This window comes from Miscanthus floridulus, chromosome 2 (genome assembly GCF_019320115.1).
Source record: "Miscanthus floridulus cultivar M001 chromosome 2, ASM1932011v1, whole genome shotgun sequence".
NCBI lineage: Eukaryota > Viridiplantae > Streptophyta > Magnoliopsida > Poales > Poaceae > Miscanthus > Miscanthus floridulus.
The window spans coordinates 161,016,217-161,088,305 of record NC_089581.1 but is presented as its reverse complement, the minus strand read 5'-3'; the positions used below and the strand labels follow the sequence as shown (position 1 = coordinate 161,088,305).

General features: G+C 45.0%; 2 protein-coding genes and 1 long non-coding RNA gene across 4 annotated transcripts; 2 read left to right on the top strand and 1 right to left on the bottom strand.

Moving 5' to 3' along the window:
- Positions 1-47,752: 47,752 nt before the first annotated feature.
- On the top strand, positions 47,753-52,166 carry LOC136535201 (heptahelical transmembrane protein ADIPOR3-like). The gene is made up of 3 exons (XM_066527508.1): positions 47,753-48,274; positions 50,343-50,667; positions 51,329-52,166. The coding sequence occupies exons 1-3, from the start codon at positions 48,039-48,041 to the stop codon at positions 51,980-51,982; spliced, it is 1,215 nt and encodes a 404-aa protein (XP_066383605.1). The 5' UTR covers positions 47,753-48,038; the 3' UTR covers positions 51,983-52,166.
- A 792-nt stretch (positions 52,167-52,958) lies between these two features.
- LOC136540358 (uncharacterized) lies at positions 52,959-55,445 on the bottom strand. Of its 2 annotated transcripts, none has more exons than XR_010779931.1 (4): positions 54,910-55,445; positions 54,533-54,833; positions 54,150-54,375; positions 52,959-53,447 (listed from the first exon to the last, which is right to left on the bottom strand). It is a non-coding gene; the product is annotated as an uncharacterized lncRNA (long non-coding RNA). The 2 variants fall into 2 exon arrangements; XR_010779932.1 differs by having other exon boundaries at positions 54,919-55,445.
- Positions 55,446-62,246: 6,801 nt separating this feature from the next.
- On the top strand, positions 62,247-64,003 carry LOC136540357 (lecithin-cholesterol acyltransferase-like 1). Its single transcript, XM_066532355.1, has 2 exons — positions 62,247-62,690; positions 62,855-64,003. Exons 1-2 carry the CDS (start codon positions 62,302-62,304, stop codon positions 63,834-63,836), a joined length of 1,371 nt encoding a protein of 456 aa, XP_066388452.1. The 5' UTR covers positions 62,247-62,301; the 3' UTR covers positions 63,837-64,003.
- The last annotated feature ends 8,086 nt before the right edge of the window (positions 64,004-72,089 follow it).

Below are 72,089 nucleotides of genomic sequence, written 5' to 3'. Positions count from 1 at the left end.
GTGGGCTCCTTCCCTCAGGTCACTGTAGGTGTGTCTACTAGCGTCGAGGGTGCTGTGGGCATCGTGGTTGTGGCCGAGATGTTGATGTACTAGATTGCAGCGCGCTGCCTGTCGCCTTATGGTGCTTGGTGGACCGATGCATCCTTGGCGGGGGTGCACCGAGGGTGTATGCTAGCTGGTGTCGGGCTTGTGTCACCGAGACAACAAGCTCTCCACCTGCTGTGCTGCCGCATGCTCAAGTAGCGTGTGGATTTCTCGGTTGGCCCGGCGATCCTCGGGCGTTGCGGCCTCTAGAAGGCCATGGAGCAAGGCCATTGTGGCGGTGATGTTCTAGCTCGCCCAAGCAAAGTGAGGAAGGGTTTCATCGTCGGCGATGATCCTTCAGTTTATGTCGCGGGCTACGGCGCTGCATGCCCACCATCTCTACGACGTTCGATCTCTCGATCGACCAATGCGTATTCACGAACAAGCTATTGTCTGGCTTTGTTAATCTCCTGCTTTTAGGCTTTTAGCTACTCCACCCCTATGTGGGATAGGGCCACTATTCTTCCTTCGGTTCCGTCGCCGAGGTTGCCTACCGGGGTGACCTCTTTCTCGGAGGCGCTTTCGACGTGTCCCTCGGAGGTTCCCGCCATGAAACATTCCTAGGAGGGATGATGGCTCCTCGTGTCAGAGTCAGAACTAGAGTCCAACCCTGGACCTTCCACGAGGAGGCCATGGAGGAATTATGTGATGCTTTCGATCATCCCCATGAACTCGTTGTTCATGGGGGACAGGATCGTGCGTCGTGCCACAAGGTGGCTTACAGTCGCCGTGGGGACTGAATAGAAATACCGTCGAGGCGCTCCATGTGGAGTGTTTCAAAGAGATGGTGAGGCGGTGTGGGTCCTCCCTGGATGTCTGTGGTCCAAGGATGACACCGAGCTAGCACTCAAGCCTCCTATAGTTGAAGTTGACGGAGGGGAGAGACTAGATGGCGGCGTGGGCCAGCGCCAACTCTCCTCCCAGTCTGATGATGAAGTCTAGGTCACCAAAACGCACATGTGCGCCTGAGACCTAGCTGATTGCATGGTTAGCCATCTGAGGCCTAATTTGGAACATGCAAAGGCCCCTACCTAGTGCACCAACTGTCAGTGTTTCGAACAAACACCGACTAGTAAATTTATAATTGTTGCGTGTTCGGCTCGGATGGTGCGCTAAATTACACAAGGTTTATACTGGTTCGGGCTAAATGTCCCTATGTCTAGTCTGCTGCTGCTCGTGTTATTAGTACTGAAAATGGTTCATAGTAGGGGGTACAAATGGTTGAGAGAGGGAAAGGTCCCAAGTCTCTGATGAAATGGTCAGAAGGACGCCAAGAGCTTGGTCACTGCTTTGTTGTATGCGTGACGTGTTGTGTGTGTGTTGAACTGATCCATCAAGAGTTGGCCCCTTTAGCAGGGGGCCCTACCCTCCCTTTTATAGATCAAGGGGAGAGCAGGGGTTACAGATGGGAGAAAGAGGAAAATGCCAAAGGTATATAAGGTCATTTGAGGGAGCCGGGTCTTCCTTTTTCCCTGTGCCTACCCTGCTTAACACGGCAGGCCGTGTTAGAGGTGGCATGTTCACTGATCCCCATAGGCCATGCCCTGGCCTCATTTAGCAAGTGGGTGCATCCCATCCTACACTGATAGATGGTGCAGCGTGCCAAAGAGCCAAGCTGTGACCCCTCAGGGAATAATAGGGGAAGTGACCATACATCCATCACTATAGATGATATGATTTCTGTCTTAGACCATAGTGGCTGTCGTATGCCTATGTTAGTATCCGCGCCCAAAGACTGAAGGTGGCACCTACTACACTGTGGGATAAAAGTCAGCGCCTATAACACTATTTGGACACTGTTACGTTGGAAAGGGCTTAAAGCGCCTGTCCCATCATATCCTGACGGTACCTTCTTGCGGGCATGTAGGGCATGGTCCTCGGTACTATGTTTGACTTGAATGTCGTGTTGTACCCTATGCTTGTCATCATGAAGAAGCTAGGTACAATCATCGGGTGAGGTAGAGCCCGCCCTCGAACGTCGGGTGAGGCGGAGGCAAGCCCTCGGGGGTCGAGCAAGGCGGAGCCCACCCTTAGATGTCGAGAGAGGCAGAGCCAGCCCTCAGATGTCAGGCGAGGCAGAGCTAGCCCTCAGCCATTGAGCGAGGCGGAGGCCAACCCTCGGGGGTCAGGCGAGGTAGAGCCCACCCTTGGACGTCGGGCGAGGCAGAGCTAGCCTTAGCCATCGGGCGAGGCAAAACCAATCTTCTGTCTTTCAGGCAAGAAGCATAGTAGTGTTCTTGTCTAACTGGAAGCATCAACATTCGATGTTTATTAGTCCCACCTCATCGGGTACCCCGGTATTAGGTCCCCAACAAATACGATATGACTTGTCTACGATCTAGCACCGTAGTAAGAACTGGAAGATGAAAGATGGTGAAATGGATCTGATTGCTCAACTCTTGCTTGAAAGTAGAACAAGTGCTTATACAGAATGGTTAAATAATGAACTAATTATGACTACTAATAAGAAACATACATAAGGATTCACTACTAGTATTGCTTTTAGCAAAAAGGAAACTCAGCAAACCATAAAGCTTATCATATCCTTTGGAGTTGGGAAATTATTCCCACTAGTCGGGTAAGTCTTGCGAGTATATTGTGTACTTAAGATTTATTTACCCCTGTTGTAGGTGTAGCTTGAGGAGTAGCTATTGTGTGGAGGATTCTTCTGGTGGGCAGAGCCGGATCCTTGTATCTTATCATTAGATGTTTATTGTAATTCCACTGTTTAAATTCCGCACTCTGAACTTGGTATTGTAATAATGTATTTTCTAAGAACTCATGTTGTATAAAATGGACTAAGTATTATAAACTCATTCTCATTATTGGATCCTAGAAGAAAAATGTGGATTGTTCGAGTTCTCCCTTGGGGTGTGCTCGACAGAACCATCTGATGTAGCCAACTTTTAGGGTGCTTAGTGTCTGGTGGAAGACAAACACCTCTAGAAGCGTGCTATTTTGGGCGGTTTTGCCACATTGGCCGAGCGAAGGAGGGTAACATCACATGCTTCATCAAGCTGGTCCATGGCATCCTCAAGGGATGCCTCAGCTCCCTGTTTGTCATATGCCCTAACCCTCGATGCTCCATAATCAAGGTTGGTCAAGAGGATAGCCTCAGAGCTGTAGAACATGAAGAATGGTGTGTAGCTAGTGGCCCAACTGGGGGCCATCCTCAGGCTCCAGAGCACCTTAGGAAGCTCCATGACCCATCATCTACCAAACTTGTTCAACCAGTTGAAGATCCTAGGCTTGAGGCCTTGTAGGACCATACCATTTGTGAGCTCGACCTGCCCATTCATGCGGGGGTGCACCATAGTGGCCCAATCAACATAGATGTGGTATTAATCATAGAATTAGAGGAACTTCTTTCTAGTGAATTGTGTGTCATTGTCCGTGATGATGGAGTTCAGGACCCCAAAGCGATGGTCGATGTCAAGGAAGAATAGCACGGCTTACTTAGACTTGATCGTGGAGATCGGTCGAGCCTATATCCACTTTGTAAATTTGTCTATGGCAACAAGTACATGCGTATAGCCCTTGGGCATCATCTTGAGAGGTCTGACCAGATCGAGCCCCCAAACCATGAACAGCCATGTGATGGGGATTGTTTAGAGCGCTTGGGCCGGCAGGTGGGTCTGCTGAGCGTAGTATTGACACCCTTCACAGGTGCACATAATCTGTTTAGCATCGGCTACTATGGTCGGGCAGTAGAAGCCTTGTTAGAATGCATTTCTGACCAAGGTCCTAGGTGTGGCATGGTGTTCATAGACCCTACCGTGGATATCACTCAGCAACTGCTTCCCTTGTTCGATGGGGATGTAACGCTATAGGATCCCAATGTGGCTTCGCCTATAGAGCCCACCCTCAATAAGGACAAAGGACTTGGCATGATGCGCGAGCCATCGAGCCTCTGTTTTGTCCATTGGTAGTGCCTCATAGAGGTGGTAGTCGAGGTGGGCATCCTCCAGTCGGCCAGAGGGTCAGGCCCTATCGCTGGATCCTCATCAAGCTCCATTACTTTGGGATCAGATGGAGCCACTAGTTGGTTAGCCCCCGAGCCTAGGACAGGTGGCCCATCAATGGTTTGTTCTAGCTCCTCATAGCGGACCGAGGGATTGTACTGATCATTGTCGAAGACGCTCATCGGCACTGGCTCTCAGCTGGATGCCATTTTTGCTAGCACGTCGGCCGCCTAGTTGAGACGCCTCAGGATGTGGCTGAGCTTGAGACCATTGAACTTGTGTTTTAGCTGGTGGACTTCTTAGTAATATGCAGCTATATTGGCGTTGTGGTAGCTTGACTCCTTCATAACTTGGTCGATGACCAGCTAGGAGTCACCTCAGCCGTTGAGCCATTGGATACCCAACTCAATGGCGATGCATAGGCCGTTGATGAGGGCCTCATACTCAGCCACATTATTGGAGGAGGGGAAATGAATGCGAACCATGTAGCTCATGTGTACCCTAAGGAGCAAAATGAAGACTAGCCCCATACCGGTGCCTTTCTTCATCAGTGATCCATCGAAGTACATCGTCTAGTACTCTTGATCGATGACTACTGGCAGCATTTGGACCTCGGCCCACTCTACAATGAAATTGGCCAGCACATGGGACTTCATGGCCGTCTGAGGGGCATATGAAATGCCTTGACCCATCAGCTCGAGTGCCCACTTCATGATTCTTCCTATGACATCCTGGTTTTGGACGACCTCGTTGAGAGGGTAGGACGTCACGACCATCACCGGATGCGACTCAAAGTAGTGACACAACTTCCTCTTGGTGACAAGGATAGTGTACATGAGCTTCTATATTTGAGGGTAGCGAGTCTTAGAATCGGACAAGACCTCACTGATGAAGTACACGGGACACTGCACTTTGAGGGTGTGTCCCTCTTCTTCTCGCTCTACCACCAGGGCGGCGCTAACCACTTACATGGTGGCCACAATGTAGAGCAGAAGCGGTTCCCTCTCGGTTAGAGGGACCAGGATTGGGGCCTTCATCACAAGCTACTTGACCATGTATAAGTGCCTCCTAGGCCTCGGGCATCCATTCGAAACGGTCAGCCTTCTTTAGAAGCCGATAGAGGGGGAGACCTCATTCACTGAGGCACGAGATAAAGCGGCTGAGCATGGCAAGGTACCCTATAACTCGTTGTACCCCCTTTATGTTCTAAATCAAGCCCATCCTCGTGATGGCTGAGATCTTTTTGGGGTTGGCCCTGATGCCATGCTTAGAGATGATAAAACCTAGCAGTATACCCCTTGGGACTCCGAAAATGCACTTCTTAGGGTTCAGCTTAATGTCATTTGCTCAGAGTTTCACAAAGGCCTACTCTAGGTCGGCTACGACCTGGTCAGCCTGATTGGATTTGACCATGATGTCATCCACGTAGGCCTCAACAGTCCACCTGATGAGATCCCCGAAACACTTGAGCATGTAGCGTTGGTATGTAGCTCCTGCATTCTTCAGGCCAAATGGCATTGTCAGGTAGCAGAATGATCCGAACAGGGTGATGAAAGACGTCGCGAGCTGGTCGGACTCTTTCATCATGATTTGATGGTACCCGGAGTATGCATCAAGGAAGTAAAGGGTTTCACACCCTGAGGTCGAGTCGACTACTTGGTCTATGTGTGGCAAAGAAAACAGATCCTTTGGACACGCTTTGTTGAGACCCATGTAGTCAACTCATATTCTCTATTTCCTACTCTTTTTTGTACAAGAATGCGATTGGCTAACCACTTGGGATGATATACTTCCTTGATGAACCCGGCCGCCAAAAGTTCACAATCTCTTTGTCGATGGCCCTGCGTTTCTCTTTGTTGAAGCGATGCAGGCGCTGCTTTATCAGCTTGGAGCCTAGTCTGATCTTCAAGGTGTGCTCGATGACTTCTCTCAGAATGCCTGGCATGTCCAAGGGTCTCCATGCAAAGATGTCTCTGTTGGCGTGGAGGAAGTTGATGAGCGTGCTTTCCTATTTGGAGGAAAGCATGGTGCTAATGTGCACCACTTTGCCCTCGGAGCCACTAGGGTCTATGAGGACCTTTTTATTGCCTTCTACAGGCTCAAAAGACTCGATCAACCGCTTAGGGTTGGGTGTTTCTTTGATGATCTCCTCCCTGATGGTCGTAAGCTCTTTGGAGGCGACAATTGCCACAACATGTTCGTAGCACTTGACCTCACACTCATAGGCGCGCTGGAAGGAGGTGCCGATGGTGATGACCCTGTGTGGACCTGACATTTTCAGCTTTAGATAGGTGTAGTTGGGGACGGCCATGAACTTCACATAGCATGGATGTCCCAGGATGGCGTGGTTGGTTCCATGGAACCCGACCACCTCGAAGGTAAGGGTCTCTGTCCTATAATTGGTTGGATCCCCAAAGGTGATGGACAGATTGATCTACCCAAGTGGTACGACCTGCTTTCCTAGCACAATGCCATGAAAAGGTGCCCAGTCATCTGGATGCGCACTCGGTCGATGCCCATGGCGTCGAGTGTTTCAGCGCATATAATATTGAGGCTGCTGCCTCCATCCATCAGCACTTTGGTGAGCCACTTCATGCCAATGATTTGGTCGACCACGAGTGGATATCTTCTTGGCTGTGAGACGCTTTCTGGGTGGTTGGTCTAATCAAAGGTTATGGTGGACTACGACCATTAGAGAAAGGTAGTGTCAACATAGAATTTCGTCCCATGCCGAGGACACATGCAGCAAGCCAGAAGGGTCTGCTCGATGGGGCAGATCCGCCTAGCTTTAGCGTAGGGGTGGTAGATCCTGCGCAACCCTCCCGAGGCATGCCAGTCAATTTGACCCTACAATTGACAAGGAAAGAAAGTTCATCAGTAATTAAGGGCAGAACTTGCCAGTGTTTGCTAGACAGTCCCGAATGTATGGCTATGAGAGCCGATGTGAAAGGAAATCGGCTAAATAGCTGATTCCAGTATATTCATGAGAATAAGTCAGTTAGAGCTCATGGGGTCGTGTGAAGAGAATCGGTTATCATTCAGGATAAACATCATTTAAATGAATATTAATCAATGGCAATAAGATATCAATGATGATCGGTCCATACTGAGCCAATGATTACGAGTAACCGAACTCCTTTTTATATAAAGAAACAATTCAACATCACTTAATCATTTGATAAAGATAAATCTAATGAACATGTTAGATCTCATCTATCGCCATGACCAGTGGGGCATGAGGCAGAATCATGCAGGCCGTAGAAACAACAATAGACTCAATGACCCTAACTCATTACTAATATCAGTGGGTCATGAGGTAGAATCATGCAGGCCGTAATATAATAACAAGATCATGGGGCTAACACATCTTTCAACTTATCTCTACTTCAACGATCTCATGATGTGAACTATTCCTGAAAGCATTCGATATCGGCTAAACAGCCGATTCAGGCATAGCGCACAGTTAAGGTCATGTCTTCTCAGGAACGGGTCTATCAACCAATGATCCCCACTCCACAGTGCCAATAGTGGGGTGAGAGGCAGAATCCCATAGGCCATGATGACAAGCCATGAAATGGTTCTTGCTAACCTATAGATCTACTCAAGATCGAACATGCCTTAACCGCACGCTATGCACGATTAAGATTGATGCAAAACAGCCGATAAAAACATAACTCATCACTTAAGATGTAGATTAGATCAGTTCTAGATTAGCAAATGATGAGTTAAATAAGATATAAGGCCGATCTAGATCAATCTCAATTGGACAGAGTGATATTGCTGTAATTAGATAAACAATGAAAGCAATAAACAATATCGGTAACTTAATGAATCTATCAAAGACTGCCACTCTAAGATAGAGCCGATAACTTAACCTTGATCCAATTCAAGTAGTGGGGTGTGAGGTAGAATCACATAGGCCATACTTGAATTAGGTAAGAGTCGATAACTAGCTTATACCAGAGCCATATTGGGGGTCGGCCGGATCGATGCTGCCATACGAGCAGAGGTATAAACCATGACGGTACTTACAACAAGCAGTGGAGGTCGACCGGATCGATGTAACTGTACTTGCCAAAGAACTCGCCGAGATCTACTCTACTCCTACTCCTAAGGGGTGGCCGAAGCCGAAAAAAGTAATTGACTTGTATTTGATTGATTGGTTGATGTCTCTACGATAGCTGGGGTTTGGTATTTATACTTAGAGCCTAAAACAAACCCTACTCAAGTACAACTTAATACAATCTTTGGCATAATGAAAACATTCCTAATTTAAGATAACTTGGACTCCAATCTTTCCCTTTTTGTAGAGTCTAACACGTTTTTGTCCTAGCATCGAGCGTAGCCTCCATCGTTATCTACTGGCACTGTCCGAAGAAAGCCGATTGCTAGATTTTGCATCTGAATTAGCTGTTTTCGATTTGCCCGCAACTGATCCCTTGATGCTATGATCCTAGGAGCTTCTGGGTCCCTATGACTCTCCTTCCAAATTTTGGTGTAAACACGTGCCCCCTAATTTTGGGACAAAAGAAATTTTGTTCTAAAATTACCATGTCTGTGCTCCCGATAGGCCCGTAATCACGAGTAAGGGATCTTGATCTGGGGTCTACTATTTATCGCCATCCATATCAACTCTTGAGCCCATGCTTCAAAACTTTTTCAGAGCATTATTGCTTCACGGATGTTTTGGATTCATCCTTCCAAGCCGGCTATAAAAATGGCTATCCGACCTTGGTGAGAGCAAACTCAATGATTCAGCCATGTTCTACTTCTATCTGCCTCCTCGGGTGTTTCCGATCCCGCTAGATCCTCCATGGTTTATCCTTTTGCTATGTAGATCTTGAGTGGTTAGGAGAATTCTTGCGCATAGGGTGATTGTGTCGCTTATTCTAGCATCCAGTCGAGCAAGAGGATAAGCTATTGCAGTTAGGAGAATTCTTGTGATATCACCTGAGTCTTCTCTCCATGCTCACAAAGCTATCCTGGTGTTTGCAAGGGCTAAAATGTGTGGACACCTTCCCCTTGTTTACTCCACTGAATGCCCACTAGGAAAGCCACAGGCTTCTTCCCCATAGTTTTTTGATTTATTGAAAAATCGGTTGAATTTATGTTTAGGCGGGCGATTTCCTCTCTCCTTAGGCATAATGTTAGCAATGGGCCAACGTCAACTCACCTCATGATGGACTTTGGCCTTGTTGGGGCCTGGACTCCCTTCAATCCAAAATAAACTGGATAGGCTGATCTCTGGTAAAATCTCCAAATCTTTTTCAGATCTTTTGTAATTTGAGAAAGCAATAAGTCTGAATCTGTCATTTCTTCGTTATCCGTCTCCTAAACTTCTAGAGTGCCGTTCCGCTTCCGTTTCTGATTCCAACCTCACACCCCTAGCGAAATCTATCTCCTCGCCTTCCTGGGCTATATAAATAGGCCTCGACAGTTGATCTAAGGATAACTCACTTTGCCTCAAACCTTATGCACCCTTAGCATAGTTCCTGCTTTTCCGTAGGTCAAAGATTATGGAGAACAGCAAGAGGTTTCCTAAGAAGGTCTTCATTGGGTCTGCATCATCGCATCAGCGCCTTCATCATCAGGAGGGTATATCCTGTGATGCCTCTGCTGTCTTGGGGAACAGGGCTGACTTCGTTCAGCCTTTAGGGCCTTCCTCGTTGATGGCTTGCCGCCAGCCCCCTTGCCATCAGATGAGGCAGATTGATAACGATGATCTGCTTGCCTCCATTGATCGACATGGCCAGAGTCTTACTGAGTGTTTATCCCTCGCAGAATTGGCCCTAGCCATGGTTCGATGCCGACCACCTCCTACGGTCGATTCGGTGGAGGATAGGTTGGCCAAGGCTGATGCCAGAATTGTAGGTGAGATACTTGTCATAACCTCTACTTTCTTTTCAATTTTGTCTCCAAGACTCTGATCACCTCCCCTTTGAATCTTTTAGATCTATTTAGTCAACTAGAGAGCCTTCGATCAGCTGTGGATCATGCAATGGGATTTGTCAATGCCAGATACACCATTTTAGTGGTTCGTTTGCATGACATCCCAAATTGTGTTAGGGAGGTTGCTCTCCATGGCATTCGTTATGGCGCTGCCATGGCGTTGGCTGCCGCCCAAGCCCATTTGGGCCAAAATCTTCAGCTTCTTCCCCATGGTTTTCCAGATGCAGCATACCTTGGGGAGCAGGAGTGCTTGGTTGAGGATTTCATGTGTGCCACCAATTCTATAGCTTTTAATACCTTGGCCGATGACATAGTAGGCAAGGTTTTCCTTAGCCCATAGTTTGTAATAGGCGATATTTAGCAGATAATTTTCCTATCTTGGCACCATGCGCATTACTTTTGTTTATGCTTGCTTTTCCCCCATGGATGACATGCACTGTACCGGCTTTTATTCTTCTGAATCTATTTTCGCACCAGCAGCGATACCTTTCTGGTATCGACCATTAGAGCTGTCAGTCGAGCGAATTGGTAGTTGAGTATTAATCCAAATGTCAGGGTAATATTCCTTCATACATTCCCTATTGATCTGCTGAATCCTTCTCCTTGTCCCAGCGCCTCCAAAATGTACCAGGCGCGCGATGCTTGAGCCAATAAGGTTTCCCCTAATTAGGCAACCATGCTGGCTGTCTCGCTTTTTGGTCATCATAAGTGTGTCTTTGAGAGCATTTCTAGATCAGCTAGAGAAGTCAATAGCCTGCGAGAGCTGATGTCATTTGACTAGAAATACCAAGAGCGACCCATGGTGCCCCAGACTCGAAATCTACATGTCATCGCGGATCTTGTGTAGAAACGATCATATTCTCCATTGTTTACTCATGCTTCCTCCTTCGGCTAAAGAGCCAATTTGATATAGCTGATCCTGGCCCTTGGTTTAACCAAGTCTGAAAACATGACTTTTATTAAGAGAACCCTTTGACTTCCTGCCTTTCAGTTGCTCAGTGTTGTATTTCCATTGGCATTAGTGAAGTGGCGCTTCACCTTCCATTAATTATTGTTGCCTTTTACACATCTTGAGGCGCCCATCCCTTCGCTTTAGGTCTTCAAATACCGGTTGGTGGTTTTGGCCTTGAATACATCCTTATTCACAACTGTTTCTCTGCTCTTCTCCGCCTATCGAAACCCTGTAGCGGTTCTCTTTCTCCCTTTCATAGATCCAATTGTTCTTCCATGGTCGACAAAGATAACCGAGGTAAGCGTGCGGCAGTTGAAATCCTAGAGGAGAGTATGTTAATGAACCAGCGTCTCCGATGCATGAGGTGAGATCAACATTTCTTGTTCATGATGATGAATAGTTCTAACTCACCTGTGCGTTTGTTGTGAATGACAGCCTTCATCCTCTCTCAAGGGATGGTGGGCCTTCTGACGCCGCATCTTTCGTCCCGGCTTCATCGTCGGATTCCTCCGACTCCTATAATGGAGACGACGCTTGGCGCTACCTTCATGAGTGGAGGATGGCCCAGAATCGTTATTCTGAGGCAACTTGGGAGAATGGCCAATTGGAGATTTACCTCGGGGTTTCTCAGGTCGCCCTTCATGCGATCAAGGAGGAGGCTAGCGCTGTCCGAGCACGGCTAGCTGAATTCGACGCCATGGTGGCGGGTAAGATGAATCCCATGAAGGCTTTTTACTCTAACTTCCATTATCTTCATCTTGACCATCTTCTTGTTCTCATGATTATCAGCCCTGATAGCATAGTTGGAATCTCTCCAATAAGCAGCGAACATGGCCATAGATGCTGTCAATGCCTAGGGCTCCGCCATCGATGCTCGTCTCTAAGACGTCCTGGTCCGCATTCAGGAGATCGCCCTCCATGGCGTTCGTCATGGTGCAGCGGTGGCGCTGACTGCGGCACAAGTCCAAACTGGGTACGAGCTTCACACCATGGAAATTGGTTTCCCAATGGGTGATGGCCCTAAGGAGCACAAGGACCTGCTTGAAGAATTCACCATGACAGCGGAGGCCGTAGTAGACATCACATCGGCTCTGGATGTGGTGAACAAGGTCTTTGATTAGTTTGTGCTTAGGATAATCTGATGAACGACGACTCCTGTTCTTTCATGAATATGTTTCAATGTGATGCCTTCATGAATGACTGTGAATGTCTCTTGCTCTTTTGTTTTTTGCTCTTGAGGTGATACGCATCGTATTAGCTTTTACGCCTTCGAAGATCATTATTTTTTGAACTAGAGGCGATACCCTTTTGGTACCGGCTATTAGAGTTGAGAACGAATCGAATATCAGATGTTGATCAGACATCAGGATAACATACCATAGAAACTTTCACATCAAAAGTCGAACAAGCAATCAACCTAGGTCAAACATCCTATTAAGTGAAACATAACTTCTTTAAATCCATTAACTCCGACTTCGCCACCTTATCTAGCATTCATACATTGGCCTAAACCTTATAACTAATACTTGTTTTCCTTTATTCCAATGGTCGATATGAAGCCATAACCTTTTTTACTAAAATAAACTCTGAGAACCAATCGCTTGCATCGGCTGTTGGCTTTCATTGCTAATCTTAATAAAGCCTCTTCCCATGACGTGCCAGAAAAACACTCAAAATCTCCTAGTTCCCAAAAGACTGGATCGACTGTTGCGATGCTTATGGACTCATCAGCACAAACCAGTTTGACATCATCTCCATGCCATTGAATCAAATACTGATGCAAGGTCGATGGTATGCAGCAATTCACATGAATCCAATCACGACCGAGGAGTAAACTGTATGATCCTTTCTCATCAATGACAAAGAACGTGGTGAGCAAAGTTTTACTCCTGATTGTCAGTTTGACATTTATTGTCCCCTGGGTCTTGGATGTATTTCCTCTGAAGTCTCTAAGCACCATGTCGGTCTCAAGCAAATCTCCTGATCCCTTGCCAAGCTTACGGAAAGTGGTGTATGGCATAAGATTGATAGAAGCACCTCCGTCCACCAACATCTTGTTCATCGGTTTCCCATCAACAAAACCTTTCATATATAAAGCCTTGAAGTGTCAATGCTTGACTAGCTTATCAAATATTGCTTGCTGCACAACTGTTAACTTTGCAACCATCTCTTCATACTCTGACTCGTTGAAGTCTAAATAAACTTCCTGGTCTGCCGGAGCTCTGAATTATGATGATAACAGAAAAGCCATTTGGATATTAGCCGATGGTTGCCTCTTATCAGCTATCTGCTTAGTATGCCATACTTGAGTTTTACCGAGTGCCTAAGCCTATTCCATCTCTCTATTCCTTAGGCACTGCACCCTCCTCTTTTGGCTTCTCATCAAATCTCTTGGGCACCACTGGCCTTCCTGTCACGTGTATCTTCTTTCAGTGCCTTCCTCTTTATGATCAGCCAGTCCTATCTAATGACTCTTTTTCCCAACCGATCATGAACACTTTCATTTTTTAAGTGTCGATCCATGTTGTTATGATGATATGCATCTTGAACATGGATAGACCGGCGATTGGTTCAAGATTGCCTATACTCCCGATATTGATTGCTACATTCTGGACAGTTGTGTCTGGTAGGCAACTTCAAACCTTTATTCCAGTAATGCCTAAAGATGAGACAATTCTAATGTAATTTAGCTTGTTTCCTTTCATACCTCTCTTCTTCTAATTGATGCTGGTATGCTTGATCTCTTAACCAACGTTGATAATCCTTTTCCTTCTGTCGCTGCCATTTATTCAACAGAATCCGAGATGTGACCCACGGCTTTGATGTCTCTGCTTTCAACGTCTTCCTTTGCACGTATCGGCTTTTTTTGTTTAGCACGATGTCTTCTAATCTCTCTGTACTCATCAGTTGATATTTGTATTTCAGGATCAACTGTCCTAGCTTCTCTTGATTTGGTCGATGTTAGAACCTTGGTTTTTCCTTTGAACAGCCCAGCATCAACCATGTTCTGATCTCCTGGGAAAGGATTATCAACGACTTTCATCTTCCAAGGTGTATCAAATTTGAGCCTCTCTTGCTGAATAGCTCTCTGTATATGCTGTCTGAAGATTTTGCATTCATTAGTGGAATGAGAAGTAGCATTATGGAATTTGCAGAACTTCTTGTTCTTCAACTGATCAGGGGGCAATATGAGATGACCATCGGGCAACTTGATCTACCCCTTCTCAAGCAAGAAATCGAAGAGCTTGTCCGATTTGGTAACATTAAAGTCATAACTCTCCTCAACTCCTCTTCTCTAAGGATTTGGCACCATCACTGTCTTCTTGCCCCAATTCCATTCAGCTACAGCAACCTCTTCTTCTTCATCTTCATAGCCATCATTGACTAAATATGGATTGTAAGCTTTGGCCACTGAGGTACTCTTCTAGAATCGGGTATCTCTGTGTATGCTCTAGAATTGGCTATTAAGTGCGGCCACTCGTTGAGCTAATTGACCCAAGTTATCAAATTCCTGTCCTAGTAGTTTCTCTTTCCACATCGGCAGCATTCCTTGGATGGCTAAAGCAGCTAGTTGATCATCAGTCAAGCTCAATGAGAAACACAGATTCTTAGTCTCTCGGAATCTCTGAAGAAATTCAGTGCCTAATTCATTAGTCCTCTGTCTTATGGTTGTCAAATTGGTTACTTTCTTCTCTCCAGTCCCAGTGTAAAAATATGTATGAAACTTCTTCTCTAGGTCAGCCCAATTGGCAATGGAGTTGACTGGTAGTGATGAGAACCAAGTGAAGGCTGGCCCTGACAGGGACAGGGAGAAGAAATGAACTCGATGGGCATCCTCAACTGACCCTTTATCCAATTGTGTAAGATACCGACTGACATATTCTATTGTGCTTGTACCATCTTAACTAGTGAACTTGGTGAATTCAGAGAGCCTATAATTTGTAGGAAGGGCGACCAAATCATACCATTCTGGATATGGATGTTTGTATGAAAAGGTCAGCCCCTTTGGCTTTAGACGAACTGATTCTTCATCATCTCGGTCACCTTCAGCAGCAACTCATCAGCCTGTGGATTTGGATTTCTCGGTACTTGCTGACCCATCTGTGGATTGAAATCCCACGTGCCTTGATATCCTAGATTTGGTATCATGTGGAAGGTGTTATAATCCATGCCATAATGATAGCCTTGTGGAATCTCAATCTGTTAGGTCCTTTGCTGGCTTGCTGCTTGAAGTCTTTAATTATAGACATAAGGATCTATATCTCTATGGATCCTCTGAACAGATGGTGCTATCTTCTGAGCCAATGACGGTATGTGGCCTGATGTGCCAAAATTGATCATCTGGTTTTGACTTTGCCCCGTCGGCTGCTGCACATGTTGTACTGATGGTCCATGATTGTACTATATCTGATTTGTAGTAGTACCCGGAGTTTGTTGTAACACCTCTAGTGTTTTGACCTAGCACTAAAACTTGACATGTCATCATATGCATTACAAAGCATTCATAAAGTAGAAAATTTAGAATGCATTCACTAAATAAGCTTTATTTCATAAGTTGTTATGTTATGTGATGTAATGTGATCCAAAACTCTAAATAAAGATTAGGACCACAAGGGTCAAATTTTATGTGATCATGTGAGACCATATATCAATTGACTCAAATAACCCTAATGGGCCATGTTACTGGTCAAAAATCAAAGTTAAAGTAAAAAGGTAAACAAATCAAATTTGAATTCAAATTCAAATCATAAAAGTCCTTTTTGCCCCTTTTGTCTAATTCAAAATACATTTGAAATTTGGGGTTGTGACAAAAAGCAAAGTTGAAGCTTATTTTATAAGGATCAACTTTGGTATTCAAAGTTTTTCAAGTTTACATATAAAATTTGGAGTAATTTTGAAATGATTCAAATGCTCAAATGCACCCCAAATTCAAATTTCAAAATGGAGGCAGAATTTGAAAATATTCCTTGAAGCAAAGTTGTAGGGTTTGAAAAGTTGAACAACTTTCATTTTTGGAGATTTTCAACTTCTTTAGAAAATTTGTGAGTAATTTACAAAATTAACGCAGTGGCAATTCTGTAAATACTTCAAAAATCAAAACCAGCCGAGCGGCACCTCCCTGCTTGCCGCCGGCGCCTCGCAGCTGCCGCCGCCAATCATTTTTGCACCGCTTTCTCACGTGGTGACACGCAGCAAGCTCCGTGGCGAGCTTGTGCGTGAGCTGTCGACGCCGGGCGTGTTCTTCCCGGCTATAAATAGGAACACCACCGCCGTCGCTCTCCGTTTTCCCCTCTGCTCTGCTCCGCCACTGAACAGCTCCGCCGCTCGCTGTAGCCACCGTCAAACCGTGTCTGTCGTGCCCAGCTACACCAACGCGATCGCCTCAACCTTGCGCTCCTCTTCGGCTTGCTCGCGTCGCTTGTGTTGGCCGGAATCGCCCGGCGCAGCGCGTTCTTCCCTGAGACCGGCCGGAGCTCCGCCACCATCGACCTCGCCGTGGCTAGGATGTTCCAGCCCATCTCCATCTTCACCAAACCCACCGGCATGATCGTGGTGAGCTCCTGAGCATGATGCTCGCTTCGCTTTAGCCTCTTATACATCGTTGCCGAGGTTACTCCATGCGCCGTCGTGCCCGTGCCGCCATGGCCGGCGTGGAGCTCCCTCCGGTATGCCTGTTGCTGTTCTGAGGACTAGGATGGGTTTGTGGGGTGGTGTAGATCATGTAGGTGCGGTCTGCCTCGCCGGAGCGTCGTCGTCGGTGCATTTTGGCCGACCAGTGATGGCAGCGCCGCCGTGTTCTGTGTCTATGTCACTGACGAGCGGGGCCCGGCTGTCAGTGAAAGAGAGATAGAATAGTGGAATTTTGTTATTTCTGGATTTTGAATAGTGTAGTAACTTTGAAAATTTATAGGAAATTAATTACAGCTCCAAAAATTCTAAAAATTAGTGTGTAGCTTCTGTACATATTCTAGTGTGGTTTAAAAATATGAAACTTGAAATTTGAATAACTTTTTAATGTTAAAAAATTTAGTCCATTAATTGATAAATGCAATTTCCATGCTTTCCATGGTTTAAAAATATGAAACTTGAAATTTGAATAACAAGTTAATTTTTGGGCTTATTTCCAAATTAATTCAAAAATAAATGAAAGCAAACCCTAAGTGTTAGATTAGTATTTGATCTTGTTTTGGTCATGTTTTGTGACCAGTAGAGTTTCAAGATCAATTTGGTCAAGTCACTTGTGAGGTTCTTCATGGTAGAATTGCAAGTTGATTTTGTTGGCTTGCAACTGTACCATGAAGGAAAGTTGTATTTGAGGTGTTGTTATATTTCATGTACCATGAAAGCATCATGCTTACATTATCATTATGTTGAAGCATATGTTATCATTTCGTGTAAAATCCGAGAGTGAACCGATCCTAGTTGAGCAAGTTGTTGAAGGATCCCCGGTTGCCTCAGGATTTGATATTTGTGGTACTGATCCGGAACCTGAGATCGTCAACGAAGGCAAGCCCTGGTTTATTCATTAAACCCTTACCTTGTTTACTTTGAAAAGTTTATCAACTATGTTATCTATTGCATTAAGTTGATTTATTCAAATGTTACCTACTTGATGCATTGCCTACCTTGTTAATTGTTTACCATCCTTGAAGATGTTTTCATTTATAAAGGCGTAGAATGCTTAGTATGCTTTATGGTAGGCTTTCAAAGTAAAAGTTTTGATACAATCAAAGATGGCATACTGGCCAAAGAAAGAAAGAAGATAGAATGAACTTGAGACTAGTCGGGTGACTTATCTTGAATGTTGGGTAATGTTGCCGACTATGTCGCTTAAAGGCCACTCATTATGGATCTTCTGAACGAGACACTTTGTAGTACTGGTCACATACTCCGGTAAGCCTACTTTGGCTAATCCGATACTAAGACGAATGCCCACGCACTAGGAGTGGAGAGATGGCGGGAGTAGCATGTACCCTTGTGGCTGGAATGTGGCCGGATTTGAGTTGTGCTGTGCTATCGGGTGGCGTGGAGACAACTTAGTATAGGAGGATCCGGTAGCGAGGTTGATGTATGCAAGATTAAGATCTACATATGTCATGTGATAAGGAATCCCCAGCTGGGACTTGAATCAATTTGAATTCTCAGTGCTCCACGGATATGGAGACTCGTTTCATTACAGAAGCAATGCAGGACTAGTGAATTACTAAAATATGAGAAAAAGGAATGGAATGAGAAGGATTGGAATATGGGATATGAACACTTAGTTTGAGATAATGAACTAAAGTACTTAGGGGTAAAACTTGAAAATAGAATCAAGAATAGTAAGCTTTTGGCAAAGAACTTTTGAATCTTGCTACATCCTTACCTTGTCCCAACACCTGCATCTTTAAAGTCTTTCACCCCATGTTACATTGGGTCAGTCTTATTGAGTACTTTTGTACTCAGGGTTTGTTAACCCTTGTTGCAGGTGAGTCCCATGCGTAGGCTTGTTTTGGTCCCTACTGCATGTTAGTGTTTGAAGTCAATGACGATGAGGAATGATGAATGGCCTTTGGACAAGGCACTAGTTTGTATGATAAATAATGTTACTGTAATATTATCTTGCTACTATGGTTGTATGACACTTATGGTATTGTAAGTTTAAAAACAACTGGTTTGTAAACTATGTTATCTTAAGACTTCCACTATCTTTTACTCTGATGTATATATTTGATTAAACTGTTGTAATCTGTAATGTCTGTGATTGGGATCTTGTTCGAAAAAGAATCATGGATGATTCGGGTTTCCCAAGGACACCCGATAGACTTGTTAAGTTGTTGGGAACTTGTGTACGCTATCAAAGGTCTGTTGAGACAATGATAGATGCATGTGGGCCCGATTTCTCATGAGGTTCTACCATAGCTGGTATCAGAGGAGTTCATATCTAAGATCATTGTAGGTTACTTTGGAAAACCTTCAAATTGATTTGGATCAAAGAAAGTAAACTTGATATTTTAGAGTTCAAATTTCTTTCTTCTTACCTTTGATCTAGTCTCAATCCTATCTTATTTGAAAGTTCATGGCGGATAATATGATTAGGTTTGTCCTATGTATTAAAAATCTTGTACTTATGATTATATAAATCCTTTGTACTTAGATTCGTAAGATCGATTCATGCATCATGCTTGAACACCTTGCATAATAATTCCCTTAAAAGTGGTTGGGTAGGTAATGTCAATCCCATTCTTGCTAACCTCGATTATCCTCTAGCTATTCTTATAGCCCTACCCTAAATTCTACAGGCTATGGCAAAGACCAAGGTAACCGCACGCAAGTCCACCGGACCTCATGGAGTCCCTCATCACCAGTTGGCACCGCGTAATCATGAGCTTGGTGAAGGAAGTTCTAAGACCCTAGGAGATGAAGGATCTTCAAGCAATCCCGCCAATATCGAGAACCTTACCAAGGAGCTCAACACTCTTCGTCGAGCTCATGCCAAAGATCAAGAGGAGCTGGCGGAAATGCAAAGGGGCATCACCATGACCATGGAGCTATGGAATGAAGCCTGGACATGAGAGGATGTGGCCAATGAACGCGTCCATGAGTTGGAGTTCTACATAGAAGATCTAGAGATGGACAATGCTATTCTTCATGAGAATGTCCACATGCTGTACGCTCAACTTCATCCTCCTCATGGGGATGGTGAAGTTACAGATGAAGAAATGATTGTAGCTCTAGGAGAAGTCGAGAATGAAGAAGAGGAAGAGGATCCTGAGGAGTTAGTGTACTTCTCAGATGATGATGAGGTTTCGTCTAGTATGGGCACGGACACCGATAACTGAGGAGCTCAGAGTAGTAATAGTTCCTTTACTACTTTCCTAGTAAACCAAGGTTGCCTTGTAGGATACAAGACATGTAATTTAAATAAGTAACCCTTTGTAGCATGAGACCTTTTAATTGCTTTCAATAAATAATAATGTAAGTAAACGTGTTTCTCTAACAGATGCCTCGTCCTATCACCCGAGCTGGTGCTAGTGGCTCACATGACGATGATGAGTACCCAAATCCTCCACCAATGCCTTCGACTATGGCAGATGCCATAGCCACACTCATCAATGCAACGGTAGAGAATGCTAGGTTGTTAAGGGAATTGGCGCAGAACCAATAGGCACCATACCCTAATCGTGGTCGTCGTTATAATGGAAATGATGAGTCAACCTATGTTGATTTTACTGATACACGTCCGCTTGTGTTCTCTAAGGTAGAAGAGCCTTTAGAAGCTGATGATTGGCTTAGGACAATAGAGCAAAAGTTTGAGCTAATTCACTGTACCGAGATTCAGAAACCAAGGTTTGCGGCACAGCAACTCTGAGGAGCTGCTAGTGCCTGGTGGGCAAATTTGGTAGCGGTACAGCCCGTTGGTCACCAAATCACCTGGAGGGAGTTTAAGGATGCCTTTGAGGCGCACTATATTCCAGATAGTGTGATGACCATGAAGTTAGAAGAGTTTTTGGCCCTTAAGCAAGGGGAGCACCCGGTGATGCACTATGTTGGGCACTTCAATCACCTATCACAGTATGCGATAGAGTATGTGAATACTGATAGGAAGAAGAAGAATCATTTCCTTAGAGGCCTAAACACTAAACTTCAGACCATGATGGCAACTTGTGGCAACGCAACTTATCATGAGATAGTCAATATTGCTATCGCTTCAGTGGAGAATTACCGCCGACACAAGGAGGTGAAGAAAAAGAAAATATCTGCTTTTGGATCATCAGGTGGAAAGCATCAAAAGATAGTCTACCATCCTCAGAATCATGGCCATGTGTCGTTCTGCCCACAACAAAGCCAAAGCAGACAACAAATTTTTATTCGCCCTGCAACTAATACGCCTTATCCTCATCAAGCACCGCAGCAGCAAAATAATACAAATAATGCAAACCACACTGCTACTCCCCAGAATCACAATTTTCCATGTTATAATTGTGGTAAACCCGGACACTTTTCCCAAGAATGTTCATATCCCAGGAAGAATAATCCTGATGCACCTAAAGCCCCTGTTCCTCAAGCTCAGAATCAGTACAAGGGCAATGCTCAGAATAGTCAGAAGGGTCAGGCTGAAAAGAAAACTAGAAGGGTCTTCTATACTCTAGTGGAATCTATTCCAGAAGGAGAACCAGTAATGATGGGTATGTTTCCCATTGCTAAGCATCCTGCAATTACCTTATTTGATTCTGGTGCATCCCATACATTCATCAATCATACATTTGTTGTGAGGCATGGGATAGCTATTAGGGAAACAAAAGAACCATATCATATATAGTCACCCGGGGGATGAATCTATACAAGGGAGGTAGTTTAGCATATACCTATTGATTTGGGAGGATATGAGTTCCCTACTAATATGCTGATATTAAAGGATCAAGATATAGATGTGATCCTTGGTGTGAACTAGTTAACCCAACACGGGGCTATCATAGATGTCCTGCATAGAACCATAAGGGTTAATGCACCTGCCAGCAAAACCCAACTTTTCATCCAACTTCCCTTTCCTAAGAGTACAGTTGAAACAGTCTATGCAACTACTGTTGAAGAAGCTAAGAAAATTATAGTGGTATGTGAATTTACGGATGTCTTTCCTGATGATCTGCCTGGTCTGCCACCGGACCGAGATGTAGAGTTTAGAATTGATCTGAAACTAGGAACAACACTAGTGTCTAGAAGAGCATATAGGATGCCACCCAAAGAACTAGCAGAATTAAAAATGCAACTACAAGAGTTGTTAGACAAGGGTTTCATTCAACCCAGTTCATCACCTTGGGGATGCCCTACTATCTTCGTGAAGAAGAAGGACCAAACCTTAAGGTTATGTGTTGACTATCGGTCATTAAATGAAGTCACCATAAAGAACAAATACCCCTTACCCCAAATGGATTTGCTTTTTGATCAACTTGCAGGAGCTAAGGTGTTCTCGAAGATAGACTTGAGATTAGGCTATCACCAGATTAAGATTAGATGAGAAGATGTGCCGAAGACAGCGTTTACTACCCGATATGGTCTATATGAGTATCTAGTCATGTCTTTTGGGCTGACCAATGCCCCGGCTCATTTCATGTACTTGATGAACTCAGTTTTCATGCCTGAGTTGAATAAGTTTGTAGTGGTGTTCATTGATGACATTCTTATCTATTCTAAGAGCAAAGAGGAACATGCGGAACATCTCCACATTATTCTACAATGATTAAGAGACCACCAATTATATGCCAAATTCAGTAAATGTGCATTTTGGTTGGAGGAAGTATAATTTCTGGGTCATGTGTTATCTGCTGAAGGTATAGCTGTTGATCCGAGCAAGGTAGAAGAAGTCCTTAACTGGAAAGCACCTACAACTGTTCATCAAGTTCGTAGTTTTCTGGGGTTGGCAGGGTATTATCGTCGGTTCATCTCTAACTTCTCTAGAATTGTGAAGCCAATTATTGGACTGCTGAAAAATCAAACTAAGTTTGTATGGTCAACAGAATGTGAGAAGGCCTTTCAGACATTGAAGAAGTTGCTGACAACTGCACCAATATTAGCACAACCTAATATCGAGAGGCCATTTGATATCTCTTGTGATGCATCTAGAATTGGTATTGGTTGTGTTCTTATGCAAGAAGGCAGAGTCATAGCGTATGCTTCCAGACAACTCAAGAAGCATGAAGAACATTATCTCACCCATGACCTTGAATTAGCTACTGTTGTTCATGCACTCAAGGTTTGGCGACATTATTTATTGGGCAATATCTATCATATCTATACGGATCACAAAAGTTTGAAATACATCTTCACTCAGTCAGAGTTGAATATGAGGCAAAGAAGATGGTTAGAACTTATCAAAGATTATGACTTAGAAGTGCATTATCATCCGGGCAAGGCTAATGTGGTTGCCGATGCCCTGAGTCGCAAGAGTCATTGCCATTGTCTAACTGTGGAACCTATGCAATGAACATTGTGTCAAGAGATGGAGCATCTAAATTTACAAATCATAGAACAAGGTTCCCTTTCCAATATTGTAGTTGAGTCCACTATCAAAGATCAGATCATTGCTGCTCAATGGAAAAGTAAGGGCATAGCCATATCAAGGATAAAGTCAGATCTGGAAAACCAACATGTTTCAAGATTGATGAATCAAATGTTGTATGGTTCAAGGATAGATTGGTAGTACCCAAAAATCCAAAGCTACGAAAGCAGATTCTTGATGAAGCTCATTCTACAAGATACTCCATTCATCTAGGTAGCAACAAAATGTATCATGATCTAAGAAAGAGATATTGGTGGACCAAAATAAAACTAGAAATAGCTCAATATGTGGCCAAATGTGATATTTGTCAGAGAGTCAAAGCGGTTCATATGAAGACTGCAGGTCCATTACATTCAATGCCAATTCCATCTTGGAAGTGGGAAGATATCTGTATGGACTTCATCATGGGATTGCCTAGGACATCTGCAGGCCACAATTCATTATGGGTTATTGTTGATCGCCTAACCAAGATAGCTCATTTCTTACCAGTCAGAGATAAATATCGAGCGGAACAGTATGTAAATTCTTGAAGATATGTTAAGAGCATGTGTTCTTTCCTATGGTACTAAATGGGATGAATGCCTTCCCTTAGCTGAATTCTCATATAACAATAGCCATCAAGAGAGCATTAAAATGGCACCATTCGAAGCATTATATGGTCGTAGATGTCAGATACCTTTAAATTGGTCAGAAGCTGGAGAACATTGTTTCTTTGGATCGAATGTGGTCAAGGAAGCTGAAGAGAAAGTTAAACTCATACAAGCTAATATGAAGGTAGCTCAATCCTGACAGAAAAGTTATGCTGATAAGAGGAGATGACCGCTAGAATTCAAAGTGGGGGATCATGTCTACCTCAAGGTATCACCGATGAAAGGAGTTTATCGATTTGGGATTCGGGGAAAATTGGTGCCCCGTTATGTCGGTCCTTTTCAAATCCAACAACGATGTGGACCAGTCACCTATCGCATCAAGCTACCAGATCACATGTCAGTTGTGCAAGATATCTTCCATGTATCTCAGTTAAAGAAGTGTCTTCAAGTACCTAACCAAGTGATCGACTTTGGTGATGTAGAACTAGAACCTGATTTGACTTATGCCGAGTACCCCATTAGAGTCTTAGATCAGAAAGATCGAGTCACTCGAAGACGTACAATCAAGTTCTACAAAGTACAATGGAATCAACACACTGAAGATGAAGCTACTTAGGAGTCTGAAGATTACTTAGAAAAAACTTTCCTGACTTCTTCGCTTCTATTTAGTTGCAATATCTTGTCTATGTTGTAACTTGTCTCTTTTGTCAAAAGAATGGAAAACCCCCTCACTAGCTTTTTGAACAAAGTTATGATGTGTTAGCTTGACACATTTCCTTTTCCATTACTTAGCCCTAGGTTTTAAATCTCGGGACGAGATTTCTTTAAGGGGGAAGGGTTGTAACACCTCTAGTGTTTTGACCTAATACTAAAATGTGGCATGTCATCATATACATTGCAAAGCATTCATAAAGTAGAAAATTTTGAAAGCATTCACTAAATAAGCTTTATTTCATAAGTTGTTATGTTATGTGATGTAATGTGATCCAAAACTCTAAAAAAAGATCAGGACCACAAGGGTCAAATTTCATGTGATCATGTGAGACCATGTGTCAATTGACTCAAATAACCCTAATGGGCCATGTTACTGGTCAAAAATCAAAGTTAAAGTAAAAAGGTAAACAAATCAAATTTGAATTCAAATTCAAATCATAAAAGTCCTTTTTGCCCCTTTTGTCTAATTCAAAATACATTTGGAATTTGGGGTTGTGACAAAAAGCAAAGTTGAAGCTTATTTTATAAGGATCAACTTTGGTATTCAAAGTTTTTCAAGTTTACATATAAAATTTGGAGTAATTTTGAAATGATTCAAATGCTCAAATGCACCCCAAATTCAAATTTCAAAATAGAGGCAGAATTTGAAAATATTCCTTGAAGCAAAGTTGTAGGGTTTGAAAAGTTTAACAACTTTCATTTTTTGGAGATTTTCAACTTCTTTAGAAAATTTGTGAGTAATTTACAAAATTAACGCAGTGGCAATTCTGTAAATACTTCAAAAATAAAAACCAGGCGAGCGCCACCTCCCTGCTTGCCGCCGGCGCCACGTAGCTGCCACCGCCGATCATTTTGCGCCGCTTTCTCACATGGTGACATGCAGCAAGCTCCGTGGCGAGCTCGTGCATGAGCTGTCGACGCCGGGCACGTTCTTCCCGGCTATAAATAGGAACACCGCTGCCGTCGCTCTCCGTTTTCCCCTCTGCTCTGCTCCGCCACCGAACAGCTCCGTCGCTCGCCATAGCCACCGTCAAACTACGTTCGTCGTGCCTAGCTACACCAACGCGATCGCCTCGACCTTGCGCTCCTCTTCGGCTTGCTTGCGTCGCTTATGTTGGATGGAATCGCCTGGTGCAACGCGTTCTTCCCCGAGACCGGTCGAAGCTCCGCCACCATCGACCTCGCCATGGCTAGGATGTTCTAGACCATCTCCATCTTCACCAAACCCACCGGCGTGATCGTGGTGAGCTCCTGAGCATGATGCTCGCTTCGCTTTAGCCTCTACTGCATTGTTGCCGGGGTTACTCCGTGCGTCGTCGTGCCCGCGCCGCCATGGTCGGCGTGGAGCTCCCTCCGGTGTGCCTATTGTTGTTCTGAGGACTGGGATGGGTTCGTGGGGTGGTGTAGATCATGCAGGTGCGGTATGCCTCGTCGGAGCATTGCCGTCGGCGTGTTTTGGCCGACCAGTGATGGCAGCGCCACCGTGTTCTGTGTCTGTGTCACTGACGAGCGGGGCCCGGCTGTCAGTGAAAGAGAGAGAGAGAATAGTGGAATTTTGTTATTTACAAAGGCGTAGAATGCTTAGTATGCTTTATGGTAGGCTTTCAAAGTAAAAGTTTTGATACAATCAAAGATGGCATAGTGGCCAAAGAAAGAAAGAAGATAGAATGAACTTGAGACTAGTCGGGTGACTTATCTTGAATGTTGGGTAATGTTGCCGACTATGTCGCTTAAAGGCCACTCATTGTGGATCTTCTGAATGAGACACTTTGTAGTACTGGTCACATACTTCGGTAAGCCTACTTCGGCTAATCCAATACTAAGATGAATGCCCACGTACTAGGAGTGGAGAGATGGCGGGAGTAGCGTGTACCCTCGTGGCTAGAATGTGGCCGGATTTGAGGTGTGCTGTGCTCTTGGGTGGCGTGGAGACGGCTTAGTATAGGAGGATCTGGTAGCGAGGTTGATGTATGCAAGATTAAGATCTACATATGTCGTGTGATAAGGAATCCCTAGCTGGAACTTAAATCAATTCGAATTGCCGGTGCTCCGCGGATATGGAGACTCATTTCATTACAGAAGCAATGCAGGACTGGTGAATTACTAAAACATGAGAAAAAGGAATGGAATGAGAAGGATTGGAATATGGGATATGAACACTTAGTTCGAGATAATGAACTAAAGTACTTAGGGGTAAAACTAGAAAATAGAATCAAGAATAGTAAGCTTTTGGCAAAGAACTTTTGAATCTTGCTACATCCTTACCTTGTCCCAACACCTGCATCTTTAAAGTCTTTCACCCCCTATTATGTCGGGTCAGTCTTGTTGAGTACTTTTGTACTCATGGTTTGTTAACCCTTGTTGTAGGTGAGTCCCATGCGTAGGCTTGTTTTGGTCCCTGCTGCATGTCAGTGTTTGAAGTCAATGACGATGAGGAATGATGAATGGCCTTTGGACAAGGCACTAGTTTGTATGATAAATAATGTTATTGTAATATTATCCCGCTACTATGGTTGTATGACACTTATGGTATTGTAAGTTTGAAAACAACTAGTTTGTAAACTATGTTATCTTAAGACTTCCACTATCTTTTACTCTGATGTATATATTTGATTAAACTGTTGTAATCTACAATGTCTGTGATTGGGATCCTGTTTGAAAAAGAATCATGGATGATTTGGGTTTCCCAATGACACCCGACAGACCTATTAAGTTGTTGGGAACTCGTGTACGCTATCAAAGGTCTATTGAGACAACGATAGATGCATGTGGGCCTAATTTCTTAGGAGGTTCTGCCACATTTGTTTAGATGAACCTTGAAGTGTCTGGATGCCACCATTACCAGTTGGTGCGGCTTCTTGATGACTGGTACCAACTTGATTAGTCCCTTAGGTCAACAGATCTGGAATATTATAATAAGTCGATCTAACCTGACCAACTGGAATTCCATGAATCACCTCTTTCATGGCATTGTGAAATGCGTCAACAAAAGCTTCATTGTGGCTTGATATGGCATCATGAACAGACTTGTCTATGGCTTCCGTAAAGAAACGTCTATCTTTAGCTTTGACCGTATCTGTCTGCCCATGTAGTAGAACTCTTTGTAGTGGAAATTTCTGAATAATTGTGCTGTCATATGTTTTGGTGTAGGACAACAAACACTTCTTCTAAAATTCTTCTGTAGCGTTGTTGATGGTATCCTTATCTTCATCGGGCAGGTCTTCATAATATACCATAAGGATGCTGTCGTTGTTGTGAACCGCCATGACGGTTGTGGGGTCCCACCGGGTGTGCCAAGAAATGTGTGTCGACATAGAATTTCATCCCATGCTGAGGACACACACAGTAAGCCGAAAGGGTCTGTTCAATGGAGCAGATCCGCCTAGCTTCAGCGTAGGGGTGGTCGATCCCGTGCAATCCTCCTGAGGCATGCCAGTCAATTTGACCCTGCAATTGATAAGAAGAGAAAGTTCATCAGTAATTAAGGGCAGAACTTGTCGGTGTTTGCCAGATAGTCCTGAATGTACGGCTGTGAGAGCCGATGTGAAAGGAAATTGACTAAATAGCCGATTCTAGTATATTTATGAGAATAAGTCAGTTAGAGCTCATGGGGTCATGTACAAAGAATCGGTTATCATTCAGGTAAACATCATTTAAATAAATATTAATCAATGGCAATAAGATATCAATGATGATCGGTCCATACTGAGCCAATGATTACGAGTAACCGAACTCCTTTTTATATAAAGAAATAATTCAACATCACTTAATCATTTGATAAAGATAAATCTAATGAACATGTTAGATCTCATCTATCACCAAGACTAGTGGGGCATGAGGTAGAATCATGCAGGCCATAGAAACAACAATAGACTTGACGACCCTAACTTATTACTAATATCAGTGGGGCATGAGGCAGAATCATACAGGCTGTAATACAATAACAAGATCATGGAGCTAACACATCTTTCAACTTATCTCTACTTCAATGATCTCATGATGTGAACTGTTCATGAAAGCATTCGATATCAGCTAAACAGCTGATTTAGACATAGTGCACAGTTAAGGTCATGTCTTCTTAGGAACGGGTCTATCAACCAACTATCCCCACTCCATAGTGCCAATAGTGGGGTGAGAGGCAGAATCCCATAGGCCATGATGACGGGCCATGAAACGGTTCTCGCAAAACAACTGATAAAAACATAACTCATCGCTTAAGATGTAGATTAGATCAGTTCTAGATTAGCAAACGATGAGTTAAACAAGATATAAGGCTGATCTAGATCAATCTCAATAGGGCAGAGTGATATTGCTGTAATTAGATAAACAATGAAAGCAATAAACAATATCGGTAACTTAATGAATCTATCAAAGACTGCCACTCTAAGATATAGCCGATAACTTGACCTTGATCCAATTCAAGCAGTGGGGTGTGAGGCAGAATCACACAGGCCATACTTGAATTAGGCAAGAGTCGATAATTAGCTTATACCAGAGCCATAGTGGGGGTCGACCGGATCGATGCAGCCATACGAACAGAGGTATAAACCATGACGGTACTTACAACAAGCAGTGGAGGTTGACCGGATTGATGCAGCCGTACTTGCCAAAGAACTCGCCGAGATCTACTCTACAACTACTCCTAAGGGGTGGCCGGAGCCGAAAAAAGTAATTGACTTGTATTTGATTGATTGGTTGATGTCTCTACAATAGCTGGGGTTTGGTATTTATACCTAGAGCCTAAAATGAACCCTACTCGAGTATGACTTAATACAATCTTTGGCATAATGAAAACATTCATAATTTAAGATAACTTGGACTCCAATCTTTCCCTTTTTGTAGAGTCCAACATGTTTTCATCCTGGCATCGAGCGTAGCCTCCGTCGTTATCTACTGGCGCTGTCCAAAGAAAGCTGATTCCTAGATTTTGCATCTGAATTAGTTGTTTCTGATCCACCCGCAACTGATCCCTTAATGATATGATCCTAGGAGCTTCTAGGTCCCTGTGACTCTCCTTCCAAATTTTGGTGTAAATAGGTAGGCACGGCCAGCTCGGCTGTATAGACCTCACGGCATGCAAGCTTCTAGAAGTGCTTGGAGTCATAGGCCACCAACCCTCCGAAGATCATGTGGCAGCCATCTAGCACCAGAAATCCGCCATCCTTCCCCTCGGCATCGTCTACGGTCGGCTTGGGCTCCTTCCTATGCTCCCCTTGTTGGAGCCTCCAGACAAGAACCACTTCATGAGGATGTAGTCCTTATATAGGTGCTTGACAGGGAAAGCATGGTTTAGGCATAGCCCTTCAAGCAGCTTCTTGAAGTAGTTTGGGGTACCTTCGGTGGGCTTCCAACACCCTTTGTGGTCGGTGGTGGCCACAAGCGAGCCCTTGCGCCACTACTTGTTCTTCTTTTTATTGGGACGGTTGGAGGCGCCTTCACCGGCATCCTCGTCCTGCTTTGCCTTGCCTTTGAGGCAGTTGAAAATCACCCCAACCGCCTCCTTGCCTAAGGCATGGCTGGTGGTGATTTTGAGGAGCTCCTTGGTGGTTAGTGGGCCCTTACATCCTAGCTTGTGAACCAAGGACTCATTGGTGGTCCTAGATAGGAAAGCTCCTATGACATCGGCGTCGACGATGTTGGGCAGCTCATTGCACTATCGGGAGAAGCGTCGGATGTACCCACGAAGAGTTTCCCTAGACTTCTATCGGTAGTTTTTGAGATCCCATGGGTTTCTAGGACACGCGTATGTTCCCTAGAAGTTTCCCACAAAGATCTCTTTTAGGTCCACCCAACTTTGGATTCGATTGGGCGGAAGGTGTTCCAACAACATTCGTGCCGAATTGGCTAGGAATAATGGAAGGTTGCGGATAATAAAATCATCATTAATGGCTCCACCGACTTGGCAAGCAAGCCCATAATCCTCGAGCCACAGTTCGGGGTTTGTTTATCCAGAGTATTTCGAGATGTTGGATGGTGGTCAGTACCGCGGTGGGAAGGCAGCATTGAGGATGTGTCAGCCAAAGGCCTAAGGTCCCATCAAGTCGGGGTTCATGCTTCGGTCTTCACCGCTATCATAGCATCCACCACAATGAGGGTGGTAGCCATGGCTAGCCTCCTTCCTCGCATCACCATGGGTACACCTATGGGTGTTGAGGGTGTCACGTGCATCACGGTGGAGGCTGAGATGTTCATGCACTGGTACCACGGTGCATGGCCTGCCGCCTTGTTACACCTTGGGGAGTAACACATCCCTGTTGGGTTGCTTTGAGGGTGCGCACTGGCTGGCGTCGAGCTCGTATCATCCGGACAGCGAGCTCTTGGCCTGTTGCGCCGCCACACGCTCGAGTAATGTGCTAATCTCATGATAGGCCAACGATCCTCGGGTGTCATGGGCCTTAGAAGCCCTCGGAGCAAGGCCTTCGCAGTAGTGATGTTTTGGCTTGCCTGGGTGAAGTGTGGGAGGGATTCGTCATCCTCGATGATCCTCCGGTTCATGTCGAGGGCCACAGCGCGCACACGCCCACCATCTCCATGGCGTTCGATCCCTCATTTGAGCTCCACACATTCCTACTCGAGCTAGAGTCATGCTTCCTCGAGCTCTTAGTGCTGGGCCTTTAGCTACTCTACCAGCAGGCGAGGTGGGGCCCTAGCATCCCCCTTGACCTTGTTGTCGAAGCCGTTCGTTGGGGTACCCTCTCCCTCATGGATGTTTTCAACGTACCCCTCAGGGGTACCTTTGATGAAATATTCATGAGAGGGGTGATGCTCCCCCTGCTAGAGTCAGAGTTGGAGGGCGACTCTAATTCTCCTACGAGGAGGTCATGGAAAGATTTCACGACATATTCGGTCATTCCCATGAACTCATCGTTCATGGGGGATGGGGGCATGTGTTGCACCACAAGGTGGCCAACGGTCTCAATGATGTTGCACAGACTGAATGGGAGCACTGTCAGGGCGCTCTGGATGAGGTATTCCGAGTAAAGCGGGTCTCCTCTAGCAAGCTATGTCATGGCGTTGGTAAATGAGAAGGTGAGGTGGCCTAAGTCCTCCTAGGACAGTTGGGGTCCTAGGAAGGCACCGAGCTGGCATTCTAGCCTCCCATAATCGAAGCTGAGGAGCTACTCACTCCAGGGGGCGCGAGCCTCTAGTGCGTGTAGCCACAGTTCCTTAAGTGCCTCTGTGATCGCGTCGAGGCCGGTGGAGTGGAGAGGTTGGACAATGATGGGAGCCTGCACCAACTCTCCCCCTGTCGTGACGATGAAGTCCAAGTTCCTACAGTGGACATGTGTGCCCGAGACCTAGCTGACACCATGACTAGCCATTCAAGGCCTGATGTGGACGTCGAGACATGCAAAAAGCCCCTACCTAGTACGTTAACTGTCGGTGTTTTGAGTTACCAACTAGTAAATTTCTAGTCTTGCGCATCTGGCTTAGATGGTGTGCTTAGAGGACACAAGGTTTATATTAGTTTGGGAAGAAAGTCCCTACGTCCAGTTCGTCGCTGCTGCTCATGTTACTAGCACTAAAAGTTTATAGTAGGGATTACAAATGAGCGAGAGAAGGATAGGTCCCAAGTCTCTGATATGCGTGTGCTCCTAAGGCATGTTAGGATGTGTGTTTTGATGTCTACAGCCGTGTAGAGTGGTGAACCACCATTCCCTCTTCTGGGGTGTCCTGCTTCCCCTTTTATAGACGAGGGGAAGAGCAGGTTACATAGAGAGAAAGAGGGAGAAAAGCCAAGAAGAGGAAGGCTTCTAGGACCGTCGAGCCTTTCTTCTCCTTTATGCGGGTCCCACCGACACTATAGATGGTGACAAAGATGGGTCCACATCGGGTGCCTGTTCGCCGCTGATGCCACACCCCGGTGTTGCCAGCGGGTCGTGATGTCCCATTCTGTCCTAGCGGGCGACGCGGTGAACCAACGTGCTGGTCAGCGGCCGTATAGGGAGTAGGTAGCATAGTGACCACAGGTCCATCACTATTGGTGATGTGAGTTCCCTGGAGGGACATGTTATGGGCATGGGTCATGTTGAGATGTGCCCGCTCCCTACACGATGGTAGAAGTTTGACCTTGGGTCGTACTTTCTGGCCCGTAGTGGTTTGCGGCGGAACAGGCTTCCGTCAGGAGCCGTGCCTAAGGGGTCGGGCGAGGCGGAGCCCCCGACCTAGAGTTCAAGCGAGTCGGGGCCCCCAACCCAGAGGTCGAGTGAGGCAGAGCCCTCCCCTAGAGGTTGGGCGAGGCGGAGCCCCCAACCCAGAGGCCGAGCGAGCCGGGGCCCTTGACCCAGAGGTCTGGCGAGGCAGAGCCCGCACACCTAGGGTTGGTTGGAGCTGTAGTCACGCTCTTGACTGCATGGATGAATCAATGTTGATGACCATTAGCTCCTTCTCTTCGGATACCCTAGTATTGGTCCTCGACAAGTAGCATACGCATTGTGCTATCATGCATGAGCGATAAATATATATGTTATATTTTAACACATAATATTTTTCCTTAACAACTTACGCATTTATGATAATAATAACTTATTTAAAACCATATTAATAACCATGTCATATAATTTATTTAGGTTATTATTGTAGATATACTTATATATTTTAACTAAATGTTTAACACGCGTCTATAGTGATAGTATAATCATAACTACACATATAATTCCTTGATGGGAAAATTCAATTATCTTGAGAAGCGTGGGAAAACACTTGTGACTATATTTTTAGGCCCTTTAAGATTACTTTATAGTAGAAAGTCAATCATTATAAGTCTTAACTATTAAAATTCCCATAAGGTTAGCACCGCTACCCTCATCCGAGATCTCGCTTTAAACTCTATCACTTATCTTATGTGATATGATGCAGGTTTCAAATGATTGCATATGCTATTGTATTATTTAAGGACATACTATAAGACCTAAACTTTTCTTACTTTGAAAAAGGTGCAAAAAGGGCAGTTAATAAAAGATTCAATAAGCGCAAGAGTTTCAACTTGAGGACAAATAATACGTAGCACTCAATAAGAATATTTTTTAAAAAATATCAAAATCTAGACTCATGACTTCTCATAAAATAAACAAAGAGAAAAACATATAATTTAATATAAACAATTTTTTATTAGTGTTAAACAATAAATAATATTTATATTTTTAAAAATTCTAGCCAATGTGAGAGCACCCGTTGACGGACTAGTAGAGCCAAATTGACAATCTGGTATATATCTAGGATTTGAGGGTCTTACACATATACATGGCAGAGCGAACTATTTTGCTACCATCTTGAATTTTGCTCTAGCAACGAGAAAGCCCCCTCAAATTTTTTTCTCGAATACACAAAAGGTTTGCGTATTTTTGTATTAAGATCGAGAAATAGTGAAAATTACAACAACACGCTATGAATAGCACATTAGGGGGATAATGTTATACAATCAGCTCTATCCTCCCTATCAAAAGAAGATCATAGGCTATTACTCTCTAATTATGCTACCTAGCCAACACCAGCGATCCGACCCGTTGTCTTGTGCCTCAAATTGAAACCAAAAACAATTGAAATGGATAGCGCTTTAACACTCTCACCTAGTCAACACCTCAACTAGGACTCCACTCCTCGATACATGATTAAGTAACCAATCATGACTAACAAGTATGAACTAATTAATAGTTTGTCACACCCAATTTTGCATAGCAAAATCAAGTACTCATATATGTGCGCCCAGGATGTCCAAACACACATATATCATAAATTGCAATAATATCAAAGTAAAATACTTATTACATCGCATATCTCATCATAGTGTTAATACATAGTCTTGCTCAATGGCAACATTATTACACACACAACAGAATAACTAGCCCAATCTGCCACAGGGACTCCAACTGGTGAACATCTCCCTAGTAGTCCTAGACATCCTCCAAAAACTCTTCATATCCATTATCTGTTACCCATCCGAGATTTTCATTGGATGTAAAGTAAGTGTAAGATCACCATACTTAGCAAGTATATCAAAGGAATCTATGAGGCTCAAAAGGCTAGACACAGTTTGACTGCGGTTCGCAATTTTAGTTGATCAAGTTTTAGCATCCTGAAACACTACTTTAGTGAACAATCCCAATTCCCAAGTGATATTAAGTATAATCAAGTTTATATCAATTTTCATCCATCCATAGTAACCACTAATCATGAAGGATCCAGACCGCTCGTATTCGTGAGCACGACTGTTATAACAGGTCAAATATTTCTATAGAAATTGTACAACTTTACCCACCGAGTCATGATTCCCAATGCCAGGGTTTGCAAAGCCCACTACACCTCTATCTAGGAAGTGTGGCAGGGTTTCACTACGTGACCCTTAGCTAGTCACACTAACAAGTTGTGGTTGCTAAGGTTTCTGTCGTCTAGCCGTATGTGGCCCTCCTCTAGGAGTGGCACGCATGGTCGTGGCACGGTACACACACCCTAGCAAGTAAGGAAACATACCAACTAGTGCCCCCCTCTTGCCCTTACGGAAAGCTATAGACAAGCTAATATAATCTAGTTAACAGGTTAAAGTCATAGCCATATGACACTTGGGGTTGTACGACACCTCCTGGGTGGCCACTTCAGGATTAAGTCCTTATGGAGAGGCACTAGAGTACTCAACCCCGTACTCTAGCCCCCTATTTGTTGCTAAAAAGCTCCATTTTATCACATTACATAATGCCTTTAATCATGTTTAACATTTATTTTATATTAAGCGTTGCGGCATCTATCCAAAATGCATACCCAAACCCTAGGTAACAAGGATATGTGGTACAAGTAATAATCTAGGTAAAGTCCTTAAAGGTATTTCAAATTAGACACATGCATGAATATGTTTTGTAATAGTTCATAGGTACAAGGGGCCTTTGGTACACTTGTCTTCTTCAAAGTTATCCTCTAGATACTGCTGATCCTGTTGCTGGTCCTCAGCTACCTCAAACTGCTCACCCTCTAATCGTGTTCCAAATCACCAATCAAGCAGCCAATCCAATCATTACATGCATACAAATAGACTTCTATTAGAACAGTGCACCAAATAGTAGAAACATAGATTAAAAAGTTTAAAAAACTATTCTACGTACTGCTATGAACACGTGAGCGAAAGAATCACTCAAATCGGACTTAAAACGTAAAAGTTGCGCATGAAATAAGGTTCAATGGCATTTCTATAAATAAACTGAACTTATTTTTGAATTAAAACAATATAAATATGAATTTACACGGTTATGGGATTGTGCGTACTAGTTCTTGAAACTACAGGGTCTAAAGTGAATAAAAACAGGACTGAATAATAATTTATTTGAACTATTATGGACTATGGGTTAATTCTCTAGAAACCGAGGGGTTGTTCTACAAAATGGGCGTGGGTTGACCGTAGCTGCTGACTGGGCAGCCACATGGCGCGCACGGACTGGCTCGGTGCACCAGATGCGCGGTGGACTCGCTGACGTGGGCACGGTGCGTCGAGTCCACAGCCACGGTGGACCGGTCATGTACCGAACCGGTACGTTCTAATCAAGGCTGTCCATGCAAGATCTAATGGTGCAGGGTGCACAGAAGTACCTCTGTCGGCTACATAGTACCGCCGGTGAGCCCGCCATGGCCGGCGACGAGGCAAACACGACGACAAACATCGGTACGGTGTTCTGGACCTCCCCGATCAAAACCAAACCCACGGGGATGATCGACAGGTGCTCGCGAACACAATGGGTGCAATACCAAGGGCGGGGAATGCGCCGGAGCAACATCCCACGTCGGCGCCATGGCTGGCGGCGTCTGGAGTTCGCCGGTACGGCGTTCCAGGGTGCTATTCGATGAACTAGAGGCACGGAGAGAGCGATTAGCTCACCGTGAGTCGGAAGAAAGGGAGTGCAGCATCCGGGAAGGCCTCGAAGGGGCGGGTCGACGACGATGGCAAACTAGAGAGAGAGAAATGGTGCGGGTTAGGGGAAATCCGAGCAATGGTTGACCAAAACGACGAATTGAAGCCACCTAGGGTCACGGAGGAACACGACTAAGCTTCAGGAGTCGTCAGCGTCGAGGATTGAGGCGCAGGAGCGAAGGATTGTCAGCGGCGATGAGAGCATGAGTGCGAGCAGAGAAAAGGGGAGAAGGAGAGGGTCGGCGCGGTGCTTTATAGGCCGGACGGGGTGCGGTAGATGGAAGGAGAACAGGAGGCGGCGATTTCGTATGCCTTCCATGCGGGCGCGGTGGCCCGGCGGCTTGTCGTGCGTGGCTTGCGCCATCACCGGGGCGAAGGAAGGAAAGGAGCGCGGGAAAACGGAAAGGGGAGCGCGGGCCCTGACGTGCGGGGCAGCGGCGCAGTGAGGGAAGGGGGAGAGAGCGAGCGTGCGGGCCAGCGACGCAGTGAGATGGAGAAGAGGGCGAGCGGGTGTGGCGCTTTGGTGAAGGCCGAGTAGGCCGCGGTGCCGAGCTGGGCCGCGCGGTGCGCGCGCGAAGCGAAGGAAGGCGCGGAGCGGGCCGCAAAGCAGGCCGCGCGACTGGGCTACGCGCGATGGAGGCTGGGCCAATTCTAGGACTGGGCTGAAAAGGAAGAAAAGAAGGTTTTTTTTTCCAAAATTAAATTCTTTTCCAATTCTAGTTTTCAAATCCCAAGCCAAATTCAATTGAAATTTGAATTTAACTTCAACCATTCTATCCCTACACTCAACCAAAAATAATATGCTTCGGCATGAATGCAACAAACATGTTTCTAAACCTTATAGTTAATTTTATTGAACCATAATTTATTATTTGGCCTAAGTTAAAAAATACATAGAAAAATAAATAAATGCTCAAAATTAATTGCTAATTTGCAGTTGAAATTTTTGGGTGTTACGTAGTTCATGCTAAAAGCATGTTTAGCAAACTTATTTGTTACATGATCTTCTGCTATAAACCATCAACTGTTTGAATCAAATCATCATCAAGTAATGATCCTTTGGGTTGGATGCATGCTAAACTACAAAAAGAGCATCAGAACACGTGTAACCCGAGGATTTTGAAACTATACAACCATGAGCGACGCAACACAAGTGTCACATGGATGCTCCAATCATAACCAGAAACTGCAGCTTCTCTCCTAGTGATGGTGTGTAGCATTCATTATTTGTATAAGCTTTTTCCTACCAAATGCCTCAGAGTGAGGATTACCATGTGTCACGACTGGTGGGAGTATTCTTACTACTACTACTACTTAAAACACTAAGGATGTGTTTGGTTTGTGGAGTCACCCATGCATCATGAGGTGATGCATCATGAGTTCATCCCATGAAATTTGGTGGAACCAACTCATTCATCAAGCATATACTAATTATTAGCTTGTGAGGAATGAGATGGTGATGGATCAACTCATTCCATTCCACAAACCAAATACAAAAAGTGAAGAGTGAGAAGATGATGGACCACCCCATTCCTCAAACCAAACACATCCTAAGAGAACAGCATCATTCTGGTAGTGAATGGTTGGTGAGATATTTGTTAAGGGCCTAAAGAATTTGTCCCCATATATATTATACTATGATTTGGCAAAGCAAACAAAGTGAACAACAAAATAACTAATTAAACAGATTAGGGATTAGGGTTGGCAAGGAAGCAAAAGGCTGCCTTTGTTCAATATAAAGGTTGGGGCATTTTCTTATCAGCACGACACTTCTGTACCGGAAAAAAACTCCGTACATAGACAGACGACACCCAATCAATTTATGTAAAAAAGATGTATGGAATACTGGTTGGTCATAAAAACTCGTTAAAATCAGTTTTAAAAAAACTCGTTAAAATCAGTTCTCAGGAATGTATTACCCGCATTTTACGAGTATAGCTGGGTTCTGAGTTTGGGTTGTCATCGCTCAGCTCAACGCTCAACGGCTCAACGCCCCCCAACACCAGTACAAATCCTTATGGCGTGTTCTGCTCTACGAGATTAATTGTCATTCTAGGCATTTGCGATCTTTTTTCACCCAAATCGTACAATGTTTAATTTGGTTGGGGGAGTGCATTTATAGACAGCAATTAACAGAGGCGACACCCAACTGTGCCCACCTCCGTTAATCTGAGGACATTGTCTCGCGAAATTATTTATGTAATAGTGTTCGCCCTTATTATATTTGCATCCATCCAGTAGGAACTTGACAAACATAAAGCTGAATCTGTGGTAATCGTCATCAAACTGATGTTATGCGTTTTTTCCCGGTGGAAGCATTGGCAGCCAGCACTGCGTCTGATGCCAAACTAAAGGCGAGGCAGGCCCAATGAAATTGCTATGCAAAGCTGATGAACTAGGGATTCTTTCTCCACCCGGAGGTGACTTCGCTCCCACAACCCTTGGAAGTTGGAACCTGTCCCCCACCTCTGATACTGATATCATCCAACCCATTTCGCACTGGGTACCGAGACTGTCTTCAACAAGGAACCTTTATAGGAACCTAAACTAAAAATATGTAGCAAGACGTCCAAAATCAACCTCCAACAGAGTAACTATATGAGAGATCTATTTTGGATTGCCTGAGAGGCACAACCCAAATATAGACATCCTCTCTCCTGAAAACCCATTTGCAGAAATGATTCTCTTTTGGGTCATGTTGTTGGAGAAAATACCGAATAGATATTGAACCCTTTTGCCTGTAGCGCTACCCAATGGATGAATGAGTCTTGTTTTTTGGTGTTGTTGTTAGAGATAACTGTGCATATAATTTCTTGATAGAAAAATTCAGTTATCTTGAGAAGTGTGGGAAAACACTTGTGACTATATTTTTTAGGACCTTTAAGATTACTTTATAGTAGAAAGTGGATCATTATAAGTCTTAACTATTAAAATTCCCTTAGGTTAGCACTGCTACCAAACTCTATCACTTATCTTTGTGATATGCTGCAGGTTTCAAATGATTGCATATGCTATTCGGCCTGTTCGCTGGTTGTTTTCTGGGCTAATAAGTCCGGCTGGTGCTGGTTCGTTGTGAGAGAAAAACACTATTGGCTGGCTGATAAGCCCTAGCTGAAACCAACAAGCGAACAGGCTGATTGTATTATTTAAGGACGTACTATAAGACCTAAACTTTTCTTACTTTAAAAAAGGTGCAAAAAGGGCTATTAATAAAAGATTCAATAAGCAGGAGAGTTTCAACTCGAGGACAAATAATACGTAGCACTCAATAAGAATATTTTAAAAAAAATATCAAAATCTAGACTCATGACTTCTCATAAAATAATCAAAGAGAAAAATATATAATTTAATATAAATAATTCTTTATTAGTGATATGTATTAAACAATAAATACTATTTATATTTTTTAAAATTTTAGCCCGTGTGAGAGCACCGTTGATGGACTAGTAGAGCCAAATTGATAATCTGGTATATATCTAGGATTTGAGCCAACTTGTGCGAGTTGGCAGTAGACTACGACCCCGATCCGATGATGCATGCATATCCTCTCAAAGCAGCCTCTCACTGTCCTCAAAAGATTAGAAGTTCGGATCGTCTGCACAGGCGAGCACGCACGCCGATCCCTGGAATCCACGTTCACCCCCGAACTTATCGGCGATCTCGCCGCCTAACCGGCAGGAGCATCAAGTTCTCGGGGAATCGCTCACCGGCAGTGCAACAGCGCCGAAAGATTCTTCCGGCTGCATGCATTTCCTCGGACGCAACGACCGCGATGGTGGATGCCACGAGGAAGCTAAAGGATGGAGAGGTGGGGCCGAGTGGAGTGGAGACGGGTAGTGGCTAGTGGGATCTCCGATTCCGAGCACTAGGGCGTGACATGCTGCGGACATATGCGACGGGGCACTTGCTCCGTGCTTTTATTTGGATCCTTTCCCCTCCTGCTGCTGCCCCTTGAGGATCGACGAGGACGGCACCAGCGGATACGGCCGGCGGGAGGCGGGACCAGTGCTGGTGCTGAATGCTGATGCGTGTTCTGATACTTGAAGTCACACTGGTTCGGCGTTGCTTTCGGTCCTCAAGTAGTAGTCGACTCACCTGATGGAACCTTAATTCCAGCCAGTTGCGGGAGCTGTGGGAACATGGAGGAAATTAGTACATCCCTGTTCTGGGGCTCAGGGTGCTATCTGTTATCAGCCTGTTTGTTTGCCGAGGTTTGTCGTAAATGATCATAAATTTTTAGCCAGAACAGTATTTTTCTATCACACAAACCAGCCAACAGCACTTCTTCACGAACCAGCAACGATACGAACCAGCCAACCGAACAGACTGTATAGCTATGTGGTGTCCTCAAAATGGCACGTGCCTGTTTTATATGATCTTGCCGCTTTTCAGTACATAACCCCCCCCCCCCCCCTTCTTTCCCCCCTTTTTCAAGTTTCTGCTTTGGTTCGCGTGGGCGGTTTGCTCCCGTCCGCTGCCGCCGCCGTGCGCCCCCATTCTACGCCCGGTCGCTCACTCCGTCATCCCTCGCACGCACTCACCCTGCGCCCCGCGCCCACTCGGCCTCCGCGCAGCCATCCACTCCGTCTCCGAACGGCCATCCACTCCGCCTCCGCGCGGCCATCCAACGCCGCGCGTCCAATCCGCACTCACCCATCGCGGCCACGGCGTGCACTGCCACCATCGGGAGAAGGTCGTCGCCGGCTAGGACATCGTCTCCCGCGGTCGGCCGAAGACACCATGGTAGGAAGGACTCGTATGTTGCAAATGCATGTTTCAAGTGTTTTAGACGTTCAGAAGTATGGTGTAGTTGTTTTATCTGATGTTGCAAAAGTAGATCGGAGGATGTTGCACATGTTGCAAGTGTTTCAGAGGCATGTTGCAAATATTTGTTCAAAATGTTTCACCTGTTTCTATACATATGTTGCAATCGTTCTGATCTATATGTTTCATATGCTTCACAGAAATGTTGCAATAATATGTTCCCAATGTTTTAGTTGTTTTCAGTCTTTTTATGTTGCAGCAAGTTGTTCCATGTTACAAGTTGAATGTGTCGTTTTATGTTGTTCGGCCGGGGCCGAGCTAGGGTCCAGCGGACGGGGGTGTTGCGGTCGGGGGGGGGGGGGGGGGGGGCTTGCTCGTCGCGCGTGTGGGGCGGTGCGAAGGCGGACGCGGCGGGCTGCGAGGCGAGTTGGGGTGCGCGGTGCGCCGGAGGGCTAGCGGACTGGGGTGCTGGGGGCCAGCAGACGGGGGTGCTGCTTTTGAGGGGGCATGCTCATCCTCGCGTGGGGTGAGGGCGAAGGCGAACGCGGGCGGGCTGAGCGGGCGTCCGGACGCATGCGGCGCGCAAAACGTCCGGGCGCTAGCCATTAAAAAAATAGCATGAGAATAAGAGGTCTATTTCACGTTCTTGTTATAGCTCTCTATTAATGTAGTGCTAGACTACCTCTTCTCTACAAATAGAAATCACTAACCCATTTGGATTTGGTGCCAAACAATATTATATTAGACACCTTTTCGCTAAACTGGCTAGATTGCCATAATAATATCAGATAATTGATTGAGGGGCTGTTTGGATGGAAGCTTGAAAATTTTGCGTAGCTCGTAAGCAAATCTGTGCCTAGTCACTTGGGGCCACGATCTGTGCCTCGTCAGACGTTACCTAGGAGGCTTCTATCGAACCACGCCCAGAGTGCGTGCCTTATATAGAGTCTGAATAAAATTTCTTCGTGAAACTTAGTTTTGTGACTTGGTTTATGTAGTACCTAGATATATAATCTAGCTTATTGGTGCTAAATTATAGAAATTGGGGGAGATGAGTTGTTTGACAATCTACGCCCTATTTGGATCATAACTGAGCTATTATAATCTGGATTATGCATATGATTATTATAATTAGATAATAGATTATAATAATTAGAGTGTTTGGACTATTGGTTGATTGTGGTAGATTATTATTGGTTAAAGTAACAAGTACCTATCCTTCCATTTAGTTGGGCGCAGCTTTGCATAAGGTGGGGGTAAGTTGGACTTTTCAACCCCCATAATCTCAAAAGGCATGTATCAGGTGGATTATAGACTCTTATAATATGACATTTTAATTATAATAGTCAACCACATAAACAAGCATGTTTGGTTCACAATTAGATACTATAATCGCAATGGAACCGAACAGGATCCTAGATTATTGGTTTTGGATAGCAAAAGACAGCAATGCCCTCAATAATTATATGTGCCTTGTACACTGTCGTGATGACTGATGAGTTTACATTTGTAAAATAAAAGCGAAACTAGACGATTAAATCATTAACTCTTCAATTATGGCCCACACAAATATGCTCTCACAACAGAATTACTCTGTCTGAGCAAATAATGCATGTAGTTTTGATCGTTTTTCCGTAGTGGCACATGTGAACAATTTAGCGGCAAGTATGCGGAATAATTTGGATTAACCTTTTTTCTTAATTACATATGTAATTCAGAAGTAGGCATTGGAGGTAGTTTGGGTTGATTGTTAGTAGAGTTAGAGGTGGGTTATATTTATTAAGCAGTATTAAGGATACTGGGTTCTGTAACGACAGATTCGAGATTTTGAGTAATCTCAAATTCTTAATAGGAAAGGTGAGTAATTTAAAAATAGGTTTGATGCAGTGTCTCTCGTTCGTTTGCTCATTTGCTGTTTGTGTGTGTTTTGATAATAATAATAATAAAGCGTTTTCGCCTATTCTTCTAGCACAACTAATACGAGGATTGATGTGGAGTCTAAAAAAATGTTCGGGCTGCATCTGGACCGGTTACTGGTATTGAAATATGAAACAAGTTTGGTTCAGAAAAAGTTATGGAACAATTGCTTGAAGTCTAGCTCATTGGAAGTCTTCGAGATATGAGAACCATGACATGCATGCTTCGTTGGCTAGCTGAATCAACAACCAATAACTCCCGCGACTCTGAAGACCGATACTTCATTTCTGAGTCAAGCCGATTACTTTACTACTTTTCTGGAATGTTTGGGGACCGCTTATTAGTCGGTTGGTTAATGAAAAGCTGACTGAGAATTGAAGCTTTAGTTTACTGACATAATGGAATTTATGCTTTACTTCCCCATGAATTCTTTCCATCGTGCTAGATCAGTCAGACTGAAAGATACAGGACTCTTGTAATGAGTTTATTGTCAGCAAGGAACCACATCAATAAATGACGCTTCATTGGTTCTAGGGCTAAGTAATCTCACATTACAACGAGGGTAAGATAAATCAGAATATCGATTCGAGGAAACAACACGACTGGAGTTAACTAGCTCAGCTCCATGCAGATATATCATAGGGGGCGTTTGGATGTTTTTATTTTGGAGAAATTAGAATTTCCTTAATGGATTAGGCTATTTGGCTTAGAATTTAACGTTCCATAATTTTTTCAAGCTCAAAAATAAGTCTATCTTAAATTTATAAGGTGAAAGATAAAAATTGATTTATAGATCCTCATGCTATATTTCTACTCTGCCACTTATAACATGCTCTTCAACTCGCTTCTCTACAATATAAATGCAACATAAAAGTATCTCTTTTGTATGGCTAACAATAATATACAAATATATTTCATATACAGCCATATTAGCTTAATTAATATGTGCCTAAATTATAATTATTATAATAAATTCAATTCAATGATTCAAATGGGCCTATACGCAAATGCTCTCCTAAGAGCGTCTGATGCTCCGGACGTGTCCTTTCTGGGCCTACGGAGCCCAATACGAAGCCTGCTTGCGCCTTCACCATAAAAGAATGTCGATTTCCCATTCCTCCCCTTTGCAGCCTTCTTTCACTGCATGCATGCGTCTTCCGCGGCCGACTCCACCGCGCTGCCCCGTCTGCCGCTCTTCTTCCTAGCACGGGGACGCTCGGCGCTGTACGCCACCACCACGGGGGACCGCACCCACCCGCTCAGTCGCTGGGAGCCCTGTAGCAGCTTGTCAATGGCCACAAAGCCGCTCGCTGGGGCCGCATAGCCGCCCGCACGTTGGCATCCCCCTCTCCCTGCGCCACTTTGCGACGTTGAGCTGAGCGTCGATAACTCTCCATTCGTCCAAGCAACAAGTAGATGCTACACTAAAAGAGCATGTTAGAAGAGTATGTTTCAAGTATTTCAGATGTATGGCGCAAGTGTAGTATATCGATGTTGCAAAAATAGAATCGGAATGTTACACATATTGTAGTGGCTATACATGTATGTTTCAGGTGTATGTTTTAGATGTTTCATCTGTTCTAGACCTATGTTGCAAGTGTTTTATCTGGATGTTGTAAAAGTAGATCTGGATGTTGCATGCTGCAAGCAGCCAAGCTCATGTTTCAAGTATTTCAGGTATTTCATACATATGTTGCAAGTGTATCATCTGAATGTTGCATGGGTTTTGCAATGATTTTCAAGTGTTTTCAGGCATTTCCGTAATTGTGTTTCAGATGCTTGTTTGAAGTGTTTTCATCTGTCTTTTTTTGTATGTTGTATCTGGATGTTTCAAAAGAGATCGGGTGTTGTACACGGGATGCGTGCAGGAAGCAGCTGGCGACGTGGGCGATGTCCGGAGCGGCACGGGCCCGCTGTTGGAGCGCTTGCTCGCTCGTTGTGCGGGCACCATCTGGACGCTAACATCTTCGATCCGACGTTCGGGCGCTAGCAATTTCCTATCATATATGATTGTTGGATTTTGACCCTATCAGCACTCACTCTACACAGAAAGGCCACTCTGTAATCAAAATGGATTTCAACTAGGATAAACTTTTAAATAATGGAATTCAACTAGGATATATATAACGGAAGCATCTTCAGAAGAGAATAATTGAATAATTATAGTTTACTATTTCATAAAGCAATTTGGCTGTGTGTAAGGCTATGGGACTTGCCACGTAGGTCAGAATTCGGCATGCATTGTGTTCTCATCGTTGCACTTGCGTGGATAATCACGGAAGAAAGCTGAAATGCTGAATGAATCCAGGAGGAGCTAGCGATGTTCTTTGGGACCTGGGAGAATGACAAATCTCAGGTGAATGCGCGATGCATCAACTCCACTGGAATCCACTAGCAGCATGTTCGTTTGCTCGTATATGATTATAGATTATAAATTGAAATAGTATTTTTCTCTCACACCAAATTAACCAGCAATAAATAATCCACGATAGTTTACGGTCTGCCGAAGAGACCGTAGATTCCAACTCTCGAGAAGACTCAGCTGTACAGTAGTTGGTTGCAAATATGCCAGATACGTAGCACAGGATTTTTGAAGAAAGAAAAAGATACTACGTGGCACAGGTTTGTCCTGGCAGTGTGGAAATGGAACATAATACTACGCCTATCTTGGATCTTTCAGTATTTGTGGATATGGGGAATAAGCATGTTCGTTTGCTCGTATATGATTATAGATTATAAATTGAAATAGTATTTTTCTCTCACACCAAATTAACCAGCAATAAATAATCCACGATAGTTTACGGCCTGCCGAAGAGACCGTAGATTCCAACTCTCGAGAAGACTCAGCTGTACAGTAGTTGGTTGCAAATATGCCAGATACGTAGCACAGGATTTTTGAAGAAAGAAAAAGATACTACGTGGCACAGGTTTGTCCTGGCAGTGTGGAAATGGAACATAATACTACGCCTATCTTGGATCTTTCAGTATTTGTGGATATGGGGAATACGATTATACGAGTGTGGCGTCAGGGCAGATACGTAGTTAAATCCAGATCTCCGGGCCGGTGGGCCGAGAATGGCCGGTTTATCCCATATTCGGTTTGTTTGACTTTTTTTAGTTGGAATAGTTTTTTTTCTCTCACAACAATTCAGCTGGAACAGTGTTTTTTAGTCAGTTTTAGTAAGTTTCAGACTAGCGAATGAGACCAATATAGATAGGCGTTATATCCAATCTATCTAGAGGGAATCGTATTGAAAAAAGTCCACGTTATCTCATCAACTTTTGTGAAAGTCTATTTTTTCTCCCTAAACTCTAAAATCGGGTAAACCATCCCCCTAAACCTTTAAAACCGTTCGTTTTACCTCACCGACCAGTTATAAGCAATTTTCAAAGGCGGTATTATCTTTTTTCTAAAATCTTAAAATGGAAAATCCAATTCTGTTCGACTCCAAGTGAATAGGTCTACACAGTAATCATATAATATGATATGTTTTAGTATAAATTTTTTATTGTAACTTTAGATCTATGTTTTTCTATAATTAATTCATAGCTGCAGTTTCTATGGTCAAATTGTGGTAAAATTTTTATTGTGACATAATTATTATATGCTTGAACTATAGTAAAAATTTCATAGTCATTGGATCATGTATAACTTAGTTATAGATTTATTTAGATGTATGCTTATTAAAAAATATTTATAAGTCTATAACTAAGTTATATATGATCAAATGGGTATGAAATTTTACTATAGTTCAAGCATACTATAATTAACCCACTATAAAAAATTCACCACAATGGAATCATAGAAGCTGCAACTATGAATTAATTAGAAAAAAAACATAGATCTAAAGTTATATGAAAAAATTTGTACTAAGTCATATTATATGTTCACTGCGTAGATTTACTCACGTAGAGTCTAACAAAATTGGATTTTCTATTTTATAATTTTTCTGTGATTTACAAGGATTTTTCAAAGATTCAGCCGAAATAAATAAAAAAGAAAAAGACAAAACTGTCTTTGAAAATTGCTTATAACCGGCCAGGGAGGTAAAACGAAAGGTTTTAAAAGTCCAAGGAGGTGGTTTATCCGGTTTTTTAGGTTTAGAGAGGAAAAACAGACTTTCACATAAGTTAAGGAGATAGCGTGAACTTTTTCCAATCATATTTGACACACACGCTGAGCCTGTAGTACCTTCACCAGTTCACCGTCATCACTTCGCTTCTTCCTGATCCAGCTTCACTTTGGGCCAACTAACTTTAACCCAACAATGGCCCAGATCTACTTTCTCGTGAACAAATATCGCTGTGCTCCAGATGTCTGTGGTCATAAATAATACTCCCTCCTGTCTAAAAAATATAATTATACAACAGTATCAGGTTTCAGTATATCATCTTTGACTAATTATAGATAAAAAAATATAAATATTTATAATATAAAATAAATGTTATTAGACTAATTACGAAATGTATTTTTATAATATATTAATCTAAAGTCATAAATATAAATATTATTTATTAGAAACTGGGTTTAATGTGAAGCGGTCGAAGTGACACGTAATTCATAATTGTATTTTTTTAAGACAGAGACGTAGTAATAAGTTTTGCGTACGCGTACCGCCAAAATCGTCGTGTTCTTTTGCATTTTCCGTCCGGTACGGTCGAAGGAGGAAGCAAGACATGACACGCGACCGATCACGTCTTTTTCGTGCGACGGCTTGGGATCCCCCGCACGCTTCCGTCGTTTCCCAAAAAGCCACGCGAGCGCGGCACGTCAGATTCGTGGGAGCGTGCAGCCCACCTGGCATGCCGAGCGCACGCGTGGGAGGCACCGCCCGAGCCAGACGGCAGCGGGACGGCGCGGCAGGAAAACCACCACGCCTGGCGCCCACCAGGCCACCAGGCACCACCGAGCGAAACGAAACGGCCAGGCCCAGGCGCCCAGCAGCCGCGCCGCCAAAAGCGATCGCGGTTGCGCGGCCTCCTCGCCGAGACCCACGGGCCGACGCAAACCCAGGAAGGAAACGAAGCGAGCGAGCGTCCACCGGCGCGTCCTCGGCTCCTCGCGTGCGTGCGCACCCCGGCGAATATTTGACCGCGGAAGCCGCATACCCACCGTCCCGGCCCGGCCCGGCTCGCTAGCCTCGCCTCGCCTCGTCCCCGCTCTTGGCGATCGATGTCCTCGACGGCGGCGGAGGAGGCGGAGAGGATGGTGGGGGCGGAGTGGGAGGAGGAGAAGGGGAAGCAGGGGATGAGGAAGAGGAAGCGCTACGGGCTGGTGGAGTACCGGGCGCTGCCGGCCTACCTGCGCGACAACGAGTACATCCACAGCCACTACCGCTGCGAGTGGCCGCTCCCGCAGGTGCTGCTCTCCGCCTTCTCCATCCACAACGAGACCCTCAACGTCTGGACGTACGTAAACCCTCCCTCTGCCCTCCCCCTTACTTAATGGTTCTATCGTTGTTTGTTTGGTCCAACTGATTGATGTTAGCTACCTCGGGAAGAACTTGTTACAGATTCAATGCTTACATGAGATTTCTGGGCGTTTGTTTCCTGCTTGTGCTTAATGCTTGCTTATAGGTTTCAGAGTTCAGATTCATTATGGATTGGCGAAATATGTAGAATTTTGTAGTTTTATTCATTTAGCTGCTTTTGTCCCTTTCATGTTTGTGATGGCACCTCTGCAAGTATGCAAAGTACTGAATTGGTACCGTCGTCTTTGCCTAAAATCTCATGGAAAAGGACTGGACCGCCAACTAATTAAAGCCATCTTTCGGTGCGGTATGCATTTTTTTAAACTAGTTGGCGCATTGCTGAACGACCGGGAGGGCCGCTCCTTTCCTTTACTGTAGGTCTAATTTGGAAGTAAGGCGGAGGCAAACCTAGGGATGGAAAATCCCTATGAAGAACTAAATGGCTAATTTAAATGGCATACACATGGATTGCTTGCCCCAGGAAAATTCCCGGATTTCGAGGAGACTGGAGTTTCTAGCACTTAGTGTTCCTAGCATGGGCTTGTGACACAGTATCTGTTTAACAATGATGGGAAAGCACAGTACTAAAATTTGAGGAGTATGATTTCTAAAAATTATGTATGACAACTTGTGATATTTTTTTTCCAAAAAACAACAACTTGTGATATGTTATTTTGTCTAATAGTTACATGATGCTATATATGGCCATGCAGCCCGAGCTCGTCGGCCCGGCCCAAGGCCCCCTTTTTTTTTGGCCCGGCCCGGCCCGGCGGCGAGCGGGCCCGGGTTGGCACGGCCCGGAGGAGCAGTCCGTGCCTAGGCCTTACCCCAGGCACGGCCCGCTAAAAGCTTTAGGCCCGATAGAGCCCCGATAGTCATAACATATATAGCTGCTCTAATTCCAAACCCTAACTCCAACTCCCTATCAGCCACCATTGCCTTCCCCTTCTGACTCGAGCAGTCGCGCACCTCGGGTCCTCGCGCGTCGCGCTGCCGCCTCCCGCCTCCCTTCCCTTCTCTCGCGGGTCTGCTCTCCTCTCTCCTCGACTTGTGCAGCCGTGAGGAAGCCAGCGCGGCTGCCTGGGGCACCACCTCCACCTCCACTCCACTCCGCCTCCACAATCCCTCCATCCGGCCTCCCCCATCCCCGGCCATGCCGCCGCCTCCACCTCCACTCCACTCCGCCTCCCCCATCCCCATGCCGCCGCCTCCAGAGCTCCACCTCCACCACGCGACGGCGTCGAGTGCGGCGGTGGCCGCCGCCTCCACGGCCCCCCGCGCGTCTGGCTGTGGCCGCCTCCTCCGCACCCCCCGCACGGCTTCGAGCGGAGCGGCCTCCATCCCCTCCGCGGCGCCAACCCCGCTCCTCCTCGGCTCCTCCCCGTCCTCGACCACGCTGAAGTCCAATGCGACAGCAACGCCGGCGTCGAGCACGGCAATGGCCGCCTCCTTCACGACCCCCCATGCATCTGGCCACCTCCGTTGCGTCCCCCTGCAGCGGCTTCGAGCGGAGCAGCCTCGATCCGGCCGCTACTTCGCCGGACTCGCCTCCTCCGCCAGCTACTTCGCCGGATCCGGCATCAAGCGACCGGGGGGGGGGGGGGGAGCTCAGCGGCGGCCGCCGCCACCTCCACTCCTCGCCTCCCCCTCCTCTCTGTCGCATTTGGTGGGCCTCGGGCCGGCCCGAACTGCTAAAAAGGCCGGGCTCATCGGGCCGGCCCGGCACGGAAATTGGCCCGACAGGCCGGGCCGTTGGCCAGGCACGATGGACTGGTGCGGCACGGCCCGGTGGCCCGATGGGCCCTTCCGTGCCGTGCCCTATCGGGCCGGGCCGGCCCATTGGCCATTTATACATGATGCACTGGTTTTTTCACAAATGTCCCATGCTTGGGCTTGTATGTCATCAATAAACTGTTCAGGTTGGCATTAAGCCTGCCATAGTTCCTCTAAAACCTATCTCTTTTTTTTTTTACTTACTTAAAAGGCTTTGTCTATGTACATTTCAGGCATCTTATTGGATTTTTCATCTTTCTCGCTCTGACCATATACACAGCAACACAAGTTCCAAATGTAGTAGATATCCAGAGCTTGCAGCATTTGCCGGATGTGCTGAGAAAGGCTGATATTCATAAGATTCAGGCGGAGCTTGTGTCATGTCTTCCGTCGTTACCTCACCTTTCGGATCTACAAAAGCTGAAGGATGAGCTGAAGAGCTCTTGGAATTCTATGGAGGTTCTTCCATCTCTGTCCCGTTGGCATCTCTTGGAGTTACTCGCAAGTTGTTTGCCACACAGATTTACCCATCCCAATGAAACAAGTTTGTCTGTTCTTGTAAGTACTCCACAACTTGCTGAATTACTTGATACATTCTTTTACTGTTGCTATAAGAGCACTACTGCTTTGCGTTAACGTCAGGGATAACTTATCTGAAGCTGACCAAGATTTCACTTCTAGAGGTTTATCTCAGTAAAACTATGAAAACCAGTGATTACTGAAAAAGCAGTAGCATTCAGGCAGTTGCCAGTTTATGAGATTAAGAACATTAGTCTCCCAGGGCTATACTACTGTATTTATTCTGCTATATATCAATAGAAGCTTGCATTGACTTCTGCTGCTTGTTAATAGAAAAGAACATTAGTTTATGTACTACTCACCCAAATTAATGGAAGTGTAATTACTAGCATTGTAGCCTTGTAGGTTAAGTCTCGTTAAAAGAAAAGAACATTAGTTTACGTATTACTCACCCAAATTAGTGAAAGTGTAATTACTAGCGTTGTAGGTCAAGTCAAGCTATTGGGCCTTATTGTGATGACTTTATTTAAGATAATATTGATAAAAATATTTTTACCTTTTAGTGGAGTTCTCTAGCAAAGGCTGGTAAGTTGATAATCTGTTCTGGTCAGATTATGTGATGCATTGCTTTTGAAAGTGGCTCATAACTTGTGTGTTCAGAACTGGATACAACAATCTTTCTTGTTTTCATTTTGCGCAGCAAAGCATGAAGGAGGATCTAGCAAATCTGATTGCACCACAACTAATCAGACCAATTGCGCGGTGGCCATTCTATGCTTTCTTGGGAGGAGCCATGTTCTGCCTTCTCGCCAGCAGTACTTGCCACCTTCTCTCCTGCCATTCTCGCCGCCTAGCGTACATTATGCTTCGGCTTGATTACGCAGGCATTGCAGCTCTGATCGCCACATCCTTCTACCCTCCAGTATACTATTCTTTCATGTGCTACCCCTTCTTTTGCAACATGTACCTCAGTTTCATAACCATCCTAGGAGTGGCAACTATCGCGTTCTCTCTACTTCCGGTCTTCCAGAACCCTGAGTTCAGAACCATCAGAGCATGTCTCTTCTTTGGCATGGGTGCATCTGGTGTGATACCTGTTCTTCACAAGCTGGTCCTCTTCTGGCACCAACCGGAGGCATTGCACACGACCGGATATGAAGTTCTGATGGGGCTCTTCTATGGGCTGGGAGCACTGGTATATGCGACCCGGGTACCTGAGCGCTGGATGCCTGGGAAGTTTGACATCGCCGGGCACAGCCACCAGCTGTTCCACGTCTTGGTTGTTGCCGGAGCCTACACACACTACCACGCAGGGCTGGTGTACCTCAAGTGGAGAGACGTGCAAGGCTGCTGAAAGGTGTTGCATCGTTGAGGATGTGGATAGATTGTAGATTCCGTGAATTCAGGCTGAAGATCGTGGTCTGTTGTAAATTGTAACAGTAAACATGAACAATCGCTACAAGTCTACAAAGTAGTCGGGCTTTCATGAATAATCAATTGAAGACCAGTATTTATGCTATTACTAAATATTCGTGTGACTGATGCGATATTTCATTTTCAGTCTCCGTCCTGCTAATTCATGTACAGTTAATGGCCGGGGGCTCCTCCTTGTAGCTGTATTTGTCAGGTTGGAGAGAACAGGCCACATGTACAGTTTGTGTTTTGTGTATTACTATGAGCCAAGTGCAGTGGGCCAGTGGCTAACAGATGGGCTCTAAATCGTACAAAGAAATGACCATTTAGTTGGTTCCTGATATCATCAGCAAAAAATGTTTTAGTTGAGAAAAAAATGGCTTCAGTACTGATACATGTGATCAAATATCTTTATCACCTCAGAATTTAGATTTGTCAAGGTCTGGATATGGATTAGATGGTAAAATGAATAGATTATTTATGGTGAGACTAATAGTATAATAAGATGTTTGCTCAAAAAAATAATATAATAAGATGTCACATATCCTATTAATAAACACGTGCGTGCCGTACATAGCTATGGACCTATATATGACACTCCGTAAATTTTACTCTTCCTAGTTAATTACGTGTACATGTGGCCTGTGGGCGTGCCTTGCATGAAAAACTAGAAATTTATGCGCGCCTTGCGCGCCCTATCAAGCAGTCGTGGAGCATTTTGTAAGCAATTGACATCACAGGCCACTGTTTTCGTGGAGGAAAATTTTACTTACACCACAACCAAGGGGCACAAAGATCATGGCAACTACAGGAACCATTTTTGGACACAAATGTCTCATCGAGGGCTATCAATTTTCAAATAGTTAATCTCAATAGAAATTGCCTAGAATGTAAACTATACAGATCACAGGAGACGCTGATCGAGGAACATAATTTTCCATTCAAAGCAAGCACATTGTTCAGGATCAGTAATCTGATATACATATCCACGGACCAGCAATACCTACAGCTAGAGATTATAGGACTGATGTTTATAGAAAAAAAGATAACGAGGGTTGACCAGAATCAATTTCCAGTACACTGGTAAATTTTCGGACTTCCACTTAGTTAAGATGTATACATGAAACAGGTATCATTGCAGACAAGGCACGATGGACAATTCAAACAGATCACTTCTAGGGGTCCTTGGTATGGTTGGCACCATCTTGGCAATGTAAGTCTCCAGCGGTGCTTCCTTTTGCTGTTCAGCACAGTTCCAAGATCCTTGTAATAAGGTTCCCTTGCTTTGTTGTTCTTGTCACGACACCCAGTTCTAACGAAAGTATTCTCTGCCTTGTTTTCTCTAGATGGCGGCACACCGTGTGGTACTGTGGTCCATGATAGATGCTCCCTGTGTCTTTGGTGGGCTGTAACAAAAGAAACATTAATATAAAGTTAGAACAGCAAAGACAGATGCATGGATAATGATCATCAATCATGTGAAACAACCCATCAACCCATCCAAGTTAGTCCAGTGAAATGCAGATCTCCTCCCTATTTCAGGGCAAGCATGTTTCATAGAACATAGTCACATCGTGTCATAGCATTTTACAGTTAGCTACCCTTCTTAATATTAGAGGGAAAACTCAAACCTTAAGTTGACAATACTTAGCTAGTAATGTGAGAACTCTGTTTCAGTACATGGACTGTCGAACATTTAAGCAAAAATCTTAAACTATATGTATCATGCTACCTGCTTTGTTCTTTTATCTTTTGATTGACAAAGCATGTGATTGTTTTCAGGAACTAAAGGAAGGTCAGATTCGGCTCCAGGTACCATTTTCAACAGTGCTTATGTCTTTTGCTTATATAGTATAAAATAAAAGGGTGGAATGTAAATTTAGTGCAAATCAGTGAAGGATAAATCTCAAAATGCAACTAAGTTGCATCATTTGATGGTACGCAAACAAGATGCAAGCCAGGAGTTTCAGAACAAATGGTTGGAATTCAGTTCATAAAACAATGCGATTTTCCTGTAATTACTAACCCATCTAGCTCAAATTGCAGCAGTAAAATTTTGGACACCCGAAAAATCTTCTAGCAGGCTGGGCTTGAGTCACTACACATACCTTCCCCAAAAGCCGAACACCTTGCCATATCAATAAAACTTGGCCAAAGCCTGGTCCTGGACTGCAGGCAAAGGCACCCTACTGCCCTACAGCATCACGAGCATGGAGTCCAGCATAGCTAGTTTCTAACAGACTTCTGCTTGCTCCACATGACCAGCTCACCACCGCTCATTCCCCATATCCGCTGCTCCAAATTGCCAATTCCAGTGGTGGTGAGCTGAAGAGCCTTCTTGTAACAAATGTTTTGTCATAAGGTATCAGGAACGGATTGTACAAGTTAAACAGACATCATACAATGGAACCAAGCCTTTAAGCAAACCCCCTTAGATCCCAGGAGCAAACAATCGAATTGATTGAACTTTCATGTTGACGGTGTTGCTTACACTTCGAGTGCAGCGCTGGTCTGTCGTCATGCTGCTGGACCAGGCTGCAGATGACAAAGGATGCACTCCAGAATCCAGATCCGCAAAAGCATAACTGAATGCCCAAATCGCCATCCAAGAGTGAGCAAATAAAACGTTTGAATTGGAAGGCAGAGGAAGAAAAGGGAAGGTGCCTATGTAAGGAACGCACGACCGGGAGGTGAGGAGCAAGTCCGTGGCCACGTCGAGCCAGCGCCCCGCGAGGATGTGCTCTCGCGCTTCAAGGCAGAGGTCTGTGTGTCTCGGTTGGCGACCTCCGAGCCTGCATCAGCACAGGCGAGCTCAACACTGATGTCTCGGTCGATGCGATGATGATTTTTGGGGAAGACTTTCCATACCATGCGTACCTAGGCGGGTGGTCCGCAGCACCGCGGCTCACGCTGCTGGATCAAGACGCCGGATGGGGAGGCGGAGAATCAGCGAACACACTGGGCCTCACGCTCTCCACAGCCAGGTTGGACTTGGCCTGGGTACCCCTCCGACCTCCCGGCAGTGCGAGGCGGAGCGAAAGTCCCGGAGGCATGGCGAGCCCCGATGTCGTCGTCAAACCACGAACGGGAGCAGAGGTGCCGCGACGCAACGACCACAGATGGAGGAGGCGACTGCTCCATTTTAGATCGTGGCTAGAGGCCTAGAGCTCGGGGACGAAGCCGGAGACGTCTGTGCCAATTGGGGGTGGAGGGTAGCAGATCTCACACTCGTGCCGACGCAGGAGGCCAGGAACGCCGGCATGCCGCGTGGGCCGTGTGCGCTGAGATGCGGAGATCGGCCGTAACGGCGGCGGGGAGAAGAGAGAGAAAGGAGAGATGGATCGAGGGGAGCTAGGGTTGGAAGGGGAGGAGGGGTTCTACGCAAAATTGCCTGGGGTACTCTGTAAAAATGACGAGGGTATCGTTTTTTCTCTTCACCTTCTTCACCTTGAAATAAACATTTTGTTTGGTTTATAAACCGTCCTTCTTCGACCAACGATTAATATTTTTTCTCATAATAAATCAATCGTCAACGGTACTTTCAACTATGCCTTGCCGGCCAAGCTGAGCACTGTATACATAGGTTGGGTTGGACTTCGGGTTGATTACTGAAAATTTTGAGGAATTTTCTGAAAAAAGGCCGAGACCACGCGTCCACGCGCGGAGGAGCCACGGATGCTTCAAATTCTCGGGTGCGAGCAATCCCGAGTAGTCTTTAAGGAACCTGATAAGCATTAAATAAAATAAAAACAAAATTCAGGTTAGGACAGTCCCAATGATGTATTAATGATGGTTTCTATCTTTATTAAATGACTTACCACGTAGGCAAAACGCTGACATGACAACGTAATTAATGAAGAAAGAGAGCAAAAATCCTAGAAATGGTTTCCTCATGAAGAAATCAGGTCTTCTCTTGACCTAATGCACCAAGAAACCATGAAATCGCTATTGGGGAGAAACCACCAGCTTCTAGGGGGCTCGTGCCGCACTTCCATTGGAGGAAGAAGATAGAGTTGGGAGAGAGAAAGAGAAAATAATTATTACTCATAAAAACCATGAGTTGAAAAGCAGTACTTTTTTTATACGGTATCCTATATTATAGAAACTACTAGTTTTTTTATTGAGACTGTCCTTGCTCTGTTCCGGTACTGTCCGATTCCAATGCGTCAGGATTAAACAATTACAGTTGACTAGGAAGCCATGTTTATATGTTTTCGAAACAGCAAGGCCATGTTTAGTTCCCCAAATTCCTGAATTTGGCACTATGTAAAAAAAGATTTTCCGTCACATCAAACTTGCGGTACATGTATGGAGTACTAAATGTTGACGAAATCAAAAACTAATTGCACAGTTTGGTTGTACTTTGCGAGACAAACATTTTGAGCCTAATTAATCAACAATTGAACAAGTATTACCAAATACAAACGAAATGCTATAGTGTGCTACACTACCGCTACACTGTCTTGGGTTCCCGGCGGCGCCGAATCCGGCCGGAACTAAACATGGCCTGTACTCCTATTTTCTATTTCGTCAAGGTGGTAGGACCGTAGGAGCAGAGGACTCCGAGCTGGATCCACTTCGTCGAGTATATAAGTACCGTAGGGCTAGGGCGCGAGCCTGCCCATCGTATCGAACGCAACCAGTGGTATGGAGCTCGTGGAAGAGATCCTTCTCCGCATACCGCTGGACGACTTGTCCGCGCCAGCCTCGTGTGCAAGTCATGGTTCCGCATCCTCTCAGACCTCAGCTTCCTCCGCAGGTACCGCGTGTTCCACCGAACGCCGCTCTTGCTCGGCTACTTCCACAACCTCTACTCCCGTCCTGGCCCGATCCCTCGGTTTGTCCAGACGACATCCACGGCCTCCCTCTTCTCCGAGCCGGTGCTTGGTCGCAGCAGCTGGTGGTGGGCCCTTGACTGCCGCCATGGCCGCGTGCTGATCAGTACCTTCGAGTCTGACAGGCTAGTCGTTTGGGACCCTGTGACTGGTGATCAGCAGCAGCCAGCACCTGAGCGTGCCTACTTATCCGCGTAACCACCTCTATACTGGGGCAATCCTGTGTGCCGCCATGGATGCCTGCGACCACCTCAACTGCCATGGTGGCCCGTTCATCGTGGTCTATGCGGGAGCTAGTCAGTCTGTTCGGTTGGCTGGTTCGTATCATTGCTGGTTCGTGAAGAAGTACTGTTGGCTGGTTTGTGTGAGAGAAAAATACTGTTCCGGCTGGAAATTTACGACACGTGTGTGGCGCGTCGACCTCTGTTCATGCAATCGTCATCACTCCATTGACGACGGCACGCAAAGTCTTCTTGTTGGAGGAGTGCTCTATTTCACCCTCTCGGGCGGCAAGAGCATCCTCAAATACGAGTTTGGCGGGCACCGCCTCTCCGTGATGGACACACCAGGAGTACTGTTTGATGATAACATGGTCATGGCAAAGGCAGAGGACGGAGGGCTGGGCCTCATTACCGTGTTGGATAACTGCGTCTACTTCTGGATGCAGCAAGCTGCTGGCACCAATGACTCTCCTCGCACTAGATGGGCGCAACACAGGGTTATTAAGATCAACACACTTCCTCCCAAACATGATCAATCCTACGCACGTTCACGTGAAGTAATTGGCTTCGAGGAGGACAATGATATCATTTTCATCAACAGGGATGAAGGAGTCATCATGCTAGACCTTAAACCAATGCATGTGAGGAAGATAGGTGAACGACAGAGATACCAAACCATATTACCTTACGTGAGCTTTTACACTCCAGGTACTTACTCTTTGCCTCCTTTTTCTTTAACATGACCACACCCTTAGCTTTGTACATGCATATTTCCATTAGTTTTGTGATCATAAATATAAACCCATGTAGGGTTCTCCTATGTTAAACTTGTTTAACTTTAATGATTCATATCTAAAAATTTCCTTGAAAAATAGATTAAGACCATAAGATTTGGCATTATTAGATTATTACGAGAATGACTCTATAATATGCATTTATTTACATTTCAGACTTTATAGATATTTGCTAGTCAAGGTTAGAACAAAAATAGTGTATATAGGAAAACTAGGCTTATATTGTCCCAATTTTTTACAATTTAGCCTTTTTTTGAAGAAAATTTACGTTTAGCCCCCCCGGGAGACGTAAACTCATATTTGACCATGGGGGTCGGCGCCAGGACTCATGGCGTCGAGGTAACACGTCTCGGCGCCACAGATCTTGGCTTCGAGGTGCCTGGCCGTGCACAGCAGGGCATCATCCTAGGTGGCGTTGACGTGGCCGGTACCTCAGCGCCAGAATACATGGCTCCAAGCTCGGCGCCACAGATCTTGGCGCCGACCTCAGAGCCGTCAGATGATGTGCTGCGACAGAGGTGATGAGACGTGCAAGCGGTAGCAGGCCCACACACCACACACCGCTCTCCTCTCCTCCCCTCTGACACGGACGGCAGGTGCCTGCCCGTCTGCCACCATGCCGCGCTCGGTGCATGCTGCTTTTGCCCCTGCAGGTGGAGAGCTGTAGCGTCAAATCATCTAGCCCCTACTCGTCCCAAATTATCTCGCGCTTTAGGTTTTCGTGCCGCAAATTTAACAAAATACGTGCAATATTTGTATCTCCAATATTTGTCTCGTCACCTTCGTCGCAGCACATCATCTGACGGCTCCGAGGTCGGCGCCAAGATCTGTGGCGCCGAGCTCGGAGCCATGTATTCTGGCTCCGAGGTACCGGCCACATTAACGCCACCTAGGATGCCCTACTGTGCACGACCAGGCACCTCGGAGCCAAGATCCGTGGCGCCGACCCCCAGGGTCCAAAGATGAGTTTACGTCTCACAGGGGGTCAAACGTATTTTTTTCACAAAAAGGGCCAAATTGTAAAAAAAATGTGTTTATATTCGCCCTGTTCGCTTGGCTTATAAGCCGTAATTTTTCAGCCAACGAACAATATTTTTCTCTTACAACAAATCAGCTAACAGTACTTTCAGCCATGGCTTATCAGCCAAATGAACAGGACAATTGTGATCAGATTAACCTTACAAGTTCAACCCTTTGGTTCCTTTTATGGCATGGGTGTAAGTCCTTGCATCGTTCCTTTCCGGATATTGCTAATAAGGGCAGACTGTCGCCGCCACGAAGATGCAAGGATGCGTCATCAACATGATGCTCTTAGCTATTGTCTTCTTGATGATTATAGTGCTTTTGTCTCGGATTGAGAGTTAAAAGAAGTAGATGGCCAATTACTATCTTTAACTTATAAGTTGTCGTGCCACTGTGCCTATTGCTGTGCTCCTGTTGCCGCGGCGGCGGCATGCAGGCATCTTTGCGGCTTGTGGCCTGCGCAGATGCCATATGGGTTTCTTTGGGTCGCCGTGTCAGTGGATGAATGGAATCTGGGTGAAAGCTCTGTCCGGTATTTTGCTCGGTCCAATTGCAGTGGTGCAACTTATGTCATCTACCTTTTTGAGGCATCATCAATGATTTCTTTGTGTTCTGCTAGTTGTCGTAGGTCTTAGAGCGAAAGCCCTTTTTGTTCGATGCGTTCGTGAGCAGAGCGGACGCTGGGGTCTTTTTTTTATGATGAGAAAAATAGGCATGAGGGGTTAAATAATATATGACAGGCTAGCACGCCACATCAGCAAAAGAACGCCCACATGGCTTGTATGGACCTGCGGTCCATCACGTAACAAGTTTAGGTACCCTGAAATGCATTTTCAAAGTTCATGGACCTATGTGATGCACGCTTACAAGTTCGAGGGCCGCTGGTGCATTTAACTCATATATAAGTTGTGTCGTGCAGCCGTGTCTATTGCTGTGCTCCTGTTGCCGCGTCGACGGCATGCAGGCATCTCATCGGCTTGTGGCCCGCACGGGTGCCATGGGTTATTGCTTCAGGCTGTCGTGTTGGTGGACGAATGGAATAAGCGTGAAAGCCCCGGTAATGGCACAACTTGTGTCATATACCTCCTTAGAGGCGTCATCAATGATTATGTTGCATTCTGCTAGTTGTTCCAGGTCTTAGGGCGAAAGCCCTTTCTTGCATGCTGCTTCGTGCAATGATATTGGCATGTCCGTGGATAGGTCATACCCCTTCTTGAAGGCATCGTTGAAGCACTTTTTCCCCTGTGCATCCGCTTGATCTTCTACCTCCCTCGCCAGATCTGCTCGTTGTTGTGCCTACGTACCTCATACACCCTCTTCGTAGTGGTTTGTTGTACTATTTGGCTTTGCCGTAGTCGCTTGGTTTACGTGGCAGATGCTTTGCCGCTACCATTTTCTTCCCAGCAGATGCTTGGCCACCGTTGGACTCTATGGCGAATGTTTTGTCGTCATTATCACTTTTGTCCCCTCTCTGGCAAATGCTTTTCTGCCAAGAGCGCGTGCCCCCCTCCTTGGCGGATGCTTTGCCACCCTTACCATTGGATGCGCGTATGTCTTCTTTGGGTGGACGCTTTGCCACCGTGGTGTTGTCGCCTCTGTAGGAAACTACTATTCTGTTGATGTCTCTTATTCTTGCAGGCTCAATTTTGTAGGTTTTTTGGTGTTTAGGGTCGTCGTTGGTTCATTTTTTGTCTTGTTGCTTTGATTTGTTACAAATCGCTTACCACTGGCTCGGTAATATGTGTTTTGAGGGCTCTCTTATAGATATGTCGTGTAACTCTCTTCCTCTTAATGAAACATGTGCTAAGCCACGTTGGTGAAAACAATTTATTAGTGATTAGTTTTCTCAAAGAAACACGCAATTACCATAGCTATGTCATAGCTTGTTCATCAGAGGCGAAGGTAAAAAATCCATAGATTTCTCAAAGAAATGTGGTGCTAATGCATGCAAGTTTGCTCTCTTTTGTTGGGTTGCCTTTGGAAATTGGATAATGATGATGCAACACACATGCACACTTATGTTGTCGTGGGTTCGTAACCAGTGCTAGTGATTAGTGGTTGATGTGTGGGACCTCGATGGTTAACACTCAGGATACAAAAGAAGGTTTATCCGAGTTTAGCCTTCGAAGCCCTACGTCCAAGAGAGAGTTTTTCGTGTCACAATGCTGAAGAGAGTTACAATTGAGAGTAGGAGAGCGAAAGGCCCTATTGATCTTGGGTTTGGCCACTCGACTTGTTGTTTGAGTGTTCGATTGTGTCAGATCAAGGTTTACCGAAGGGGTGCTAGATCTGAATTTTTTTAAGACTGTTCTATTGTTTGTCAATTATCCGAAGCTCAGAACTCAGAACTAACCAATGGTTCATGTGTTCAGTATTGCGGGCAGCAACGAGAGACCTTCCATGGGTATATATTTGTAGCCTTCCATGTTTGAACTGAATTGATGAAATTGTAAAAAGGTTTCAGAGAAACGAGTTAGTCAAGCCCTTTTTGGCTTCTATAGGTGAAATTATAAAGAGGTATTATAATTGTTGCCTCTGAGCTGACGCGTAGCTGGAGTTGGACGGACAAGATGAAGGAATGAATGGTTCCCGCTGCCATTACGTGCCAGTGTGACCCCCAAGCAATTACGCATAGAGGCATAGTGCATGGACTGATGGATCAGCTGCCGCAACCGTGTATCTAGATCAATACGTTCGAAGAAAAAGAAAGTGAGAAGTGCTTGAGTCGTTAGTGTAACTGCGTAAGGCTATCGCGTGCACACAAAGCCGTCACGAACCCATCCAAAGTGCCAAACGCAGCATGCCCAAATTCCATCCATTACTAGAAAGAAGGAAATAGTGAACGCCTATGATCTCAACTTGGGTTGTTCCATCGTCGGTGACGCTGTCTCGCCGCCTGCACAGCTCAGCTTTATTAGTGAGGCTGTTTTATGGAAAACCAGTTTTTACAAGTAGCTTGTTTTTTTTAGTGAAGTTAGGCTGTTTTGTAAAAATTATTTGGTAAAATAGCTTCCTCAACGGCTCATGAGAGAGCTGGAATAAGCTATTATTTTTAGCTTCATCTCAATTCATGTCTTTGTAAAAGAAGGGAAAAAATAGTTTCAATCATAAAGCTGTTTTTGAAAATGAGTGTTTAGGAGAAAAAAAATAGCTCACTGTGCCAAACAGGCGGCTATCACATTAAAAAAAATGTTCGGCTGATATTAAAGCCGACTGATAAACAGGCTAAAGTTGTTTTATTATGAGAGAAAGATACTGTAGATTTTAGCCGATAAACTGACTAATAAGTTCAAACAACAGACCCAGAATATGTAGATCGAGAGGGACGGAGCTCTATAATTGTCGGCAGTGGCCCAGACGAGAGACGTAAAAATATCTCTGAAGAACATGCTACCACCAAGGGCCAGACCAATGGTTCTCGCTCGTGCGCTCCTCGTCGTGGTGGCGCTCCTGGCCCAGCCACTCGGGAGCCGCTCCGGCGACGCGGGGGCCGGGGACCTGCACCCGGTCGTGCTCGTGCCGGGGTACGGCTCCAACCAGCTGGAAGCGATGATGACGGCGGCGTACGAGCCCCCGGCGCCTGCCTGTGCCGGCGCCGCAGACCAGCGCTGGTTCCCGCTCTGGCCAAACCACGCGGCGATGCGCGATGCTAGCCAGGTCCCCTGCTTCGCCGACCAGATGAGCCTCGTCTACGACGCCGGCGCCGACGACTACCGCGACGCCGACGGCGTCGCTACCCGGACCCCGTTCTTCGGCTCCGCGCGCGCCCTCATCGGGTGAGCCCTACGTTCCACCAACCGCACACCTGTGTCGCGTCACTTTCAGTCGTCCTTTACACTGTCACGTTTTCACCGGCAGCCTGGTGCTGCCGTGCTGGTCCCACTTGATGCGTGTGACAGGACTGACGCATATGCACGGCCTATTTGTATCCCTCTGGCAGGTGGGACAGGCTGGTGCAGCGGCTGGAAGGCATGGGCTACCGCGACGGCGAGACCCTCTACGCCGCGCCGTACGACTTCCGCTACGCCGTCGCGCCTCCGGGCCACCCGTCCGCGGTGGGGGACCGCTACTTCCGCGACCTCGGGCGCCTCATCCAAGCGAGCCGTCTCAACCAGGGCCGCCCGGCCATCGTGGTCGCGCACAGCTTCGGGTGCGCGCTCACCTACCAGCTGCTCCTCTCCCGCCCGCTCGCCTGGCGCCGCCGCTACGTGAAGCGCGTCGTCCTACTGGGCCCCGCGCTCGGCGGGTTCGCCGCGGGGATGTACGCCCTCAGCGCCGGCATGGACTACGGCCTCCCGAACGTCACGCGGCCGACGATGCTCCGGCTGGCGCGGAGCCAGCAGAGCGCGCTGTGGCGCCTGCCCACGCCGCTGGTGTTCGGGGACCGGCCGCTGGCGGTGACCAGGACCGCGACCTACTCGGCGCGCAACATGTCGGGGTTCCTCGAGGCCATCGGCTTCGCGGAAGGAGTGCGGCCGTACTTGACGCGGGTGCTGCCGATGTGGGAGGCGCTGCCGGCGCCGATGGTGCCGGTGACCAGCGTCATCGGGTTCGGTGTCAGGACGCCCGAGACGTACGTGTTCGGGACCGATGGGCTCGAGGGGGAAGCCGAGGTGCTTTACGGCGACGGCGACGGGGACATCAACATGGTAAGCCTGGCAGCTGTCGAGAGATGGTCGGAAGTGGAAGGCCAGGTCTTCAAGGTTGTTAGGTTGCCCGGCGTCCATCACGATGGTTTCTTCAGTACCGATTTCGCAGTGGAGAGCATAATTGCTGAGATATCGGAGGCAGGAGAGAGTTTAGAACATATCGGCGCAATCCAGATTCTCTGCAGTTCTTCAGTAAAGTCACAGGTGACTTTAGGCATGCCCGATGCCGTCCGTTCACGATCCGACGGTGGCTGGACATCTCTGCTCTCCTAGTGCTAGATTGCACAGCCCAAACGAGAAACTGCAGCCCAGCTCAGGCCCACTCCATGGACAGCGGATATAGAACAGAGAACACATATGCATTTTACAGAGCAGTGCAGTATACTGTCGCTGTGAGGATTTCACTTAAGTATTTTTAATAGTTCCATGCTAATAGATAATCTCCACCAATAACCACCAGTACAACATATAAAAATCAAAATAATCTCCACCCAAGCATTCAATTAGCACGCAGATGCTCATCAATCATCTCAAAAGAACAAAATGCCCTGCTATGAGACAGCAACTACTAAATTGAAGGCTTAAATAGCCATTTGAAAGAGGCACATGTTTCATCAAATAGAAGAGCAGCTCAAAAAATGACAGTCTCCCTGAACTGATTGAATCCAACAAATGCACCAAAAGGCATGTATTCTTTGTTTGTGCCAAAAGTAGTGTCAAATGTCACTACATCACCAAAATGAGCATAATCAATTAACATCTTAGCATTAGCCCAAAATATATTGGTTATGTGTTCTTCTGCATCCAATTGCACTGCATAGTGGAAAGAAGGGTTCTCGGACATCTTGTCTTGAAAATACTTTAATATGCTTCCTGCCTGACCATATGCCAACTCCCTTTGGCGTCTACCCTGCAAGTAATTTTTGTGATCACAACAAGTGTAGCTGAGATTCATTCGTCCTTCAACTTAGCGACTAGCCAACTCATGTGCAGCTTTTGGTCTAATTCCAAAATCATCAGCGGCTTCAATTTCAAAAGCTTGCACTTCTGAAATCTTCCTCAGTGATGTCATCAAATGAAAGGTATGTGGCAAGTGAAGAACATGATTGTGTTCAAGAATTAGATCAAGCACTTCATATTCCCCTGTCACTCGATCTAATGTAAGACCCATACGAATTGGACAACATGTTCTTGTTTCAGCTCGAGGATTTTTGTTAAATGATCTCTCCTGTCTCGTGCTTGACAACCCTCCTTGGCACACACATATCTACATGATGTTACCTTTTTATCAGATTTACTTTCATTTGTGTACCGTTTTCGGACCTCAAAACCAGCATGACCTCCATAATCTACCCAAAATGACCGAGCATCATCCAGGTTTATAAATTTCTGACCAATACGAGGTACCCAAATTGGAGTTGCATTCTCTCTATAAGAAAAATAAAAGCATGCTCATTGCTATACACCTAGAAGTAAAACAAGGGGGGGGGGGGGGGGGGGGGGGATTGAATGTAATCATAACTCACTGGTTGGGTTGTTCCATCGGATTTTTAATTAAAAGCTAAGGCTTTAAAAAACACTACAAATAATTGCTCTGTTCGCTTGAACTTATCAACCGTACCGTTTTAGCGAAATAACAGTGTTTTTCTCTCACAACAAATCAACATTAGCATCAACCGTTTTTCCAGCCAGCTGAAAAGGGCAAATAAGCAGATATGAGTGAACTTTCACTTGTGAACAAATAAGAGTGAAATAGAGAAGAAAGAAGAAGATAATACGTTGATCATCACACAGTTCGCAGCTCATCGGCAAGAACGAACTTCAGTGCACGAGGACTGCAGGCTGCAGCCGGTTGCCTTGCATCTCGGACGAGGACGTCGATTGCGTTGCTCTCTCGGACGAGGACGACGATGCACTGCATGACGACTGCAGGCGGCGCGAGCGTGACCTAGCTGCGCCGCGAGCGCGACCTGACGGCGGCGACGCGCAGCGACACAATCGGCGCCAAAATATTCCTGCGGCCGCACATCCCCCGCCAAAACCAAGCACCAAGTGCTAAAATGTGTTACTTTCCCGTCCATAAATGGGCCTCAGCTGGGCTTTTCTCGTCTGGGCTGTCGAGGCTTCTACTAGGAGAGCAGAGATGTCCAGCAGCCGTCGGATCGTGAACGGACGGCATCGGGCATGCCTAAAGTCACCTGTGACTTTACTGAAGAACTGCAGAGAATCTGGATTCCAGATTCTCTGCAGTTCTTCAGTAAAGTCACAGGTGACTTTAGGCATGCCCGATGCCGTCCGTTCACGATCCGACGGTGGCTGGACATCTCTGCTCTCCTAGTGCTAGATTGCACAGCCCAAACGAGAAACTGCAGCCCAGCTCAGGCCCACTCCATGGACAGCGGATATAGAACAGAGAACACATATGCATTTTACAGAGCAGTGCAGTATACTGTCGCTGTGAGGATTTCACTTAAGTATTTTTAATAGTTCCATGCTAATAGATAATCTCCACCAATAACCACCAGTACAACATATAAAAATCAAAATAATCTCCACCCAAGCATTCAATTAGCACGCAGATGCTCATCAATCATCTCAAAAGAACAAAATGCCCTGCTATGAGACAGCAACTACTAAATTGAAGGCTTAAATAGCCATTTGAAAGAGGCACATGTTTCATCAAATAGAAGAGCAGCTCAAAAAATGACAGTCTCCCTGAACTGATTGAATCCAACAAATGCACCAAAAGGCATGTATTCTTTGTTTGTGCCAAAAGTAGTGTCAAATGTCACTACATCACCAAAATGAGTATCGGCGTTGTATCATGTCAGCAAAAATGCAGTGATTAGTGAAAATTGGTTGTCGGATCCTAAAACTTGTGGTGCCTGAGGATTGAGAATTTGAGATTAGTAGGATCATGCCTGTGCGTTGCAACGAGAACAAAATAATATTACAGTAATTTTAAGCTTAATCATGCATATTAGTACGTAAGTATTATTTCTTTACGTGATTGTAGAATTTTACCACATTTCTCAACTTTTTTTCAACGGTCTCCGTAAGGGAACCCGTGTGTCGTAGAGATATGATTTTCGATGCGGAAGAGTTTGTTTCTGAAACGGTTTTTTTCTGTTGTATCTTTTTTTTCGTAAACTCTTTTTTGCCGTATTGTTTTGGAAACAGGGATGTGAAAGAGTTTGATTTTTTTTTTGCCTTGTATATGTTTTTTTTAAACATTTTTTTTGCCGTATTTGATTTTTTCGGTTTGAAAACGGGGCCGTTGGTTTTTTTACTGTGTTTTTTTTTTTGCCGTGGGCGGGGCGATGTAGACGATAGCTGTAGGGGTTTTTTATGTGTAGATAGATAGATAGAAGATAGCTACCTACTGGACGTGTCAATCGCATACACAATGATCATCTCCCTTTTTAGGTGGTCTGATCCAGATTGCATGTGGACAGGCTAAGACTGATCCGGAATTTTTCTTTTGGTCAAGACCAATCCGATTTTTGCATGTGGGCATGCACGTGCACTGTATATCCTAGGGGGCGAGCATTGGGAATTTTCTTTTTGGCAAGACCGATCAACGTATTCTCGGGGGGCAAGCGTGTACACTCTGAGGTTTTTTAGGTGGTACTAATTGGCGGCATGGGGTGATCACGTAATTGATCACGATTGTTATGGGAATTAATTTTTGCCTTCCTGATTTGCTGCGGTTGTTATGGGAATTAAGCTAATGGCATGGAGCCGAGCGAGTGCACGTTGCCTTCCTGATCTGATCGCATGGAGGGAATTGATTTTTGCCTTCCTAATTTGTTACGGCTATTATGGGGATTGAGGTGATCGCATAGCACCTGTGGACGAAATAGTTATGAATGTTTTAGTCATAGAAAAATGGTAGGAGCACTAGAGTGAATTGTGTTAGTCACGTGTGAGGATTTACATGCGTTACAATGCATGTACTTGCGCTTGTCTATGTTGAGAGGGACTTAAGAAAAAGAAAAATAATAATGTCCTAGGCAGGCGCTAAATTTGGTCCAAATCAAAATTTTCCTCCCGCCAGTTTTGCTAAATCATTTCCACACACATTTCGGTTTCAAGGAAGGACTTGTTTGTAGGGTCTGAGCGGGTCATTAGGCGGAAAAAGTCTCTTTTACCTACCGAAAAAGTCCTTTTCTGATTTACACGAATAAAAATTTTGGTGACAAATACCCTCTAGCAAAATTTTTAATTGGATCCCCATATATTCACATATTTTATTCTAGATTTCTCGGTAGCAAAAGATGATGAGCGAGGATGGTTCTCTAGACTGCACACAAAATATAGAAAAGTTACTGCATATTTACTCAAATGACTTGATGACTTAGAGAGTAAATTTTAGAAAGACTCTTCAAGATGCTCTTACACCCTCAACTCTCGAGACCATTTAAATTACCTCAAGGTTAGATTTGTTTTTCGAGGTGGTTTCATCTTTTATAGTTAAAAAACCCCATGTAAAAACCTAATAAGATTTTCTAAGTGACAAAAAATGTCTCTAAGCCCTTAAAAATTCTGAGAAAATCCTAGAGATAGACTAGGACAAGAAAAAAATTATTTAGAAGCTTAACAAATCAGATTTAGCTCTAGGAAATAGGAACAATAACCATAAAAAACTAAAAATATATTTAGAAGCTTAAGAAATGTGTTTTCAAAACCTGTCCAACAAAAATATGAGATGCAACTAGCTTAAATGCTATGAAAAATGCATTCATGATGGTTGCATCTCATCTTATTGTTGTGAAAACTTCTTCAAAACATGTTTAGGCATTGATTGGAATATTTTAGGATTTTTTAGATTTTTCAGGATAATTTTTCCTTTTTCCTAGAGCTAAATCTATTTTTGGAAATTTCTAGAGATGTTTTCACCAGTTCTATATAGATTTTTGGTTTATCGTGGCCCAATCTTTATATCTAGAATATCCACTAAATTTTATAAGTTTAGGGACATTTTTCTAGCTTCAAATTTTATCACGTAACTTATTGGAGTTTTTAATAAAAAGGTTAAAACCACCGTCAATCACTTATAACCATGGCAGGAGGTAATTTAAACAATTTGAAAAGTTGAGAGGTAAGCCGTCCGATTCTAAAGTTACAAGTAGAAAAATCATACCATGATAGTTTGGAAAAATGAAAGAGGTGCAAACTAAGCGTAGCTCAACTAGTTGGTTTATTTGTGGTCAAACGTGCCCGTCAACAACGAGATCCGCTGCCTCATATATCCCGGGATGGTGAAAACTTGATGCTCACCTCTAGGTCTCGTTCGTTTATGGCCATTCGTGGCCAGGAATAGTTCTCGGTAAGGATTGGCTATACAAATCATACTAGCATTTTTGGTAGGAATGGTTCCTGGACACCGTTCCCTGCCAAACGAACGCAGCCTTAGGAGGAATGTATCTAGTAACCTGATGAATATGTGTTGGGAACTTCATGGTTTGATTGAAGGGGTCTCGCTCTCTGAAGAGCAGGATCACTTGCTTTGGAGTTTTACTTCCTCTGGAAAATAATCTATGCAGACCCTGTATGCTGTGATTAATCACAGGGGGGTCGTTCCTAGATTTGTGAGTGCAGCTTGGAAAATAATTCTTCCTCTGATTACTCTCAAATAATAGATTGTTAACAAGAGATAATTTGGCTAAGCATCGAGAGATTAGTGACCGCTCGTGCATCTTCTGTGCGGAACATGAATCTATCTGTCATCTTTTCTTTGACTGATGTATTGCTAATAATACTTGGAAAGTAGTCTCTGATCTTTTGGGTATTGATATAGGGTCGGATTTTGAATCAGTGGCTCGTTTTTGGCTTGCTCATAAGAGACATGTACTGACGAATGTCATTTCTTCAGCTATATTGTGGTCGATATGGAAATTACGGAATGAAATTTACTTTGAGGGAGTAAGGTGGATAGGCCTGTCGATGCTGTTTTTGAAGACTGTTAGAATGCTGCGGCGATGGATTCCGCTGTTCAAGCAGGAGATGGGAGCGCAAGTGGAGGACTTTGCAAGGCGTTTGGAGATTCACGCAAGCTATCCGCCTCAACTACAATGGAAGACGGACACGGCGATCTCGTCACCAGAGTTGGCGCCATTGGCTGCTCGTCGTTTGGACACAAATGTTCATTTAGCGCAGAATGAAGCTGATATTTCTGGGAGATGTAATGTTGCTAGTAGCTCTGTCATGTTTCTGGATGGCCGTACGGCCTGGATTTGCTGGCGCTAAAGCCAAAACTATGCTGTGAACCGGATTTGCTTTTTGAGATATAAAAGCCGGGGAAACCTTTATGTCAAATAAAAAGATGTTTTCCCCCTCTTCTCTTCGGGCTTCAATTGGGCCCATCGTAGCTATGGCCGAGTCCCGTAGTGTTCAGTACAACATACTTCGGAATCTTGTCCTCAACGACTTTGGAACCTCAGAATCGAGGCCCGGCGTCAGGCCGTTCAGTGAACTCGAGCTTGCGAATGTTGCTTCTTCGTCAAGGTGCAGAGACTTCTGGTACTGGGAGCATGGCTTGGATGCCCCGTGCCCCCACCGGCAGCGGGTACGGCGATGTCGGTGACATCATCAGGAGGGTTCAGGCATTTAACTATTTGATTTGGGAGAACGCGGACAAGCGACCGGGCCAAACAGTAGCTCCTCAAAGAGTCCAAATCTATCAAAGGCTGTGTTTAGTTCGCGAAGTTTGGGAATTAGGTTATGGTAGCACTTTCGTTTTTATTTGGCAATTAGTGTTCAATCATGGACTAATTAGGCTTAAAATGTTCGTCTCGCGATTTTTCCAACCAAACTGTGTAATTAGTTTTTTTTTCGTCTACATTTAATGCTCCATGCACTGTATCGTAAGATTCGATGTGATAGGCTACTGCAGCACTTTTTGGAAATTTTTTTGAAAACTAAATACAGCCCAAGTTGACATCCCGAGTGACGATGTTGCTGGATGACAAGTTGCTTGATTCAGATGTTCCCACTCCTCCTGGGAACCTGTTTATGGTAGACGACAGTGCGGCCAGCTGCGGCTGTGGTTGGGGCGCCAACTAAACGCGCTCATAGTCTGTTTAGGGCCTGTTTAGAATGAAGGAATAAAACACATCGGAATGGAATGAAACACAGGAAACAGACAGGAATGCAGTGATAAAATAGAGGAAAGGAAAAAACACAGGAATTTCATAGAAGTGGGTGTTTGGAACACAGGAAACAAAGGGTATATATCAAAGCTTCACTAATGTATTAGACGCTACTAAACAAGTAGTTGCAAGGTGCATGCATGGTTCTACTCCCACATATGACGCACGATGTGCCTTAATGAATGAGTTTCCCTCGGACTTCGCAAAGGGAAAGAAACCATGAGGTTGAAGTGGATTTTAAATTTCCTCCAAAACTTACAGGTATAGGAATCTTTTCTTTGAAAAGGAATCAACGAATCCTTTGTTCCAAACACATCTACAGCAGCTAAAACTACAGAAATGCCAATTCCTTTGAAATTCCCGTGGATCCAAACGCAGCCGGAGACATAATTTCTGTGCGCACTTCTAGAAATGGGCTGCTCAACGGGTTCTTTTGGGCTAGGCTTGCTCAGGCCATTGTTAGCGCACATGGGCTTAAGAAGTTTGTTTGGGGCACACACAGTGTTCAAGAGTAAGAACATAGGCCGTTCTGAATGCACTCGAAAGAACTCTATCTGTTATTCAAATATAACTATTTTCTAGAACGAAAAAATAATAGTTCTTTTTTTCTCATGCCTACACTTATTTTTACAGTACTGGTACTTATTTTCTGAGGGTTGGAGCATACTACGTACATAGGAGTATCTGCTTCCGCAGCCGAGGGAGTTCACAAATCACAACGACGACATTCGTAGAGCAGGGCAGGGGCAGCAAAGCGACGCGCCATCATTAATAGTACTTTCAATCATGACTTATCAGCCAAGCGAATAGGACAATTCTCGTTCGGCGGGTCATCATGTGGGCCACTAGTCAGTCCCCTCGCGCGTTGCGCGGGCAAGAATAGTAATGGGTGCTAATTGTATATCATTACATGCTTCAAGTTACATGCCTGTTAGCATAATAATACAGAAGAATGGATTAAAATTAGAATCCTGACAAAAATCAATGTTTCATACATACACGAAGCAATTAGTAGTAAAATGTCTTGCAGAAATTATTTGAAGCTGGCCCGTAGCACCATGGTGCCTAGTCATTTCATCAAGAGGCAGTTGAAGTAGCGTATTAGTAAGGAGAACACAACGAAATAAGTCATTAGTTCGTTGATTAGCCTATTCTTCGGCTTTGATGTGAATGGTTTACCAACCAAAAGCGAAACAATAATGGTGTATAAACCAGAGGAACAAAGGAGGCGTGCAAAATTGTCGAAGGTGCCTTCACGCATCATCGCATGGAGGCCTGTTGTGTCCAAAAAGAGATTTTGCAAAGCAATATATTCTTGGAAGCTCACCTGTAAATGAGTCAAAAGTAGATAGGCTTAGGTTGCTGCACAGCATAG

Coding starts and splice junctions, on each gene's coding strand:
- LOC136535201 (XM_066527508.1), top strand. CDS start 48,039: ATGTCCTCGACGGCGGCGGAGGAGGCGGAGAGGATGGTGGGGGCGGAG. Junction 48,275..50,342: donor GAGACCCTCAACGTCTGGAC/GTACGTAAACCC, acceptor TGTACATTTCAG/GCATCTTATTGGATTTTTCA. Junction 50,668..51,328: donor AAACAAGTTTGTCTGTTCTT/GTAAGTACTCCA, acceptor CATTTTGCGCAG/CAAAGCATGAAGGAGGATCT.
- LOC136540357 (XM_066532355.1), top strand. CDS start 62,302: ATGCTACCACCAAGGGCCAGACCAATGGTTCTCGCTCGTGCGCTCCTC. Junction 62,691..62,854: donor TCCGCGCGCGCCCTCATCGG/GTGAGCCCTACG, acceptor TCCCTCTGGCAG/GTGGGACAGGCTGGTGCAGC.